This window comes from Pleurodeles waltl, chromosome 1_2 (assembly GCF_031143425.1).
Source record: "Pleurodeles waltl isolate 20211129_DDA chromosome 1_2, aPleWal1.hap1.20221129, whole genome shotgun sequence".
NCBI classification, from domain to species: Eukaryota; Metazoa; Chordata; class Amphibia; order Caudata; family Salamandridae; genus Pleurodeles; species Pleurodeles waltl.
Window position 1 is genome coordinate 538084561 of NC_090437.1, and position 72089 is coordinate 538156649.

Below are 72089 nucleotides of genomic sequence, written 5' to 3' on the forward strand. Positions count from 1 at the left end.
TTATTAATATGTGTCAAAATGACAAAATTGAACAATAATATTGCCACAGATTGTGCCATATTCTTATACATAATGTGCCTTTTCTTGCTGTGTAATTTACTAAACTGTGACACATAATTAGATCCCTGCTTTGCCGCATAATTCAGTGCCGTTAATTACAAGGGGGTCGTAAAGAGCACCTGTTGGGGGTAACGTGGAGATCAACGGACATTGCAGCCTACATCATAATAATAACTTGAAGGTTACTTCATGTAAGAATCATCACTCGTGTATACTATGCACTAAGGAATCACAGCATCAGGAGACTGTCCCAGAGGGAGGACACAACAGAAAGTGTCACGCTTGGGTACACAATGGGGATGTTCATTATTTGTTAACTGGTACCATGCCATGAGGCTGACTTTGAACCAGCCCTCATTTCTCAGTCAGCAGTAAAATGCAAACTGAAAATTGTAGGCCCATATTTAACACATAACAATTGAAATACAAGCATCAGCATGCCAGTGCCGTAAATTGGAATAGCAGGGCTGGTTCAGAGTTATCTTCAAAACATGATTCCAGTTGCCAGCCAAGTCATGTTTCAATTGTCTGATTCTGATGTGAGAAGCAAGGGGAGCGGGTTGGGTAGGGTAAGGCAGTATTTGTTGGGTAGTTGTGGAACTGCCCAGTACATTTTGGCTGTAGAGGGTGGTCTGGGAAGCTGATGAGAAAGATGAGAATTTGCAGTCTCTTGCTTACTTCTGAACAGGGTCCCCTGCTTGGGGCTCTGTTGCAGACATTGCCACTGTGATTGCTTATGATCTTGCAGCACCCCCTTCCCTCTATGCCCCCACCTCAGCATGCACCTGACATCTAGCCAGGAGTGGTGTTTTGACAATTGGCCTGATATTTTCAGAAATTGTGATTATGGGCGAGCTTCCTGTTCCTTTTGTGAAAAAGCATTGAAAAACAGTATAAATTCACTAAAAAACAAGGTTACATGGATGTTATAGTTAGGAAATAGAATTTACAAAACCTAGAAATTTACTAAAAAAACAAAGGTTACAGCGACATTACAGTTAGGTTCATATTTCACACACACAAAACTATAACTTGTGCCCTAAGTTAACTGTAACTCCCGTCCTCACCAGACACTGCTAATTAACCAACATATTACATCTCTCATGACGTCATTGATAATATCAGTGCAAAATTTTCTAGTGGTTGGCAGAACTTGCAGAGTTTTTTTACAGAATTCTGCAGAGAGCATAAAAACTCCTCGAGATTCCACGGTGTACCACCTGCCCCTTGGCTTATGCTGGATATGAATACATGAAGGGCCATATTTATACTTTTTGACGCGAAACTGCGCTAACGCAGTTTTGCGTCAAAATAATTAGCGCCGGCTAACGCCATTCTGAAGCGCCATGCGGGCGCCGTATTTATTGAATGGCGTTAGCCGGCGTTAGCCGCCGGCGCTGTCTGGTGTGCGTTAAAAAAAATGATGTACACCAGGCAGCGCCGGTGTAGGGGAAAATGGAGCTTGGCCGCCAAAAAATGGGGCAAGTCAGGCTGAGGCAAAATTTGCGCCGCAACCCGATTTGCGCCATTTTTTTTTTACTCCCAACCCCCATTGACATGACTCCTGTCTTAGCAAAGACAGGAGTCATGCCCCCTTGCCCAATGGCCATGCCCAGGGGACTTCTGCCCCCTGGGCATGGTCATTGGGCATAGTGGCATGTAGGGGGGCACAAATCAGGCCCCCCTATGCCACACAAAAAAAATAAAAATACTTACCACAACTTACCTTTTCTTCCCTGGGATGGGTCCCTCCATCCTTGGGTGTCCTCCTGGGGTGGGCAAGGGTGGCAGGGGGTGTCCCTGGGGGCTTGGGAGGGCACCTCTGGGCTCATTCTGAGCCCACAGGTCCCTTTACGCCTGCCCTGACCCAGGTGCTAAAATCCGGCGCAAATGCAGGTTTTTTAGTCCCGCCCACTCCCGGGCGTCATTTTTGCCCGGGAGTATAAATCCGACGCAATAGCATCGCAGTCATTTTTTTAGACGGGAACGCCTACCTTGCATCTCATTAACGCAAGGAAGGTGTTCACGCAAAAAAATGACGCTAACTCCATGAACTTTGGCGCTAGACGCGTCTAACGACAAAGTATAAATATGGCGTTAGTTTTGCGTCGAATTTGCGTCGAAAAAAACGACGCAAATTCGGCGCAAACGGAGTATAAATATGCCCCTTAATATTACCTACAAAGATCTACAATACATTTGTAAAAACAGTGTACTGGATATTTGAGTACCATACTCTGCCAAAAGCACTGTGTGGCTCCACCGTGACATGGCTGTCCTCTCGCTGGAGTCTGGCCCTGCACTAAGACACCTGGCTCCAGCAGAACACCTCTGACCTGCACTCAGACACCCAGCTTCAGTAGAACTGCTTAGACCTGCACTCAGATACCTGACTCCAGCAGAACACCTCACACCAGCACTCAGACACCCGACTCCAGCAGAACACCTCTGCCACCCTTGAAGAGACAGCACAGAGAGCATTCAGAGAGCTCAAGCATTACAATAGCCCAAAGAGGAGAGTCTGGCTGTCAGTTCCCTGCCAGATAACGAGAGTCTGGCCTGCAGTTACGGCAGCTCTGGCACAGTCCCAGGCACACACTATGGTGGGCCACAGGCTAAAGAAAAGGCCCTGCTGGACGGACTGTGCACACTACAACCTGTTCCAGAGACAAGGCAACTGGCCTGTTAACAGGGGTTTCTCATGGGAAGGCTGTGCCCAGAGTAAGGGCAGTTGTCAACCAGGGGAAGTGCCCGGAGTAAGGGTAGTTGTCAACAAGAGGATGTGCCCACAGTAAAAGCGGTTGTAAATGAGAGATTGTACCCTCAATCAGCAGAGACCTAAACAGAAAACTGTGCCCGCTGACTGCAAGGACATCTCTAAACGGGAAACTCTGCCCACTGTAACCACAGTTCTAGCTGGTGGCCTGTGTGTCCACAGTAAGGACAATTCTATATATGAGGCTGTTCCAGATATAAAGGCATATCTAAAGAGGAGACTGGACAAAGTGATCACATGTAAGGAAACACCAATGACTGCACACACAAATAGATAAGACTGGCCACTGCAAGGACACTGTCAAACATAAGAATGTGGTAGGTAGGCACTGTAAAGAGCAGTAGAGCATTAAACATATGTAACTAACAAGCATATGAAGGTACACAGACCTGCAGGTGTGAATATAAAAGAGAATACACCCAACCACCTCAATAAAGCAAACTTTCATCACTCATCAGGTGAAATCTCAGCGAGACAAAATTCTATTAAAAAAAATATCCAGAAATAAAAGGCACCATCCATCATGGTGAACTTCATAGTGAGGGTGTTGTCAACACCATTACAGTCACCAATAGACTATTGACAACCTGGTGCAGCGGCAAACCCTGGCTGGTAGTCTTATAAACTCAACTCAGTGTTGAGGGCACAATCCAAACACAGCAAACACACATGGAGTCTGGTGAATAATTAATCCAGTGGGTATGTGCAGGAAAAGCCAGCCAAGCTGTCCCTGTGCTGATAGCTGGTTGACTGCTAACATTTCATCAAAGAAGTGTTGGCAGCGATTTTGAGACTCGGCTTCAGCCGAGTCCCACAAAAACAAGTGAAAAAAAAGAAAAGGGGTCTGGGTAGGGTCACCCTAAGCCCCTACCCTTAGTTCAGGGGTCTCTCATGTACTCCTCCAAGCCTTAAAAGCATTTTTTTTAAATGATAGGAAAACCAGAGGATCCAGATCAATGGATTTTCCCAGAGGTATTAGGGTCTTTAAAATGGAGGGGGCACACAGGGCCCCCTCCTGTGGGCTTGTATGTGACCCCTGGGACCACCACTTCCGCAGGGATATCTTTCAATTATATGCAGGGGGGCCATATGGCCCCACCGCTGCCCTGGGGAGTGCCACCTATCCAGAGCAAATGTTGAATTATATGCGGGGGTCACATGGGCCCCACAGCCCCAGGGCCCACCATCTCCCTGGGGCAAATGTTAAATTAAATATATGGGTGGTGTGCCCCCCCTGCAGCCCTAGGGACCACCATCTCCTAGGGCTCAAGTGGAAGAATAAAGGAGCTCTGTTGCAGACACCCGGGGACCACCACCTGTTTCATTGAAAAGTTGTCTGACAAAGATACTCAAGGAACAATAACATTGGCAATGTTACAGACACACAAGGTCAATGGAGACACTACCACAGCTTCTTTTAAGCAGCTGTAGTGTAGAGGATACAGTACACATATACCAAAAAGGAAGCCTGTAGTAATTACCCAGTAGAAACTTCCACAGTTAGATAGACATTCTGCATAAAACCATGGCCTCTTCTTGGATAAATACGCTGGGCAGGATTCATTCTGGTATGATGTTTATTTGACAGAAATCAAACCTCAACAGGAAATACTTACAGATATAAACAAAACAGGTGCCCAAGTTAAAGGTCCACTTCTGTAAGGTACTAATCATCCTCATTTCTTGTGCATGGTCAAGGCAAAAAACAGCCCGGCCCTGTGGAGTCCTCCTGCTGCTCACAGCTGAAGGCGGTTCGTGGTGCGGGATTGAGTGGTTATAAAGGGGTAGGCCGCAAGGCCCCCAATGCAAGGCGGGAGGAGGGGCTTGCATTGCGGGGGTGTAAGTTATACTTAGCTCAGATAACTAATACTGTTTTTGTGTGTGTGAAATCTGAGCAAAACAGCCCCCTATAGAACTTCTTGCCCGGGTGGTTGTGTCATAATCAAGCTAACTGAGCTATCGGTGATCACATACTAATAGACCAACTTCTTCTGAAGTAAGACAAGTGCATACTCAGAGTGTCTGGGTTAATTCAGTACTTCCATTGTTTTCACTGAGAGTATATTGCTGTAACAGTGGCTGGACCTAAGTGGTACTTGACTTACTCCATGATGGAACTGAAGAACATGTAAACTTGTTTTGATCCTTTTATGGCTATAGTAAATTTAGAGGTCCATTTTGTGAACTGAAATGGCTTTACCCCTTTCCCTAATCCCCCTTCACTTATGATGTTATTATTCCTCATTTCCCATTGCTTTCCCTGCTGCTTCCCATTTTTACTGAAAAAATGCATACATGTCTTTTTGGAGGTCTCCATCACTGTGGTGAAGATCTCTGTACAGAAAAAAAATTGAGAAGTGTAGAATACCACCCAGAGGTGAATTGCATTTGTTGTGATTAAAAGCTCGACTGCATTATTACTTTAAGTGCTCAACAATGCTGTTTATGAATCAGGATCATTGTTTCTAAATTTTAATGTCCAGACTCTTGTTTTTAATGTCCATCACACTATTGACTTGCACATATATTACTGCATTATGATTTGGATTTTTACAATACTTTCCTAGGTTGTTCATTTGTATGTTGCTTCTTTATTGTGCTATTGGTTTGACAACTGATACTTCCTAGCTACACACAATGCCCCATTTTATTTTCCACATGTTTATCACTTAATGGTGGTGTGATTCACTGCATCTATTTGTCTTTGTGGAATTACGGCTCAGTTATTAGTGGACCCTGCATTTACCTAAGAGTATCTCTCCTCCATTTGTAGCTCTGTACACCCATTTCTGAGAAAACTGTACTTTTGTTCCAACCTGATATAATTGCACTTCTTTTCAAATTTCTAGTATTTTTAGCCTCTAAATAACAGGTTCCTGTTGAAGAACTATTATGCTAGAGGACATCTTGTACTACAGAATATATTTCAGTATGTTATATTTAAAGTGGCCTATTCCATTTTGTCTGGATGGTTTTTGTGAACTAGGTTGATGGTGTCCTGACCACATAGATTCAAAAGTCGTCCCTAAGCTCTCTACTATTGAAATGGTATATTGTCATCACGGTCACACCCAGGGCCTCATTTACAAGGACCTAGCAACACATTGTGCCACTGGGGCATAATTTTTGGGGGTTCTGGTGGCGCAGTGTGCCAGCTTATATTTACAAAGCAATGCAAAGCCAACTTGTGTGTTTTTTCATGGCCTGGTAAATATGAACACCTTTCCTGCATAACACTGCATGAAAGGGGGGTTCCTTGGGTGTTTTTTGGGGGTTTTCCCACTCAACTCTCATGGAACTGGAAGGGATCTGATGCATTCCCAGATGTATAAGTCTGGGAATGCATCAAATTTCTACCCCACCTCAGGGGTGGCGTAAGAGTGACACAACAGGGAGCAATATCTTTAATCACCTTTTGTGACTGTTTTTATGCTGGAAGGTGTTCCTTCCTGCACAAAATCAACCATCCTCATAATGCAGGCACCATGGTGCAAGGGTGCCTGCGTTGGTGCATGGCAGCGATTTGTGTGCTGTGAAAAAACAGGGCTGATTGCAGAGGCCCCCTAACTTTTTGCCCCCATTTTTCACTTTTTGCTGGTGTTTTCCTGACTCTGATGCTGTCCTGGGTACTGCACACCAGTCCTAGGGCCTGTGCTCTCTGTAAAATTAGTATGCAAATTAGGCTAATTATAATTGGCCATGTCAACCTACCTATAAGTCCCTGCTGAGGTGCCCAGGGTCATTGTAAAGGCAGGCCTGCCTTGCTAGCTGCTTTTAAATTAAAGTTATATGCAAATTCGACTTTCGAATTGAAAGTACTTTCAAAGTCTTAAACGACCTTATTTTTACATATAAGTCACCCCTAAGGTGTGTCCTATGTGCCCCTAGGTTTGGTTGCCATGTAAATATAAGCAGAGCCCTGGTGAGGTAAAATAGCCAAATTTGTTTTCGCTCACTGTAGTGAATGACCTCCATAGGCTAAAATGGGGAGACTTTATTTTAATTAACAAAGTCCCCTTACGTGCCAGATACATTGAGTTTGGTATCAAATTAATTGTAATAATAAATACCACAATTTGCAATTGTTGGATTTAATGTAATTAGTTCAGGTAAAGAGTTTTAAAACTCTATCTGAAAGTTGCCAACTTCAGCTCTGTATTGCACCTCTCTGATTGGCCAGCCTCTGGCAGCCTGGCCAGGCTGCTTTGGTGAGGTGTGAAGTGGCTCGAGCTGAACACAAAGGATGTGCCTGGAGAAGGAGCTCTGCCTCAACAGATGATGAAACAGGATGAGGGAGAGCGGCCAAACTGGTCTTCAAAGGCAGGGAAGGACATTGGGAGCAGCTCAGGACCTCCCTCAAATCCTGCAACCCCAGACAATTAGGTGCCCTTTGATTAGATTAGGAGAGGGCAGGAGAGGGGTATGTATAGGATTTTAGCCACCCAGTGGGTGGGCTCAGCCAGATCCAGCTTCCAAAAATCACTTTCAGCCATGTTGGAATTTTGAAGAATGTTGCTCCCTTGGATAGATTTTTGCCACAATTCCCAGGAAGCGGTCATCCAAGGGGGAAGGAGCCTGCCTATGATTGGATTACCAGGACCCCCCTGCTTTCCACCCCGGAGAAAGAATGAATATAGCAGAGCTGCACCCACACCTCATATCCCTACAAGGAACAAGAAGAAGAAGGACTGCCCTGCTGGACCCCTTACCTGCACCTGGGCACTGCACTCTGAAGAGCTGCACGAGCTGCACACTTGGGCTTCCCCACTAAAAGGACTTTGCCTGTCTTCTATTGCTTCAAGAACAAACTCCCTGTTTGCTACAGGTATAAAAGAGCTGCCCAGAGTCCCCTGCCTCAAGTCATTCAAGAAGAGCCCAGCTGACCAGCGTTCAGGGACCAGTTGAGGATTCTGACCAGGGGGATTCTGGGAATTGTAGTTCCAAATCCCAAAGAGCAACTTAGAGCTTCTGGAACCTTGGATCAAGTTGTAGTCACTTCAAGTGGAAAAAAGGACATCTGGAGGAAGAATCAGAAGTTTGGAGAAATTTGGAGCAACTCCATAAGTTGAAGAGGTGCATTGTGGGAGTTGTAGTCCCAGGCCCCAAGCGGCAAACCAGAGCCTCTGAACCCTTGACTGGTGCTGTGGAACACTTTCCTGAATCAAGAAACACTTCTGAAAGTAAGTGTAACAGTGTTACCTCGTGGGTGGTCTAAACTCTGGACTTTGTCCCTGTCCAGTGTGACCTTTTTTAACCCTTTGAGTGATAGTTGCTTCTATGCACTAGAAAACATTAATTCTTAAAAAAATTATACCTCCAGTTCTCCTTATCTGATGTTAATCATTTTTATGTCATTTTAATGATACAAATAAAATCTAATTTTATAAATTGGTGTTAGATTTTTATTGTGTTTTATGTTTTACATATTTACTGTCTTGTGATTTTTAAATGCTTTACACACTAGTAACACTTAAGCCTTGTTGCTTGTTGCCAAGCTACCAAGGGTTGAGCTGGGTTTCATTTATTGACACCTAACTGGACCTAAGTGGGAGTTAGTGCCTGTTGCTAGGTGTAGGCACTTACCTGCCCTTACCAATAGTCCACTTTCCAACATGCACCAGCGCATGCAGAGAGTAAGTTACTTGCGGTGCTGCCCTACGCCACGGGCTTTGTAAATGAGGCTCCCAGTTTTAAATAATTAATATATTAGTTGAGAGTTCTGTATCACTTTTCCCAGCAAACGCCTGCATTTGTTTGTTCAGGAGCTTTCACGTTTTCCTATATACTCTGTAAACCTGTATAAAACGAAAGCCTTATTATTTTGCCCTTAAGTCACCCACAACAGTGCAGTTATCACTGTCATTTCTGCCAGTTATAAATTTGGAATCCACACAGAAATAAGGTTAGAGGTAGATGTTTAAGCATATGCAAACAAGACAATTTTAATTAACAAATATCTCTATGACATTTCTTTGTTGGCACATTTTCACAGGGTAAAGCCATTTAAATTATGAAGAAAGTGAAGAGGATTCAGACAATATGTAGTTATATGCAGAACATCGGACATTTAAATGGTAAATTGCCCAATACGAACACAAAGAATACTCGACAGTTCTTTTCCATTTACTCCATTTCTTTCAGCTGAGGTTATGTAAGCAGGCTGTTCATTATTTCTCGTAGGCAGGCATAATGTAATGATATAAAGCTTCGGCATGGACTTGACTTTCTCAGTAATCTTGCAGCTAGGGGTCACACAGTAAACAGTATGCTTCTGTAATTGTTTATCATAACTCCTTGGCTCCTGGGCGATATTAACTGATGGCAGTCAGGCAGAAAGCATTAAAGGAGAGGTTCCTGAGCAGAATAGTGATTGGTGAGCTCATTAAGCCGTTTCTAATCCCCCTCCTAAGCAAGTGCCTGCCCAGTCAACTCTGCTTTCCTCAGTCGTTTGCATTGTTTTAGTTTCAATAGCGTTTTATCTATTTCGACTACTGTGGTACAAATATTTCTCACATTAGTGGTAGGTGCTATATGTTTTACTTCCTGGCAGTCGCTGAATCACTGCCTTATAGAAAGTTTTCGAAACTTATACTGAAACGTTTGCCCCAGTTTTACAAAATTTTGCAAAGGTTATGATTCTATTTGATGCTTAGCTATGTCCCAGGTTTGTAAATTGACCAGTAAGCAATGAAGCTCACACTAAATTAGATTATTGCCTAAATCGTTTCTAGTAGATCACATGATTTGCAGTACTTTAACCTGACGTATTTATGAATTACAATCCCACTCTTTACGAGAGATTATGTCTCATTCCCCATCTGCAGATGTGAGCGGACATGATGCCTTATCAGTCCATTTTATCATTACAATCGGAATGGGGCTCAGTTAAAGACAAGGGTTGACAAAAACATATTGTCACTGTAAGAATGTAAGTACTCAACCCACTTTTGCAGCTGTAACTTCCTGGCTCTTAACCTTCCTCAATTTGCAAATTGGGGTTACCTCATTGACAAACGTTGGCATGCCTTGATAAAGGAAGATGCTCCCAGATCCATCATCATTTGCAGACCATGCCACCTCAGATTAGACCCAGTGATTAGCAAATCAGTCTTGATCCTGCTCCATTACGAACAGCTTGGCTCAAACTGCCAGGTCTTGTCATCCCTGACCTGGAACACAAACATCCCAAGACAGATTTCGCTCAGACTGGGCTTGTTCTTAAAGTGAAGCTTGGCTTCGGTGGCTCAGGGAACACAGGACCCACGTCTGGGCATACCCATCTAATTTAGGGCATCACAATGAAGTGTTCAGAAAAGTGGAGGATGAAATGCTTGAATTAATTTTAGCCACTAGTAATTCCTCAGCTGCATCCCAGTTCATCATTATCCTGCATACCATGCCACCTCAGCTTCACAAAGTTGATTCTCACTAACCAGCCCTTCTAATTTAGGTCCAGTAGAAGATTTGGAGTAACAAATTTGGTCCCTTTGTGTTTACTTTTTTTGACTGATTGGACATGTTTAAGTACACACAGTGCTGTGGTTTTTGCAGTAATGATTGTGAACATCAAACATCAAACATAAAAACAAGCTGCACACAGCAGATAGTTTCTGATCACCAGAAGTGCACCTTTAATTAGGGTTACCCTGAGCTGATCATGATCATCTTTATCTTTCGAAGAGTGAAATTTGCAAGCTGGAGAGTAGCTGCTGCTCATTGAGAAAAAAAACATTCAATATCTAATTTCTTATTTTCTTGTTCCTTTGTCTCCAGCATGTCCCTAAGGAAATACATGTAGTCTACTGTTCAGTACTATAGGACGTGTTTGAGCGCCCATACAGAGCTTCTTACCACCTCGGGTTCAGACACCGAAAGCACTCTGGTAAGAAATCATCACTATTCTCACCGCTAGAATTCGACTGGATCTTGGAACCTAGTGAGGAGTGTGTTAACCTGGATCCATTCAATTTACACCAACAACATGAAATGTATAAACAATTTAAACACCATGACCAAATTAACCATAAACAGACTCCAAGATGAATTAAATTTCATAGCTTTTTTACAATCCCAAACTAAATGTCACATGTATGGTGCTCAAAACTAAGTTGTAAACATATATGAAAACAATAGGGTGACCAAAATGATGTCTAAAGAGATAGTCTACTAAACATCAATACCATGAAGCTATCCATAATAATAACATAAATTAGCAAAACTACAATATGCAGATTAATTTCAGATTTCAAAGCATATGATGGTGACATCAGTAAATCATCAAAATTCAATTTACAACATTCTGATTTCAGTGCTGGTCCATTCTTATCACTACCTAGAATGTGGGCTTGCACGTGTGGGAGCAGGCTAATACATACGGGTAAAAATACAAACAGGAAACAAAAATAATTTAGAAAAATCATCTAACTAGCTTTACTCTCTATAAAAATACAAGAAACAAGAAACCACATTTAGTTTTTACCTCTCCTCGTGGGACAGCAGAGTTTTGTAGAGTGTTAATCTCAAGGGATTATCAGTAGACGCCAGCATCAGGACAGTGCAGAACATGGGCTGCACATAGGACAAGTCAGCAGTTCAGAATTGATTTGGACATTTTAGAACTGAACAGCATAAGCAAATAGAGCATGTAGAACTAAGGAAACTCAATACATAAGAATCAAATATGGCAAAAGACCTAGAGAGGAACAAGAAGTAGAGATGATAGCAGCAGCTTTTGCCAGACATGAGCAGACTCTAGCAGACAGTAGCAGACAATAGAAGACTAACTCAAACTTTCAAAAGTCTCTTTCCTGACTAGAAATGTTTCAAGCATTTTTGATAGGACCTCCAGGTGGGTTCAACTTGCGCACAAGAATCAGCATCCAATGGCACAAAAACTGTAAACCTCTCACTTGTATAGCGCACCACTCACCCATTAGGGTCTCCAGGCACTGTACACATACTGCTGTGGAACCCCTCCTAACTTTGCCCTGTGACAACCCACGCCTGGACAGCCCCAGGGTGAAACCAGGCATCCAAGCACTGTGAGGGCCATTGTGGAGATTAAGCAAGCTATAGCCCAGAGTTACAGAGTGGGACCCATTAATTAGATTAGGAATGAGGCAAGAATTAGCTGGTACAAGGGAATTGAGCCCAAGACCCACCAAGGTGGGAATTGAACGCTGGTCAGATCTCTACATCAGGGTCCGTTGCTCTAACCATTGTGCCACACTTATCCACTCAATGGTAGCAGCTGACACCATCAAGTATGTAACTATTCGTATATTCTCAGAGAAAATACATGATCATCTTGATAAATTCATACAGTTCCACCAAAATATTCTGTTTGTTACTTCAGGAACCTTTCTCACGGTACACAGGATGAGCGGAACAATTCTCAAACAAAATTATTAAGGTTTTCTTGTCTTGTTCGACAGTTAGAACAAATATTCTTACTCAGTTAACACCAAAACATTTTCTTTGTCTTCAGTACAGTGGGACATTCACTAATATGTCAGCAACCTAGGAAGCAGTTCAGGTCAGAGGGAACAGAATAAACAAGTAATTTTCTCTACCACTGCAAAAATGAAACTTCAGGCCTAGTCAAAGAAAGCCTAAATGCACATTAATACAATTAATGCACTTATGAAACCTATTGCGAATCTTACAATTGAAATGAAATACGCAAAGCAAATCATTTGACTGCAAGGATTATTTACAATACATTAGAACACTTTAAACATGCATTTTTTTTCTGCACACATGTAACTCGCTTTAATAATTCATTTAAATCAATATAAGTATGATTAATTCATGTTTATTTAATACTTCAATTCCAATATTCATCTAATAAAAATACTTTTAACATTAATTCATGTCAGTAGCTTACTTGAATACATGCACAATATCTTTCATGTTAAAATGTGATTTCAAATATGAATGGAGGCCACATCATCCACTATGTTTCAAACATTCACATTTTACATTTCCACATTGATTTCTCTATTAGGCCTTTAAATGAAGGTTTGTAAATCACCATATGCTAACTCTTATGGCCATACTGTATTAGTGAAAGTTTGTCTCTATCTGTTGCATGGCATTTTCTATACATAGACAGTGGGCAGAAGAGATAATTCGGTGAGAAGGGCAAGGTGTACTCTGCCCATTCTGTAATACCAAAGTGTCTGAGGTGCAGAAAGCAGACACAACATGGGCAGTGTGATACTGCTCATGATCTACAAACCCATTGGAAAGTAATAGATTGTGGCAAGAAGATGATCCCTCTTTATGGAGCACTTTTAGCCATAGGTCAATGAATTCACATGCTTCACATTTACAAATAGTTCTTGCATCATTCTGCCTTTTTACAATGACTACTCTGTGCTGCTATTGTGGTTCTATTTTTCAGAAGCACTGTGGTTCTCGCAATTCAAATGAAGTGGCCATGCTTTTATCTCTTTATTGTACTGTTATCATGCGTATAGTGTGCTGTGATTTGTGTGAGTTTATTACGATTTGATTTTTTTAAAGCACATATTAAAATTGACATATTTCCATGTCAAGATATTACTAGAGGTTTTGTGAAAATACTCTCACAATGCTGACACAATATTTACATCTTTAACCCCTTCGCTGCCAGCCTTTTCCCCCTCCTGTGCCAGGCCTTTTTTTGCCTATTTGGGGCAGTTCGCGCTTAGGCCCTCATAACTTTTTGTCCACATAAGCTAACCAAGCCAAATTTGCGTCCTTTTTTTCCAACATCCTAGGGATTCTAGAGGTACCCAGACTTTGCGGGTTCCCTTGAAGGAGGCCAAGAAATTGGCCAAAATACAGTGAAAATTTAGTTTTTTTTTTAAAAAATTGAAAAAGTGGCTGCAGAAGAAGGCTTGTGGATTTCCCCCTGAAAATGGCATCAACAAAGGGTTTGTAGTGCTAAACTCAGCAGCTTCCTAGCTTTCAGGAACAGGCAGACTTGAATCAGAAAACCCAATTTTTCAACACAATTTTGGCATTTTACTGGGGCATACCCCATTTTTGCAATTTTTTGTGCTTTCAGCCTCCTTCCAGTCAGTGACAGGAATGGGCATGAAACCAATGCTGGATCCCAGAAACCTAACCATTTCTGAAAAGTAGAGAAAATTCTGAATTCAGCAAGGGGTCATTTGTGTAGATCCTACAAGGGTTTCCTACAGAAAATAACAGCTGAAAGAGAAAAATATTGAAATTGAGGTGAAAAAAACATCAATTTTTCTCTACGTTTTACTCTGTAACTTTTCCCTGCAATGTCAGATTATGGAAAGCAATATACTGTTACGTCTGGTGGACTCCTCTGGTTGCGGGGATATATAGGGCTTGTAGGTTCATCAAGAACCCGAGGAACCCAGAGCCAATAAATGAGCTGCACCCTGCAGTGCGTTTTCATTCTATACCGGGTATACAGCAATTCATTTGCTGAAATATAAAGAGTAAAAAATTGCTATCAAGAAAACCTTTGCATTTCCAAAAAGGGCACAAGATAAAGTGCTGAGGAGCAGTGGTTATTTGCACATCTCTGAATTCCGGGGTGACCATACAAGCATGTGAATTATAGGGAATTTCTCAAATAGATGTCTTTTTTACACACTCTCCTATATTTGGAAGGAAAAAATTTAGAGAAAGACAAGGGGCAATAGCACTTGTTTTGCTAATCTATGTTCCCCCAAGTCTACCGATAAAAATGATACCTCACTTGTGTGGGTAGGCCTAGCGCCGGCGACAGGAAACACCCCAAAGCGCAACGTGGACACATCCTAAATTTTGGAAAAAAACTGAGGTGTTTTTTGCGAAGTGCCTACCTGTAGATTTTGGCCTCTAGCTCAGCCGGCACCTAGGGAAACCTACCAAACCTGTGCATTTCTGAAAACTAGAGACCTAGAGGAATCCAAGGAGGGGTGACTTGCGGGGCTCGGACCAGGTTCTGTTACCCAGAATCCTTTGCAAACCTCAAAATTTGGCTAAAAAAACACATGTTCCTCACATTTCTGTGGCAGAAAGTTCTGGAATCTGAGAGGAGCTACAAATTTCCTTCCACCCAGCGTTCCCCCAAGTCTCCCGATAAAAATGATACCTCACTTGCGTGGGTAGGCCTAGCGCCGGCGACAGGAAACACCCCAAAGCGCAACGTGGACACATCCTAAATTTTGGAAAAAAACAGAGGTGTTTTTTGCGAAGTGCCTACCTGTAGATTTTGGCCTCTAGCTCAGCCGGCACCTAGGGAAACCTACCAAATCTGTGCATTTCTGAAAACTAGAGACCTAGGGGAATCCAAGGAGGGGTGACTTGCGGGGCTCGGACAAGGTTCTGTTACCCAGAATCCTTTGCAAACCTCAAAATTTGGCTAAAAAAACACATGTTCCTCACATTTCTGTGGCAGAAAGTTCTGGAATCTGAGAGGAGCTACAAATTTCCTTCCACCCAGCGTTCCCCCAAGTCTCCTGATAAAAATGATACCTCACTTGCGTGGGTAGGCCTAGCGCCTGCGACAGGAAACACCCCAAAGCGCAACGTGGACACATCCAAAATTTTGGGAGAAAACAGTGCCTACCTGTGGATTTTGGCCTGTAGCTCACCCGGCGCCTAGGGAAACCTACCAAACCTGTGCATTTCTGAAAACTAGAGACCTAGGGGAATCCAAGGAGGGGTGACTTGCGGGGCTCGGACCAGGTTCTGTTACCCAGAATCCTTTGCAAACCTCAAAATTTGGCTAAACAAACACATGTTCCTCACATTTCTGTGGCAGAAAGTTCTGGAATCTGAGAGGAGCTACAAATTTCCTTCCACCCAGCGTTCCCCCAAGTCTCCCGATAAAAATGATACCTCACTTGCGTGGGTAGGCCTAGCGCCTGCGACAGGAAACACCCCAAAGCGCAACGTGGACACATCCAAAATTTTGGGAGAAAACAGTGCCTACCTGTGGATTTTGGCCTGTAGCTCACCCGGCGCCTAGGGAAACCTACCAAACCTGTGCATTTCTGAAAACTAGAGACCTAGGGGAATCCAAGGAGGGGTGACTTGCGGGGCTCGGACCAGGTTCTGTTACCCAGAATCCTTTGCAAACCTCAAAATTTGGCTAAAAAAACACATGTTCCTCACATTTCTGTGGCAGAAAGTTCTGGAATCTGAGAGGAGCTACAAATTTCCTTCCACCCAGCGTTCCCCCAAGTCTCCCGATAAAAATGATACCTCACTTGCGTGGGTAGGCCTAGCGCCTGCGACAGGAAACACCCCAAAGCGCAACGTGGACACATCCAAAATTTTGGGAGAAAACAGTGCCTACCTGTGGATTTTGGCCTGTAGCTCACCCGGCGCCTAGGGAAACCTACCAAACCTGTGCATTTCTGAAAACTAGAGACCTAGGGGAATCCAAGGAGGGGTGACTTGCGGGGCTCGGACCAGGTTCTGTTACCCAGAATCCTTTGCAAACCTCAAAATTTGGCTAAAAAAACACATGTTCCTCACATTTCTGTGGCAGAAAGTTCTGGAATCTGATAGGAGCCACAAATTTCCTTCCACCCAGCGTTCCCCCAAGTCTCCCGATAAAAATGATACCTCACTTGTGTGGGTGGGCCAGGTGCCTGCAACAGAATAAGGTCCAAAACCTGAAGGGATAGAAGGGATAGCACAGCAAGTTTATAAGGGCATATTCTTTTATACATCTTTAGACGGAGTCTGCTTTGGGGACCCACATAAGTGAGGTGTCATTTTTTACTTGGGAGACTGAGGGGAAATCTGGGGAGTAGGAATTTTGTGCTGGAGCGGTGATCCTACTAAGAAAAATCAGGAAAATATGCTTTTTTATGCAAATTTTGAGGTTTACAAAGGAGTCTGGGTAAGAAAATGTTGGGGGAGCCACACAAGCCACACCTCCCTAGACTCCTTGGGGTGCCTAGTTTTAAAAAGTTTCTGGGTTTTGTAGGTTTCCCTACATGACGGCCGCACCCAGGACCAAAAACATAGGTGGGCCCTCCCCCCCAAACACAGGTATTTTTGGAATATATCACTTTGATGTGTGCACATACGTCTGTGATGTGCCAAACACTAAAATTGTGAAAAGAAACACACTTAGGTTATGTGAAGAAGACCCCTCACCCACCAACCAAGTTGGTGGCATGCTTCATCATCGGGGTCCCACCCGAGGCACCTAGTGTGTCTCAAGTGTGCTGCGACGCCTCATTACAGCGGAGCAGGTTTTGTCATTTGTACCACACATACTGGTTGGATTTGGCACGAGGGTGAGTGATGGTTCAGTAGATCAAATTTTATTATCAAGAGATTTCACAAAAGTGAAATGCACTGGTAATAACTGAAAGGCCAAAAAACTGAACCAATGACTCACAGCTCGTGAGCTGTAAAGCCACGACAAGGCACCAACCGCTTTACAGTCCATTCACACACCTTTCATACATGACATGCACTAGACCATTCACGCCGCCAGCCACGGGCCCAGCACATTACAAGACTCGCATCCACAGACAGCGCCAGTCAAGGGCCCATCACTTTCATACGCCCACATGCCTGATACAGCAATCACACCAGCTGATGAGTGTGTGGACTGGCGTTTGGCCGGCACTGCCAGCCAAGCACCACACCACCAGCCAAGCGCCACCCCACCCACACCACCAGCCAAGCGCCACCCCACACACACCGCCAGCCCAGCGCCACCCCGCACACACCGCCAGCCAAGCGCCACCCCACAAACACCGCCAGCCAAGCGCCACCCCCCCACGCCGCCAGCCAAGCGCCACCCCACCCACGCCGCCAGCCAAGCGCCACCCCACCCACGCCGCAAGCCAAGCGCCACCCCACCCACGCCGCCAGCCAAGCGCCACCACACCCACGCCGCCAGCCAAGCGCCACTCTACACATGCCATCCCCTTTTTTTTGTTTTTAAACAACAAAGAAACCACTAATCATAAATTAGTACAAAACTACAAACACAAAAGCTCTAACTGAATACATGACTAATGCCAACCGTGAAACCGAACATATAAAAATATAAAACACCAGTTTACGCTCACGGAATTTCCCAATAATTCTTCTGTGTGTGGTAGCTCCAGAAACAGCCACCCACACACAGCCCAGGCTTTGAAGGACAATCAGGGCAGTACATCCTAGTCTCCTTCCTGATACCTCTTCGAGCACAGACTCTACATCTCTTAGCAGGAAAGTTTTTTTTGGCCGTGGGAGGAATGTGCTCAGCAAAGTGACGATCTTTCAATCTAGCCACATCCTCCACCACTGCTTCTCTAGGAACTCTTGCCTGTTCCAGCACAACAAGGCTAGCTATGATAGACTCCTGAAATTTCACAAATGTCATCCTTGACTCTGGAGAACTATCCTTAAACACAACAAAAGCATTAAAAGTTGCCAAGTGGAACAAGTGAAGCGCTAATTTCTTATACCACACATAAGACGTACGAGCAGCAGTGTAAGGTTCTAACCTCTGATCTACTCTATCTACACCACCCATGTGCTTATTATAGTCTAAGATGCACACAGGTTTGCGCACTTCGGCAACCTGACCCCAAACAGCCACAGGTGAAGTACTCTCATCATGGATGGTGCTTAGCATGTATACATCCCTCTTGTCTACAAATTTCAGAGCTAGCAGCTCATCATTCCGCAAGGCACTGCACTGTCCCTTCTCAAGTTTTTTACAGACAAGCTCTTTTGGATAGCCTTTCCGATTAGAGCGGATTGTGCCACAAGCAACAGTGTCCACTCTGAACAACTCCTTGAACAACCGAACTCCAGTGTAGAAGTTATCTACATATAAATGGTGACCTTTGTTAAACAGTCGTCTACCAAGTTCCCACACAATTTTCTCACTAACTCCAAAAGTGGGAGGACAACCAGGGGGGTCAATATTGGAATCCCTACCAGTGTAGACCCGGAAATTATAAACATATCCTGTACTACTTTCTGACAGCATATACAATTTAATTCCATACCGTGCCCTCTTGCTAGGAATGTACTGCCTAAAAACCAAACGACCCTTGAACAGGACCAAAGACTCATCTACAGATATTTCTTTCCCTGGAACATAGATCTCTGAAAACCGATCTACCAAATGATCAAGGACAGGTCTAATCTTAAAAAGACGGTCAGAATCAGGATGATCTCATGGCAAGGTTAAAGCATTATCTACAAAATGCAACATCCGAAGAAGAAGCTCATACCGGTTACGACTCATGATGGCAGGAAATATAGCAGTTGCCATCAAGGGACTAGTAGACCAATATGAAGACAGCGACGGCTTCCTTATCAGCCCCATCAAAAAAGTTAAACCCAAGAACTTTTTCAACTCTTCCAGATTTGTGGGAATCCACCGGCTAGCTCTAGAGTGTGGCCTATGTCTGGCAGCGTTGTCCCTCAAAAACTGCTCTGCATACAAATTAGTCTGCTCAACAATCTCTTCCAAAAATATATCGTCCATAAACAACTCAAAAAAGTTGACGGGCAAAAAGTTTTCCGTATTAACTCGACACCCTGGAAAACCAGTAAACGAAGGCAACTGTGGCTGCTCCATGTTTGGTGCAACCCATGCGTCAGGTCTTCCAATGGGAAGCCTTTCAGCTGCTGGCTCCTGCACCATTGGCACATCACTGTCCTCCTCTAAAACAGGCCATTCATCAGCACTGAGAGGGGCTTCATCATCAGATGATTCATCTCTGACAGAAAATTCACTTCCAGAATCCTGCACTTCCTCCTCTGCCTCAGATGCAGAGTCAGTCTCATATTCATGGTCAGAAGATGACTCAAAAAGCACACTAACAACCTGCTGAGCGGTCATCCTACGGCTGGCCATGATCCTTCCTACAAAAATTAACTGGACAAATACACCACCAACAACCAGCACTGTGTAAGATAAGTAACAAAGTATAGGTTTATCACTAAGAATTATAAACTCAAAAACTATACTGCTCACTTGCCTGAAAAAGCTTGACTCACCAGCAACTACTCTGCACAGCCACAGCAATCACCAACGATATCCCACTAAAAAGAGAAAAAAAAAAGCAAATTAGACATAAGACAACACAATAATCATTGTGCATAACTCTAAGGACAATTTCACACACAATCCTGCATTCAGTACACCACCTACAAACATGTCATTCATGCATTGCAACAATACTCACTTGGAGTAAATTTATTTACTTACCTAAAACATGCAACTACGCAAACCGCAGGACAACTACTGCCAAAACTGCAACAAGCCACAGCAAAGTCATCAAAAGCTTTGAACTAGAACAAAAAGGAGAAAAACTGTTATTATCATAAAAGCAAATACTTCGCCAGTTGAGAAACACTCCGCCACTAACCATTTTTTCATTTTCCCATGTGTCTAGTCTTCTCTGCTTGGGGGAAGATGGGCCTAAAAAAAAATAGGCAAATCTACCCCCAAGGGGAGAGGGCAGAAATCGCCCAGATTACATTGCACCCTTTGGGGGGGGGCGACCCTTGCCCAAGGGGCCACACCCCCACACAAAGCACACACACACACATATAGTATCCCTGGCGCTATGGGGATTCTGCCCCCCTTGGGGACAGAAAGGCCTAAAAAATAGGCATATCTGCCCCCAAGGGGGGCAGAACTGCCCAAAAATACATGTGGGCCCCTGGGGGCGACCCTTGCCCAAGGGGCCGCCCCCCAACACAAAAAATAAAAACCAACAATAAAATCCCTGGTGTCTAGTGGCTTTCTGCCCCCCTTGGGGGCAGATCGGCGTAAAAATAGGGCCAATCTGTCCCCAAGGGGGGCAGAAACGACGATAAATACATTGCGCCCCCGGGGGGAGCGACCCTTGCCCAAGGGGCCACCCCCCAACACAAAGCACACATACAAACATATCTTTCTGGCGCTATTGGGATTCTGCCCCCCTTGGGGGCAGAAAGGCCTAAAAAAAATAGGCCTCTCTGCCCCCAAGGGGGGCAGAACTGCCCAAAAATACATGTGGGCCCCTGGGGGCGACCCTTGCCCAAGGGGCCACCCCCCAACACAAAAAATAAAAATCAACAATAAAATCCCTGGTGTCTAGTGGCTTTCTGCCCCCCTTGGGGGCAGATCGGCCTAAAAATAGGGCCAATCTGCCCCCAAGGGGGGCAGAAACGACAATAAATACATTGCGCCCCTGGGGGGAGCGACCCTTGCCCAAGGGGCCACCCCCCAACACAAAGCACACATACATACATACTATTTCTGGTGCTATTGGGATTCTGCCCCCCTTGGGGGCAGAAAGGCCTAAAAAAAATAGGCCTCTCGGGGGCAGAACTGCCCAAAAATACATAAGGGCCCCTGGGGGCGACCCTTGCCCAAGGGGCCGCCCCCCAACACAAAAAATACAAATCAACAAAAAAATCCCTGGTGTCTAGTGGCTTTCTGCCCCCCTTGGGGGCAGATCGGCCTAAAAATAGGGCCAATCTGCCCTCAGGGGGGGCAGAAACGACGTAAAATACATTTGCCCCCAAAGGGGAGCGACCCTTGCCCAAGGGGCCGCCCCCCAACACAAAAAATACAAATCAACAATAAAATCCCTGGTGTCTAGTGGCTTTCTGCCCCCCTTGGGGGCAGATCGGCCTAAAAATAGGGCCAATCTGCCCCCAGGGGGGGCAGAAACGACGTAAAATACATGTGCCCCCAAAGGGGAGCGACCCTTGCCCAAGGGGCCACCCCCCAACACAAAAAATACAAATCAACAATAAAATCCCTGGTGTCTAGTGGCTTTCTGCCCCCCTTGGGGGCAGATCGGCCTAAAAATAGGGCCAATCTGCCCCCAGGGGGGGCAGAAACGACGTAAAATACATGTGCCCCCAAAGGGGAGCGACCCTTGCCCAAGGGGTCGCTCCCCTACACTAATAAGCACACACACAGAGAAATCCCTGGTGTCTAGTGGGCATTCCTGCTGCCCGATCGCATCGCGATCGGGCAGCAGGAATGCTCAAAGAGACATTGAGGGAAAGGAAAACCCTTTCCTTTCCCTCGATGCCTCTCTCAGAGCACCCCCACCCCGCACGAAGGTGAAAAACTCATCTTCTCCCTTAGACGCGCTGGAAGCAAATGGCTTCCAGCGCGTCTTTCCCCCTTTCCCTGAAATCAGCGCGCGATCGCGCGCTGACGTCATGGGGGGGGGCGTGAAAGGGGAAGGGATTCCCCTTTCAGCCCTGGCCTGGGGGTGTTGGGGGGCGGCCCTCGGGGGAAGCGCTAGCGCTTCCCCCGACTGCCAGTCCCAGGACGTAATGGTTACGTCCATGGCGCCACACGGGCGCTGCCATGGACGTAACCATTACGTCCCTGGCGGGGAAGGGGTTAAAGAAAATGGGGAACTGCATACATCTGTAGTGGAACAGAATATTTGTCATCAAGGTTTGCCCATCAATGGGGTCTGTAAGTGTAGGGGGAGCATGGTGGTCCTATGGATGATTAAAGACTCATTGCGGGAAATGAAAGTAGGAATTACCTGACCATGTCCAAATCTACACATTGTGGTTTATAAGACTATGGAAGTGCATTAGAAGTTGCACAGTGCTAGTGCACACTGACAAATGAAGCCTCTCAATCACAGAAGGGGAATGGTATGGCCGTGTGTGCTAGGGATAGTGGTATTTGCATTGCCCCCTAGTGCATATGATACATAACACAATGCTGTGTACATCATATAATGCTACCTCTGAATAATATAAATCACAAGAGGTCTATCTTCAAGAAGCTTTGTGAATTATGAATTATGTTAAAATGAAATTCACAAATTCAGAAAAAGAATATATATATATATATATATATATATATACACACACACACACACATATTTATACTTATAGATACACACACACACACACACACACATATATATATATATATATATATATATATATATATATATATATATCCCAAAGAACGTCGGTTGAAGAATGTAAGCCTTCTCTGCGTTCAGCACACACAACGAGCCGTTGTGTGTGCTGAACTCAGAGAAGGCTTGCGTTCTTCAACTGACGTTCTTTTGGATTATTGAGGGTTCGCTATCCTGCTGAGACGACCCGCACTTAAGAGGCCTGATTAAAGCGACTGAATATTGGAAAAAAATAAAATAAATAATATATATATATATATATATATATATATATATATATATATATATATATATATATATACTTATCTGAGTATTATGTGCATATATATATATGTACTTAATACATACAAATGTGTGTGTGTCTATATATGTAAAAAAAATGTATATACATATATATATATAGGTATATATATATACTAGAAGATGAAGGATCACAAGAAAACAACAGCCAGCCAGGGCAAAAATCTGGTTACCAAAGGATGCAATGAGTCACAAGAAAATGTAATATCCAAGAAAAAAGTGACTCAAACAGATGATCTCACCAAAGAACAAAAATATATTTCTACTATAACGTTTCAGCTTCCGCCTTCCTCAGGTAGTATAAGATGGTCTGCTCAGTGGATGCACAGCTGACACTGCTGGATTTTCAAAAAGCATCATAAGTGAAGATTCCAATTGGAATGTGGAATCAATGGAGTCCTGAGAACTCTTCAGATATGCAGAAATCAAGTGGTATTGTCAGTGATGTTCAGTCCATCTGGATGCAGTGATTTTAAACGGTTCATCCAGAAGTGGTCACTCACACCTGAAAGGGCTGTGCCTGCCCTCACACAATGTGGTCTCTAACCCCCTGGTGTGCATCTGGGGCCTGGCCTGGGCAAGGCAGGATTTCACAAACAAGAGAGACTTGTTTTTAAGTAAGCCTACTTCAAAGGGCAAAACAGGCATAAGAAGGACACCCAAAACCAAAAAAAAAAAAGTTAAACCCAAGAACTTTTTCAACTCTTCCAGATTTGTGGGAATCCACCGGCTAGCTCTAGAGTGTGGCCTAAGTCTGGCAGCGTTGTCCCTCAAAAACTGCTCTGCATACAAATTAGTCTGCTCAACAATCTCTTCCAAAAATATATCGTCCATAAACAACTCAAAAAAGTTGACGGGCAAAAAGTTTTCCGTATTAACTCGACACCCTGGAAAACCAGTAAACGCAGGCAACTGTGGCTGCTCCATGTTTGGTGCAACCCATGCGTCAGGTCTTCCAATGGGAAGCCTTTCAGCTGCTGGCTCCTGCACCATTGGCACATCACTGTCCTCCTCTAAAACAGGCCATTCATCAGCACTGAGAGGGGCTTCATCATCAGATGATTCATCTCTGACAGAAAATTCACTTCCAGAATCCTGCACTTCCTCCTCTGCCTCAGATGCAGAGTCAGTCTCATATTCATGGTCAGAAGATGACTCAAAAAGCACACTAACAACCTGCTGAGCGGTCATCCTACGGCTGGCCATGATCCTTCCTACAAAAATTAACTGGACAAATACACCACCAACAACCAGCACTGTGTAAGATAAGTAACAAAGTATAGGTTTATCACTAAGAATTATAAACTCAAAAACTATACTGCTCACTTGCCTGAAAAAGCTTGACTCACCAGCAACTACTCTGCACAGCCACAGCAATCACCAACGATATCCCACTAAAAAGAGAAAAAAAAAAGCAAATTAGACATAAGACAACACAATAATCATTGTGCATAACTCTAAGGACAATTTCACACACAATCCTGCATTCAGTAGCACCAGAAATAGTATGTATGTATGTGTGCTTTGTGTTGGGGGGTGGCCCCTTGGGCAAGGGTCGCTCCCCCCATGGGCGCAATGTATTTATTGTCGTTTCTGCCCCCCTTGGGGGCAGATTGGCCCTATTTTTAGGCCGATCTGCCCCCAAGGGGGGCAGAAAGCCACTAGACACCAGGGATTTTACAGGCATAAGAAGGACACCCAAAACCACAGACTTTAGATCACTACTGGAAATCAAGAGGAACCTCTGTGTGGAGGAGAGCTGAAGAGCTGAGGAAGAAGAGCTGCCCTGCCTGTGACTGTGCTTTGTGGAGCTATCCTGTAGTTGCTGCTCCTGCCTGTGCAAGAGGACAAAGACTGGATTTTGTGTGCCTTCCTGCTTGTGAAGAACTCTCCAAGGGCTTGAAACTGAGCTTGCCTCCTGTTGTTGAAGTCTCAGGGACAGCAAAGACTTCTCTCTGCCAGCACCTGGACTCTCTGCTGAGACTCCTGCCCTGCCAAGTGGTTCCCTATCCAGTTCCTGAGGCCTTGACAGGTGAAGCTGGTGGACCAAGGTTGGAAATACACGCACAGATTGCCGTGCGGGTACATTTCCGACACAACCTCCGAGAGCGGCTAAAGAAACAACGTGCTGCCACTCCACAGCTAAAATCGACGCAGGGCTTGCAGCGCGGCTGTGAAATCAACACTCGCGGCTGGAGAAAAGACGCTCAGCATCGCTGACATAGGCTGCAATGACACAACATAGCTGGGTGCAGAAAAACAACACAAGCCTGCCCGGACCCGAGGAGTTTGTCCGGATCAACGCATCTCTCTTCTGCGTGGAAAGAAACGCCGCACGCCGATCGGACCGGAGAAGGAGAAGCAACCCACGACCCTGCTTGCGGGTGAGAAATTGACACACCACTTACCTTTTTTGATGCACACTCACCTGTGCAGGGTATTTTGACACGGCCCAGGTACAGTTTCACGCTAACAGAGTTATTGTTGTGTTTCAAAAAACATGAAGACTCTTTTTACATTTTAATTAATAACTCGACTTGTATGTGGTGGATTTTTGTTTGTTGGTCTTGTTTTGTGTAAATAAATATTTTCTATTTTTCTAAACCTGTGTTGTGTCATTTTGGAGTGTTTTCACTAAGTTACTGTGTGTGTTGGTACAAATACTTCACACCTAGCACTCTGGAGTTAAGCCTGCCTGCTCGTGCCAAGCTACCAAGGGGATGAGTCAGGGTTAGCTGAGGGTGATTCTCTTCTACCCTGACAAGAGTGAGCGTTCTTGCTTGGACAGGGGGTAACCTGACTGCCAACCAAAGACCCCATTTCTAACAATCATCATACTTAAACAAAGGTGGCAGGGCAACAACAATGATAGAGGGGAAGCTAGGGATGTATAATATGTTACAGACATGAAGCATAATACATCACTTACATCCCCACAGGTGCCCCAGCCAATGTCAGCGGAGAGGAGGTGCCACGGCAAACCAGCCCTCTAACAGAAGATTCCCCAGTGATGACAGTAACTCTGGATTTCTGGATCTGGATGAACTACCCGGCCAATCAGGGACCACTGGTCAGTCGGTCACCACAGCCTACTCCCAGTCAACCACAGAGCCTCCCCCATCAGTATCCAACACCACAGCACCCATCCAGCGTCCCCACACCTCTGTCCCCAGGACACGTCAATCAGCATTCTGCTATTCCTCAGAACGAAGGCATCATGCACCGACCCAGGATACTTGGCAGTGATGTGGGAGATGTACCCGTCCGGTAGGCACACCATTTACACATTGAATGAGTGGAAACTCTTCTGATTCCTGAACACCTGTTCATTCTGGTGGGAGGGGACAAACACAGTATGTGTACTGTCCATTGCCCCAATAATATTAGGTATATGTCCCATTGCATAGAACCCAGCTTTCAAAGTTCTAAACCTTCCACCTGGCGGAAACAAATGTAGCTGCTCATGTGTTTCACCAAGGCAGACAATACTCTTGCCAGCACGATTGAGAACATTGGCTGTGACATTCCTGCTGCCAAGCCCACTGTCACTTGGAAAGAACCAGTTGCCAGGGAATGGAGCACTGACAGAACCCACAAAAGAGGGGGCATCGCAGTGGGATGACAGATAGCTGATATCAGGTCAGGCTCCAATTGGGCACACAGCTCTGTGATTGTGGTCCTGTCAAGTCTATAGGTGAGTATTATGTGCCTGCCCTCCAGTGTAGTCAAGTCCACAAGGGGTCTGTACACGGCGGTTTGTCTCCTCCTCCTATTCATCCGCAGTTGTAGGTGTCTAAGGGTCACAAGAGTGAGTAGACTATCACAATTTGAACAATGGAACCACCACCTCAGTGTGCATACAGCATTAATGTGATGGGACAGTGGGAATGGCAATGTATGTGCAATTTTCTGCAATGATGCAGTTATGGAAGATCTGAATGTAGTTCACCATCATGGATTTGGCGACCGCCTGTCCTGTATCTAGGGATAGGTGGAAGTGAGGTAACTCTGCCAACTTTGGGCGTCGTGGCGGAAGGCGGTCTTGCACCGCCATGCAATTCCTCATTGGCTAATATGGGGGCTCTGTGGAGTACACTGGCCAATGGGGATCAGTGGTGGCGGTCACGGTGTAAACCGCAGTAGACGTGATCTCCATTTTCTGTCTATAACCTCCCTTGATACCTGACTTTCCACAGGACAACACCTACACTGTGTGTGCTGCTGTGACCTTTGCCTGGAACCTCCTATGGCCCATCTGACCGGAGAAAGTGCCCCTGCCTTCACTTCGATGGAGTTGGAACACTTGGTGGATGGGGTCCTGCTCCAGTATGGACAGCTGTATGGGGCTCCAGACCAACAGGTGAGTACACCTTGCACACGATCCATATGGGAGAGTTGCATGGAGAAGTGTGTGCAGGCATTGTGTCATTTGAGGGGGGATGTCTGGTGGTAGTGTACATGGTGTGCACTGGGCGATGTGTGTGCCAATGGATTTAGAAACAGGATTTGTGCCCATATCTGTGACAGGCTGGATTGTATGTGTAATGGTGTCCTCCTGTCTGTATTACCTCTTCAGGTCAGCGCCCATCAAAAGAAGGACTTGTGGCGTGCCATCGCCAAGGACCTGCGGATCCTAGGGGTCTACAGCAGGCAGAGCACCCACTACAGGAAACAGTGAGAGAACCTGAGACGCTGGGCACAGAAGACCATGGAGGCCCAGCTGGGGATGACCTCCCAACGAGGAAGGGGTGGCTGTTGGAACCTCACCCCCTGGTCGCCCACATACTGACAGTGGCCTACCCAGAGCTGGATGGGCACAAGAGGGTGAGTACAGTGGGCTTTATTACAATAATTGGTAGGTGGCATGAGATCCAGGTTGTGGGTGTGAGTTAGTGGGTGCCCCTTAATGCCAGGATAGACATTGCAGCGTGATCCAGCTCAAGGGTAATAGTTGTATGGCAAATTAGGTAACCTAGCTAGTTTGCATTCCATGTCAGTCAGGACTTTGTGGGTCCCAGGAGGGGTGCAGTTGGCAATGTCTGGCCCTCATCTTGCTGTGGCATCTAGCCAAATCACTGGCAGTGCTCAAGCCTGATCCCTGAGTGTGACGGTGCTGTGTATGCCAACTGTGGTGTTAGTGCTGTAATTGACCCACTGCTCCCTTTCTTTCTCTCCTCCCTTTCTCCTTCTGTCATCCTGTTCATGTGTGCATTAGGAGAAGGGGCACTGGCGACAGAGGGAGCTGCATCCCACAGGACCTAGGAGGCAGAGTCCACCAACACCCAGGGAAACAGTGGGACGGATGGGAGCACCACCACGAAGACAGAAGATGACAACACAGACTCTGATTACTCCTCAGATGGAAGCTCCCTGGTGGTGGTGGACACCTCTGTGACCACTCCAGCTGCAGGTACAGCCGCCACCCCTGTACAAGCACCACCCTCCCAGTAGCCCCTCAGCGAGTGGCCCGTGCCCGCTCAACCGGGAGGGTTGGCATCTCCTTTACCACAGGAACCTCAGGCCCCTCCTGTCCTGCCCATAAGAGCTGTGTCTGAATGACTCAGCCCAGCACCACAGCCAAACAGTCCACAGGGACAGTGGCGGCACCTCCTAATCGCGGAGGCAAGACAGTGAAGGATCCCACTTTACCAGCCAGGAAAGGGAAGGATCCCACTCCACCAGCCAGGAAAGGGAAGGATCCCACTCCACCAGCCAGGAGGGGTAAGGTTCCCATTCAACCACCAATGACAGCAGCGGATCCTACTCAATGTCCAATGACAGAAGAGGTTCCCAATCAACCACCAATGACAGAAAAGGTTCCCACTCAACCACCAATGACAGCAGTGGGTCCCACTCAACCACCAATGACAGAAATGGTTCCCACTCAACCACCAATGACAGCAGCGGGTTCCACTCAAACTCCAATGACAGAAGAGGTTCCCACTCAGCCAATGAGAAGCAAGAAGCCCTCACCCCCAGCTGAGACACAGCATCCCTCACTTTAAGCAGAAGCTGCCCAGGAGACACCTCCCCCAGCAGAGACAATGCAGCCCAGACCTTCAGCAGAGACACAGCAGCCCTCACCTCCAGCAGATGCTGCCTAGGAGACACCTTCCCCAGCAAAAACAATGTAGCTATCACCTCCAGCAGAGGCTGCCCAGAAGACACCTCCTCCAGCAGAGACAATGCAGCCCCCACCATCAGCAGAGGCTGCCCAGGAGACACCTTCACCAGCAGAGATAATGCAGCCCTCATCTCCAGCAGAGGGCATGTAGGCCACCCTCCAGGGACTGTTGTACTAGGAGCCCCCTCCAGAAGCAGTGGGCATGTTCCCCACCTCAGAGACTGTGACCTTGCACTCCCCAGCATTGGGAAATGGGCATGGAGCCCCCTCAAGAAGAATTGGTCAAGTTCCCCACCTCAAGGACTGTGACCTTGCACTCCCCAGCATTGGGAAATGGGCATAAAGTCCCCTCCAGAAGTATTGGGCAAGTTCCTGACTTCAGCTGAGGTGCCCCCACCCCCTTCCCCCTGAGGTGCCTGTCCACTTCTGAGATGTTGTCCCTGCACAGTTTTGTGCGGAGTTAATCAGTATCAAGTTGGGGCTTAGACTGTGCCCTGTGGCCATGTGAGCCTTATGTATTTTGGACTGGGTATTTGCCCTATCTGGACAACTGTTTATGTATCTTTGTTCTAAAATTGTTTCATATGGTGACTGTTGCCACGCAATTACAATTTCAGTACTGCTGACCTGTAGTCCTTGTATTATTATGCTTTGTATCCTGTGCCATTGGTTTACATCTGCAGCTGGTTGTGTGTATGGTGTGTGTGTGTGTGTGGTGTGTGTGGTGCGTGTGTGTGTCACTTTCCTTTTTCTGCCTCCCTCCCTTGTGTGCTAGGTGGCTGTACTCACTGTTGTCATCTTCATCGGAGTTGGTGTTCCAAGTGGAGCATGGCGTAGAAGAGCATTGGGAAGACTTGAAATTGCAGTTCCATGGCAGCGTTGATCTTCTCAGTGTCTCTGTTGGTGAGTCATTGGTCTTCTGTGATATGTTTCTGCCAGGCTTTTGATGGTGTTGGTACTGCCCTGGAAATCCTGGTGGTGTGCAGTGTCATGTTATGGTAGGCGGTATCTTGTCTTCCTCTTGGCTGTTGATGGCTATCGGCGTGGTGCGTGGTGTTAACGCCCTGGCGGATGGTGTGGTACAGTGGCTGTATATGGGATTTATCACCGCCATGGTCTTAATTTGCCGGTAATTACTGCCAGCCTGTGGCAGTGTTACCACCACTTTAACAGTCACCACCAATGTCATAATTACCACCTATGTGTGATTGGGCGCAAGAAGAGAGCATCCATTGTGGTGGCATAGAGTCCTGCCATGGTCCCCCTAAACCTTTCCAGAACTAGAGATAAGACAGCAGCGGATCTGACTCTAACTCATGAGGCGATGGTCGTAGTTTTGCTGGGAGACTGCATGTGAGCTGGTGTGTTTCAATGCAGTAGGGGCGGAAGCTCATAATCTTGTCAAAGTAGATCAAATGACTGTATGTCCTTATTGTGAATTTCCTTACCCCCATCAGACTACTCTTATTTCTCCACACCGGCACCCACAAGTAAACCTTATCTAAGATTATGGGCCTGGTGCAAGGCATAATGTATGGGATGGATGATCGGGTTACCTTGGAAACCAGACTGCACATGGCCTAGAGGGGGATGCAAGAATCTAGGATCTAAGTCAATCATGACAAGGGTACAATTTTTAAACAAATGGAGGCTGCTACAAGGATACAGCCTAGCGATGCTGTCAGTAGAAAGAAGTCTATGTGCGATCAAGTGCTGCGGACACAGGAGATTAAAGTGAAGCGCCTATCCCTTGGGTGTGTCAGTTGCTGGGGTTCTACTAATGCATGATCAGTGATGATTGCAGAAAGGATGTACCTCTCTTGCGGTTGTCTGATAGCGTGATTCCCAGACTTGTCAAGATATGGGTATAATGTTAGGTTCTATTCATCCCTAATTACAAGTATGGCTGAACCAAAAGAATGGAGGAATTTGGTTAATGGAGGCTGCTACAAGGATAAAGACTAGCGATGCTGTCAGTACAAAGAAGTCTATGTACGAGCAAGTGCTGTGGACACAGGAGATTAAAGTGTAGTGCCTATCCCTTGGGTGTGTCAGTTGCTGGAGTTCTACTAATACATGATCAGTGATGATGTCAGAAAGGATGTACCTGTCTTGCAGTTGTCTGATAGAGCGATTCCCAGACTTGTCAAGGTATGGGTCCAAAGTTAGGTTCTAGTCATCCCTAATCACAAGTTTGGCTGAACCAAAAGAATGGAGGAATTTGGTTAATGTGGCAAAGAGATCTGTTTTGACTCCTATGAGAGCATAGACTGAGCCAACGATCAACTGTTGGCCCCAAACACTCAATTTTGCGAAGACATATTTACTCATGTGGTCTTTTCACATCTGTATTATGTGCATCACCAGGGATTTATGGAGAAGGATGGTGTTAGACCTGACATGCCTTAGGGTGGTCACCCCTAACTTTTTGCCTGCCTCCCTCCACTTTTTGGACTCTGTTTTTGCTGGCTTTTAGACCCTACGCACTTTACCACTGCTAACCAGTGCTAAAGTGCATATGCTCTTTCCCTTTAAACATGGTCACTTTGGATCATACCCAATTGGACTATTTAATATACTTATAATTCCCTAGTAATGGGCACTGTATGTGCCTAGGGCCTTTACATTAAATGATACTAGTGGGTCTGCAGCACTGGTTGTGCCACCCACTCAAGTAGCCCCTTACCTTGTCCCAGGCCTGCCATGGCAAGGCCTGTGTGTGCAGTTTCACTGCCACTTTGACTTGGCATTTAAAAGTATTTGCCAAGCTTAAAGCTCCCCTTTTTCTACACATAAGTCACCTCTAATGTGTGCCCTAGGTACCCGTAGAGCAGGGTGCTGTGTGGGTAAAAGGCAGGACATGTACCTGTGTAGTTTACATGTCCGGGTAGTGTAAAACTCCTAAATTTGTTTTTACACTACTGAGAGGCCTGCTCCCTTCATAGGCTAACATTGGGGCTGCCCCCATACATTGGTGAAGTGGTAGCTACTGATCTGAAGGGAGTACGAAGGTCATATTTAGTATGGCCAGAATGGTAATACAAAATCCTGCTGACTGGTGACGTTGGATTTAATATTACTATTTTAGAAATGCCACTTTTAGAAAGTGAGCATTTCTCTGCACTTACATCTTTCTGTGCCTTACAATCCACGTCTGGCTAGGTTTAGTTGACAGCTCCTTGTGCATTCACTCAGACACACCCCAAACATAGGGTACTCAGCCTCACTTGCATACATCTGCATTTTGAATGGGTCTTCCTGGGCTGGGAGGATGGAGGGCCTGCTCTGACACAAAGGACTGCCACACCCCCTACTGGGACCCTGAAAGAAAGGATTGAACTGAAAGGGGACCTGATGCATTTCTAAGCCACTCTTTGAAGTCTCCCCACTTCAAAGGCACATTTGGGTATAAAACAGGGCCTCTGCCCTACCACCTCAGACACTTGCTGGAGAAGAAACCTGAACCAGAACCTGCATCCTGCTAAGAAGAACTGCCTGGCTGCTCAAAGGACTCACCTGTCTGCTTTCTACAAAGGACTGCTGCCTTGCTGTTGGCCTGCTGCCTTGCTGAACTCTTGTCTGGCTGTAAAAGTGCTCTACAAGGGCTTGACTAGAGCTTGCCTCCTGTTCCCTGACGTCTCAGGACCAAAAAGACTTCTCTTTTTCATTTGGACTCTTCTTGCGCCAAAAATTTCAATGCACAGCTTGCTCCGCAGTGAGAAAATCGCCGCACACCGATGCTGATCGACGCGACGCCTTCGGGGCGCCCGGAACTTCGACGCACGGGCTTGCAAGGACAATGCCGCATCACTTCCAGAGGGGAAATCGAGACAACACCGGCCGTGAGAAAATTCCACGCACAACCTCCCGGAACGACGCGCAGCCGGAAAACAAGCTGAAGAATACACACACAGACCCCGGGACATCTGGTAATCCCGAGAATCACAGAAAGAGACTGTCCGCACGCCGGAAAATGACGCACGACTTCCCCGTGTGAAAAATAATGACGCAAGTTGGTGTGTGCAGGGGAGAAATCGACGCACACACCATTTTTCCATGTATTTCTTCTTCTGCAGCCCTTTGCGGAGAGTTTCCACTGTAAACCAGGTACTTTGTGCTTGAAAGAGACTTTGGTGGTCATTACGACCCTGGCGGATTACTTCCGCCAGGGTCGCGGGACGCGGTGGCACCGCCGACAGGCCGGCGGTGCCCCACGGGGCATTCTGACCGCGGCGGCTTAGCCGCGGTCAGAGAAGGGAAACTGGCGGTCTCCCGCCGGTTTCCCGCTGCCCCCAAGGAATCTTCCAAGCCGGCGCAGCTTGCTGCGCCGGCTTGGGGATTCCGACTCCCCCTCCCGCCATCCAGTTCCTGGCGGTTCTCCCGCCGGGAACCGGATGGCGGGAGGGGGCACTGCAGGGGCCCCCGTAAGAGGGCCCCAAAATGTATTTCACTGTCTGCCTTGCAGACAGTGAAATACGCGACGGGTGCAACAGCACCCGTCGCACCTTCCCACTCCGCCGGCTCGATTACGAGCCGGCTTCATGGTGGGAAGGTCGTTTTCCCCTGGGCTGGCGGCCGGCCTTTCGGCGGCCGCCCGCCAGCCCAGGGGAAAACTTGGAATACCCTCCGCGGTCTCTGGACCGCGGAGCGGTATTCCTGACGCGCAACATTGACGGGCGGCCTCCGCCGCCCGTCAATGTTGGAATGAGGGCCTTTGTTTGCTTTTTAAAGACTTAAGACACTTAATATCACTTTTCAGTGATATCTCTACAATTTCACATTGCATCTTCATTCGTTTTGACCTACAATTATCCAGATAAATATTCTATATTTTTCCAAACACTGTGTGGTGTATTTTTGTGGTGCTACATGGTGTTATTGTATGATTTATTGCACAAATACTTTACACATTGCCTTGTAAGTTAAGCCTGAATGCTCGTGCCAAGCTACCAGAGGGTGGGCACAGGATAATTTGGATTGTGTGTGACTTACCCTGACTAGAGTGAGGGTTCTTGCTTGGACAGAGGGTAACCTGACTGCCAACCAAAAACCCCCATTTCTAACAGATGGCCACTCTAATTTCCCTGTGATCTACTGGTGTGGCATTGTCTGTAGGGGCAGGTCATATCTTGCTGGCATATATCACTGTAACTACCCATTTCTGTCTCAGTTTATCATGTTTAGCATAGGTCAAATGCATTTCTTGAACCAAAGCCACATCAGGTCAATGAGTTTTTAAGTACCACAATACTTTTTAACTCTTGATAAAGCGCACCAGTCCATTAACTTTAAGCAATGTGATCCTTAACAGTCTGAATGACCCATCACAAACAGTAGACATCTACTTGAGGGCAAACTGCATCAGTAGGGGGAATAGTAGGAATTAAGAAGGACAAACTTAAGAAGGGAAAATTAGAAGTTCTCTGTAAGGATTAGATTGTCAACAATGTTGTAATGAATATAAGATAATGTAGAATCAGACTTAGGTGACCTCTGTTTCCTTTCCCGGTTTTGGAGAACATGGATAACAAAGTCAGTGGAAATGTGGTCTAGCTAGTATATCAGATGGACTCTGGACCGTAGGCCACCTAAGTCCCGGATTAAAACAAAGGGCCTCATTACAACATTGGCGGTCTGAGGACCACACATGCTACATTTGTAGTCGGACCACTGCACTCCAGGTGGTCGGACCGCCACATTATGACCTTGGCAGTCAGACTGCCAACGGACCGCTGCCCCCCCCCCAGGAACATGGTTCCCGACAGGCTGATGGCAGTTGGAGTTGTGGTGAGCCACAGAGGCAGTGAGTTCAGTGCCACTGTGCTAATCACAAGTCCAGTTTCTGCCAGGCTTTTCATGGTGGGGACCCCACCATGAAAAGGCATGTGGAAACCCAGTGCTGGGGACCACAGGGGGCCTGTGCACTGCCTATGATGATAGTGGGGGCTGTGCAGGAGTGCCCCCCACCCAACATCCTCAGAATGTGCACTTCCTGCTGCGGCAGACACAACCACATCCACTGCCTCCAATGTCTCCCCTCCTTCTCCATCCATATTCCAAGGATACTGGGAGTACCCTCTGTGCAACAACATTTGCTCAGCTCCATGAGGAGCAGAGGCCAATGTCGGCGCACGGTTTCCTCTGGACTGACCAGTGGAAACCTCTGATTTCTGAGATTTCTGTCTGGCAGACCAGTGAAAACCTCGTAATGGCCCCGGGGAGACACTGCCAGCTCCATGGTGCTCTCCTTTACTTGTGGCTAGCAGGCCAATTGTCGGCCCACCAGCCTCGTAATGAGGCCCTAAGTTCCCAGTGGGACTCCCGAACAACTATAAGGCTAATTCCACCCAGACATAATGTGTCATGACAGCACTATGGTGGATAACAATCACAAAGAGCTAACATAGAGACCACTTGAAACTAACTTAGACATGCACAAGCATTGTGCAGAGAATACGTTACATAAATGGAACCAATGGGTGGCAGTAAGGCATCATAGAGCAAAGTTAGGTGACAGACCAGCAGACCCTACATTTCAGTGCCTCAGTGAGTCCTATTACCAGGATGTCCACCGCTGGTGCTGCAAAGCCAAATCACTGCAATGTCGGATACTCATTGGGACCTGGAACAGCCCTTCCAGTGGTTACCAGGTGGGTCACCCTCTGCTGTGCCTGATGAACTAAGGTGCACTGTAAATCAAACCGAGTCACAAAAATGGCTTTTCCTTTTGTGAGCTATGTCCCTTCACTGGATATTTCCCTCCTTCAAATCACCAGTGCTGTGTGATTCTCTCCAGTCGCCTGCTTTCCCTAAAAAGGACGATCCCCACTCGTGTTGTTGGTCGATGTAGATGTTGAGTCCCCGGGATCTTGCCCAGTATTCAGAGCACTAGTGTCCAGTGCATGCAGACATTTTTCCAGTTCTTCCAGTCCATCATACTCTCATGTTCTACCATTCATCATGATCAGCATCAAAGCCAGTTCAAAACAACATTGTATTTCCTGTTTCCAGAGTTGTGGCCATAGAGATAGGGACCATTTCCTGGTATTACTGATTTTATGAAAAAAGTAAGCTGATATGAAACTTTTGTGTTTCTCGTGCTGGTAAGAGCCATCATTCTTCACAGACATGATCTGCAGCACTTGTTGGTGGCACAAATAGCACACCAGGATAGGACCCTATGTGCACTTTGTGTTTCCAATTGCGACACAAATCTAAATTCTAGGAGTTTCTTCAGGAAGGTGTATAGGAATGTAGACATGTTTGCTACCTCCATTTTCTCTTGTACTCCGATGATATGTATATTGTCCCTTCTGCTTCTGTCCTCCAAGTTGATCACCTTCTCCTTCAGTGCCCATATCTCTGGGGACCATTCCTGAATGTTGTCCATATATGTCTCAATGTCCTTCAGCCATGTTTCTGTATCGTCCAATCATTGGTTAAAAGAGACAATGCTCAAATGGAGAGATTAGACATCCATTGTCATTTTTAAGACTGCCTGATTGATGGAGCCCACAGAGCTCTTGATTTCTGAGACCTTCCAAAGTAAAGAATCAATAGCCATGTATGGGCATGGAGTCCTGTGCCAGGTCACCCATGGAGCCAGCTGTGCTCACCTTTATGTTGTAGACAGCCTCCGAAAAGAGGAGTTGCTGTGTGCATTTGGATTTGGACAGAGCAAATGAGCTGTCCATGGATGATGGGGTTAGCCAGGACCTTTAAAGTCTCAAATAGGAGGGTTGCATGGCCCCTCTCCCATTTGCTTAAAATAATGGCCCTGGGGGATCGGGTTTCCAGGGCCTTGTCAAAGGTTTGGGTAGGGGACTGCCCAACTCCATCCCCTTTTACATATATTTGGCCCTGGGTAATGGGGTCCCCAGGGCCGAATACAGCTTCAGAGGGCACACATCCTACTTCACTGAACAATTAAATAGGGTTCCAAGGGATTGGTTCCCTGGGTGCGCACTCCCCACACCTTAAAAAATAATTTGAGCATCGGGAATGAGTTCCCGAGTCCTAAGATGGATTCCACCATTGCCTGGATGAGGCGGTAGCAGCCAATCAGATATCAGCAGGAGATCTGTGGGATCCACCGAGACTTAGCATCCCTGGATATACAAAAGTTTTGATCATTGATTGCTCAAAAACTGCTGAACAAATTTACAACACAAAACCACTCTTTCTGGACCAACATGTAGCTTTCTGCCAAATTTGGTGTAAATCCCTTCATTTCAAATGTTGGTGTGATATTATCAATGATGTCAAAGAAGATGCCATGAGTGATGTAATATGTGGGGTTATTAGCAGTGAATGGCACAAGGGCATGAGTTTTAGTTACCTTAGGGCACGAGTCATTCTAACTTGAGAAAACTTTAACTGTTACTGGTGATTTTCTGTAGTTTTCAGAGTTTAAAACATTACATTGTTACTGAATATTCCACCTACTTATAATGTTACTTTCATCTTTGTTTTTTTTTAGTGAATTTTGGGGATTTTATTTCAATGCAGAGTGATATTTAATTACCATATGTAAATCAAACCCCCACTTTGATCATGTCATTTTGCTGTGCAAAGCGGGGAGTTGCCTGCAGGGGCTGGCCTGCAGCCAGTCCCTGTGGCTAACTCCATGCATGCAGCCAACCCCGCACTTTGCACAGCCTATGGTTGTGCACCGCAGGGGGTTGGCCACAGGACCTGGCCTGTGACCGATACCTGCACCCAACTCCCTGAATACTGTCAACCCCATGCTGGGCATGTGAAGTGTATAGCTGGCCAAAAGGCCTTGCCTGGAACCAGGCCCTGTGGTCAAACCCCAAAAGACAGCCAACCCCACACTGCACACGGCCTTTGGCTGTGCACAGAAGGGATTTGGCCACAGGGCCTGGCCAGGAGGACCCCATGCCCCAGGGTCTTCCTTTTAAGGGGGGAGCAAAGCCAGATGTGCCCCCTCCTCAAGCCATATTAGGCCCTAGGGACCACTTCCCCCTGGGTCTTTTTGTAATTAAAGGGGAGGGGACAAGTGACCCCCCTACCTAAGCCTTATTAGGTCTAAGGACCCCATCCTTCAGGGCTAATTGATTGACATGTTGTGGCAGTCAATACAGACCTCTGACACATGGTCCCCAATAAAATGCCATGTGGTGAAAGTCTGCTTTTGAAGGTTACTAAAAGGAGCACATGTAAAGGGTGATAACAGATTTCAGTCACAAAATAAATCATTTGTTGGAGGTAACATATTAATTCTAGGAACTGTGGAGTAATCTGATGTGATTTTATTCTGTGTAAAATGCTGATCCTCTGCTGGATTTTGATGAGCCATGTTTGAAAGAAAATTGGTTTCTCTCATGATTTTTTCATGGACGTTATAGAAGGAGATCCAAAAGCTAACATAAGAGTATTTTATATAAACTCACACAGTCATCCTCAGTAGTTTGAGAATACATTCTGACATACTGAGTAAAACATGTACCTAAATAGCAGCAGCAGCCTGTGTGTTAATTCCCCAGTGTTCAGATGAACAACTAGAGTACTGACATTCTTATTTATGACAAAAGTGGGGTAGCACCTGAGGCCATCTTGATTGATTCAAAGCTGTAAAACTGAAAGCTTTTCCTATAGAAGATGTTGCCATAAATTTGTAAAGAGGGAGCTTAATAACAAAAGTGTCTCTCACAATGGCTGCCTGAGATAAAAGATCACAAACATAGCCCAAATGTAACCCAATGATTGAAGGGTGCAAAATGTTGAAGTAACTTCTGCTACTAATAACCGAGTAATCAAATGGTTTTAAAACATACAAATGGCAACTAGTTTAAAAACCCATTGCTGCTGTTTTGTAACTCAGAAAATGTGCCCTCATTTTATTTTCTTTAGGTTTTATAGTTTTGATTCCATCAAGATGATTTCAGTTAGTGGCAGCACAACAGACCATTCAAGGCAAGCAGGAGGAGAAATGGCTGTACTGCAGACCACAGAGGGCAGGAAGGAGGGGCATTGACATTCCAATGGCCCATGGAGGGCATGATGAAGGGGCTCGGTCAAGGATGTGGAAAATGGATGGTAGGAGGCAGTTGCAGCAAGCTGGTCACACAGGACTAGCAGGATAGGCTGTGGTAGCACAACAGACCATGCAGGGCCGGCAGAAGGGGAAGTGGCAGCTCAATGGACAATGGAGGGCCGGGGGTGAGGGTAGAGGCATGCACACACAGACAATGGAGGGTAGTAGGACAGGGCCAGGAGCAGCAAGCTGATCAAGAGGGGCAGTGGAAGCACAATCTATCATGGTGAGCAGGAGGGAGGAGATGCGGCACACATACAATCAATGGAGGAAAGGTAGGAGGTGGGCGGGGACAGGGCTAACCACACAGTGCAGGAGGAAGGGGTAACGGCATCACAATGCATCACATATGGCAGGTGAGAAGGTTAGTGGCAGCACAACAGACCATGATTGTTAGGAAAGAGGGGCCTGGGGCATGCACAAAGGACTATGAAGTGCAGAAGGGAGGGGTAGGGGCTGGAAAACAGAGGTCATTGGGAAAGGCGCAGGGGCAGAAAGCTGACCACAGAGGGTTGGGGGAAGGGGCAGCAGAAATGCAATAGACCAAGCAGGTCAGGCAAGAGTGGCAGCACAAAAGACCATTAAAAGCAGGAGGCGGGGGCATGGACTCAGATGATGGAAGGCAGCAGGGAGTGCCGGTTATTGGGGAAGCAAGATGATGATGCTGGTCAGGCAGGAGGGGCACTGGTAGCTCAGCAGAATGCACAGGGCAGGCAAAAAGAGCAGTGGCAGCTTAATATATCATGAATGGCAGGAGGGAGGAGGCAGAGGCCTCCATCTATATCATGGATGGCAGGGTGGAGCTGGGCAGGGGTAGTCAGATAACAATGCAAGACATCAGGGAGTGGAAGTAGCAGCACAATGGACCAGGTCTGGAGTTAGGGGGCAAGGACGTGGACTTAGACAATGGAAGTCAAGGGTGTGGGGACAGGACAGGAGTTAGGAGGCAGGAACATGGACTTAGACAATGGAAGACAAGGGGATGGAGGACAGTGCAGAGGTACGACCAGGGAAAGGAGTAACAAGCTGACAAGGAAGGGCAGGCCAACATTGTCAGGAGCAGTATGATGAGCCATGGAGGGCAGGGAAGAGGGTTCAAAAGCATGTATGTGGATAAAATGAGCCGGTATGAAAGGTCGGAGGGTCACCCAGATGGAGAATCGAGGGCAGGCAGGAAGGGCAGAGACAACCAGCTGACCACAGAGCGCAGGAGGTGGCTAGAGAGACATGCAGATAGATAACTTTGGGCAAGCAGAAGGGGAGCGGAGGCAGGAACAGCAGAATGACCTCAAACAGCAGGCTGCAGTGGTTGAGTCAGCAGCAGAGGGTGGGTATGTACAAATTCCCAGTTGCAAATGGCCAACAGCTGTGCATAGTGAAGGTGTTGATTAAATAAGTTAAAAAAACTCTAGAAATTCTCTGAGGAAGCAAAAGGTTAAATAGATGTTATACTTAGGTATCAATCAATCAAGCATTCAATCAGTAGATTTTTAGAGTGCTTCTTGTCACCCATGAGGGTAACCGGGTGCTGGCAGTGTCCAGTAGATTAGCTGAATAGCCATGTTTTCAAGGACTGAAATTCTGGAACAGACGGGGAGGTCTGGAGATTAAATGGTAACTTGTTCATGTCTTTGCTGCTAAGTAGGGGAAGGAGGGACCGCTGTATCTGCTATGTTGGATGAGGGGGTGAAGGTTAGAGAAAGGGAGATGAAGTGGAGGTGTCTAATGGAAGCTCAGGCAGTACTTCAAATAGGCGGGTCCTCAGTTGTGTTGGTCCCTGTATGCGTGGGTCAAGACCTTTTACTGGCATCTTTTCTGTACAGGGAGCCAGTGGAATTTGCTGAGGTAAAGGGTGATGCGGGTTCATCTAGGGAGATCCTGGATGAGTCTGACTGCGAGGTTCTGTATGGTTGGTAGTCATCAGAGCAGGTGAACTAGAATCCCTGTGTAGAGGGTGTTGCCATAGTCCAGTTGGCTAGAGATGAGGGCCTGGGTGATGGTGCATCTTGAGCTTTGGGGTAGCCATTTGAATATCTTATGAAACATGCAGAGGATGAATAAGAAAGAGATTGAGAAAGAGTTGACCTGAGTCATCATTGTTAGCTTGTTGTCCAGAATGATGCCTAGGTTTCCAGTGTGGTTTTTGGGATTAAGAGTAGGTCCGTGTTCTGGGGGCCATCAGGATGCATCACAAAGGGAGCTTTTCTTTCAGAAGATCAGCGCCTCTGTCTTGTCCGTGTTGATTGTCAGGCAGTTGTCCTTCATCCAGTAGGTGACATTTGCCATGCACTTGTTGTATTTGGTCATGGTGTTTGTGGTGTCTTCAGAGAGGATGTGTTGTGTGTCTTTGGCATAAGATATGATTTTGAGTCCATGGGTTTTGATGATGCTGACCAGAGGTGTTGCATTGAAGTAGAATATGGTGTGACGAGGATTCTTAGGTACTCCACAAAGTATTTCCTCAGATTTCAGGTGAACGGTGAAAGGCAGACTTTTTGATTCTTCCAGTGAGAAAAGAGGTACTCCACCTGAGAGTGGCTCCTTGGATGTCTATGTTGTGCAGTCTTATAAGGTGTATGTGGTGGGAAGCAGTATTGAAGGCTGCCAGGAGGTCTAGGATGACTAAAACCACAGTCTCTCTTTCACCGAGTACGGATTGGTCGCTGATGGTAGCTGTGATGAGGGCTGCAACAGAGCTGTGATTGCTGCAGAATCTGGATTGGAAGGAGTCGAGTAAGAGGTTCCATTCGAGATGTGATGAAAGTTGTTGCTTGACGCCTATTTTTCATACTTTGGTCGGAAACCGAGCAGGGAGATTGGTGACTAGTTGTTGAGTTCTCTGGGGAGTTACTTTAGTAGGACGTTGACTTCTGCGTATTTTCAGTTCTTGGATAATGTGGCTGTGGAAATTGAGGTGTTCTACAAGGTGGTGAGTAGGTGGCTAATGTATGGTATGGTAATAAAATATTAGCTTGCAGAAAAACAGCCTAGAAATCCTCCAAAAAACAAAGGTTGAAGAAGTCTTACAGTTGGGTGCTCCTGCCAGGCATGAGCAATCTAGTGATCAGAACAACAGTGTCCTGAGGGATGGTGTCTCTGGGACAGTGCTTTACATCAAGAGCCAGGAAATGACCTCCCTGGGGCATTACATAGCTTGGGGTCATGCTCCTACTCCTAAATAAATCTACTCTGGTCTCCAGGTGTGGGGTCACATAGGCCATTTCGTGGCTCAGGAAGCGTGGCCTGAAGCTGCCCTCCCCACATAAACATACAGTGGGCCCAGGGGATTATATCCCTGGAGCCGCTTAATGGCTCAGTGACATAAATTCCCTAAGATCTGACTCCATCTTAGGTAGGCCCGACTCCATCTTAGCTCATGGCTGCTGCCATTTTCTTCAGCTTAGACAAAGAAAATCAACATAAGCACTGATTTATGCAGAATCTTTATCATGTCTGTATCAGCACAGTTAAGTCACCATACCTTATCTTTCTAGGAACTGTGGCATTGTTGGGTAAATTGTCAAATTTGTCAAATAATTACATGAATACATCATCTAAGCAACATTTGTCTGGGTCAAATGCCTACTTCTCACCATGCCAAGGTTAAGTAAGAACACATACAGACATATAATCAAAATAATATCTGAAATGACGTCATTTTGCATTTTATGTTGTTAAGGACATTTCTGAAAGGAATACTTTCCTAAACTTATGTCAGAAATTCCAATCTCTGATAAGATTTAGGGTATAAGGACTGTCACTTTACCACTTGTCAGGAGATGTCATTCCCTCAGATTATCACTCATGATTCTGCCAGAGATGGTCTCACCAGCTGCCAGCACACCTCCCACTTTGCAGATGATATACCTTGCCTGAAGACTGAAGCTGATAAAGCCAAATCCTGGAGGAAGACTGAGTGACTGCCACTGCGGTGGGTTTTTGCCCTTCATGGGAACACTGTCTTCACACCTTTGCTGATGAAGACAGCTGTTGCTCACAACAAGGTATGCAGTGTGTTCATTTTCCCTAAGAAGCTCTGGACTTCAAGTTGTTCTGTCTTTCATGCTCTTATAGTATAGTACATAGAAGTAGACATTAAGTTGTTATGTTCTACATAATAGTTTAAGACATTTTATCAATGCTGGAAATGTTCATTTTGTCTCATTATTCATAATGTGTTTTGTTCCTCTTTTTATAATTTTCTGCGTAGTTGTTTTAGATGTGCTAGGAAACATATTCCTCCTGTAGTAATGCATACTCTGTAGCTTACAAGTCTTCATTCTTCTTAGTACAGTGTATGTGGTACTGTGAGTAATGAAATAAGGTATGTTGCTTTTTCCATTGTGTTTTTGATTTCTTGATGGGATTGTTAGTAACCAGAGAGCAATACTTCCATGTCAATCACACATTTAATACAGTTTTGCGGGACTACAATAACTTGTTTTTCACATTAATCGCTGGTGCAAGAAAGCATACCTTGTAGAGTTATACCAAAGTCGCAACTCAGACAACAGAGAGGGGCTGCATGTCCATTCCAGTTAGACCTGGAATCCTTGGTGTGGTTTCCCCTAGACCTTTTGCCTTCTAACCGCCTATTTTCCTTCGGTTTTGATAGCTTTAGGACTCTGGGTACTCTACTACTGATGACCAATGCTTAAGTGCATGCGATTTTCCCTAAAACATGATGCAATTGTCATATTTATTTTACTTATAAGACCCTAGCAAAGTGCATTAGATGTGTCCAGGGCCTGTACATGAAATTCTACTGGTGAGCCTGCAGCACTGATTGTGCCACCTACTTCAGTAGCCCTTTAAACAGGTCTCAGGCCTTCTATTGCAGAACATGTGTGTGCAGTTTTAAACTGCCATGTCGACCTGGCAAGTTAGCCCACTTGCCAGTCCCAAACCTTCCTCTTTAATAAATTCCTCTACAATAGAGTACCTGAGCACCCGAGGACCCTCAACTGGCTCCCGATAGAATAACTAATCACCTTCAAGCTACTCACCAACACGTACAAAGCCATACACAACGTCGGACCAGCATACCTGAACCACTGTGTTTCATTCCACACCACCGCGGTATCCCTCCACTCCGCTCCGCTCAACTGGCTCTGGCCACTATCCCATACATTTGAAAAACCACTGCCGGAGGACGATCGGTTACCTACATCACAGCAAAGAGTTAGAACAACCTGCCCCTAGACAGCAGACAAAGACCATCGCTCAACATCTTCAGAAAGAACCTCAAGATGAGGCTACACCCTTCCCACCCTCTCAGTGCCTTGAGACCCTCACGGGTGAGTAGCTGCGCTTTACAAAAACTGATTGATTGATTGATAGGTCACCCCTAAGGTAGGCCCTGGACAGCCCCAAAGGCAGGGTGCAGTGTATTTAAAAAGTTGGATGTGTACTTTGAAATTTTACATGTCCAGGTAGTGAAAAACACCTACATTGTTTTTCACTATTGTAAGGCCTATCTCTCCCGTAGGTTAACATTGGGATTATCTTATTACATTGTATGTGTCATTTCCAATTGGGAAGAGATGGGACTCCCATGTCTTTTGTACCTAGAATCACAATTTAAAATAACAACTTATGATGAAGTCAGATTTTAAATTGTAATTCTGAAAAATGCCACTTTTTTCAAAAGTTGATATTGTCTTACATTAAATCGTCTAGTGCCTTCTGCCTGTTTCTAAATACACATTTGGGTGGGTGACACCTGGGCTCTTTTGCAATCCCTCCAGACAGCCTCACATAAAGGAAGCTTAGGTGTGACTGAGTGACCATCTGCATGTTGATGGCTCATGCTGCCAGGATGGGAGAGAAGAGCTGACACTTAGGTCCTCATTATGAACACGGCAGGATTTCCCACTGTGTTCAGGCTGCCGGTCTAAAAACCAGCACGTTGAGGACCCCGCCCGGCGAATAATCAACATTCCGCTGGGCCGGCGGGCAGAAACAGTGTTTCCGCCAGCTGGCCCAGTGGAATGCTGGGCCTGGATATTGCCGATGGCTCCACTTGGAGCCGTCGTCAATGTAGCAGTGGGCGGGTGCAGCTGCACCCATCGTGCATATCACTGCCCATAAATCAGGCAATGACATGCACAATGGGGCTGTGCACGGTGGTCGCTGCACTGCCCATGCAAGGGCATGGGAAGTACAGGGGCTCTGGTGCCCCCATTCCGCAAGCTTTTTCCTGGTGAGGGAAAACGCCGGGGAAAGGCTGGTGGACACAGGTTTTTTATCTGGCAGGCAGCGCTGCTTGCAGCGCTGCCCTGTAGGATAAGGAACTCCGCCGTCATCAGGCTGCCTGGCGGCGTTATCCTGGCGGTGGCAGAGTTCCGCCTGTGGCGGTCCCGCCATGAACATAATATGGCAGTCCAGACCGCCATGCCGATGGTGGAAATTACCGCCACCGCCGGCATGGCAGTCCGGACCGCCTATTTTCATAATGAGCACTTTACACTGTATTGTGTTTGGAGTCGAGGCAGTGAGGGCAGGAACTTTGTGCACTTCAAAGGCTTCTCTTTGAGATCTTCCACACTTCAAAGGCACCACAGGTTATAAGAACTGCACTTCTGACCATACCAGCTCAGTACATTTCTGGACCTGAGGGCATTCTGCCAGGAAGAAGGACTGCTGTGCTCCTTAAGGGACTGTTACTCTGCTGGAACTCTGCTGGACTTTGCTGGACTTCTGCTTTGCCGTGACTACCCTGCTGCCTGTTGCCCTCCCAGCCTGGAATGTGAAAAGAACTTGACCTGCATCTCTACATCCCCAGAACCAAAGTGACTCTAGGGGCTTGCTGGGATGCCTCCTGTTATGAAGTGTCAGGGAAATCAAAGATTTCACTCAGCTCTGCTACAGTTTCTAGACTCTGCCAACAGTGAGTCCTGCCCTAACAGGTGGTGCCAATCTAGTCCTGGGACCCAGGAAGTGGGTTCTGCAGCTGTTTTCTACAGAAATCTATACATAAACGCTACTGCTCTGATCAGAACCACAAATCTCTCCTTGACATTGACGCATCACTGCTGAAGACAAAGACATCACAGCACCAACTGCGCAGCTTGGAATCTGCGCATCACCCTGAGTCCCAGCACAGAACATCACCTTCAATTCCAGCCTGCGTGGCTCGACAACGGCGCACCTCCTTCATCACAGAGGGTTTGACGCCACACTGCTCCTTGATAAAATTGCATTGATGACTGCAAGGCAACCTATCTCAAACTGAATGGATTGGAACCAACACATTGCCTTCACATCATCTCCTCTGCTCCACACATCAGATCCTCAACATAGATGCAACCCTCCACACAAGGTACTGTTTCAGCAGGGCATGGTTGATCTCTGTAGCCAACCCACGTTCCATTCCGGTCAGCCAGAACAATGGATTTATCTAGCACGACCAGATAGCCCCAGTTGGTGCTGTCAGCTTTAAAGCACTACAGTTGCAGATATTTTAAAATGTCACATATCATATTCTACTTCTTGGATTTTTGTTGCTTTGATCTTGTTTTTTTTCATTAAATTCGGCTATATTGTTTTAACCTTTTGTTGATTATCTTGAGTGGTGTTTTCACTGTTTTACTGCTATACGTTTTACACAAATAATTTACATATTGCTTTGTAATTTAAGCCCGCCCACCCTGTGCCAAGCTACCAGAGGGTGAGCACTGGTTAAGTTATGGTGTGTTATTGACTACCCTGATTAGGATTGTGGTCCTTACTTGTACAGATACTCCAGATACTCAATTTCTACAATGTCCCCTAAAATATATAGTCAGACAACTCACCCTGAGGGATTGAAATTGAAATGGGCAGTTGTCTTCCATTTTCAAAACCATACTGCAGTACTATGGTACTACCATGGTACAGAATTTCTGCACCAGTACAAACTTAGTTTTGGGCCTTGTTGTGGTCACTCTGGCACCCCCAACAAGTCTTGGGGGGGTCAGAGTTTCCCTACCCTGACCACTTTTTGCTGTTTACTTTTTTTAAGGACAATGGGAATGAATCCTAATATGGCTTACGAACATCTTTGTTGATGTAAGGCAGCCAATCAGATATTTTGATCTGCCGGTACTGCCATACTACTGCATCCTGATCTGTCTATACATTTTGAATGTTAATTTCTAACTACTGAATGGATTTATCCCAAATCCCAATAAGCATTCCTTCTGTGTTAAGATCTAGCTATTTGCTGAATTTAGTGTAGTTGCATTAAGGTATTTTCTCCATTGCGCCGGTTTAATTTTCAATGGGAAATTCCATGGTTCAAACACGTTTTGGGATCCGCCCCCATGTCTCAGTTCCTACTAAGTGGATTACCTCAATTTTTTTTAGGAAGGAACTGAGGTGGATGAACCGTTTTTTTAAAGTTTTGTGGAGATTCATGAAATGCAACCAATGCTGGTTAAGATCATTCTCAAGCAACAACAACAATCCCTGTTAGGGTAACTTGTGATTAACTCTTTGGTAGCTTTGATAGCTGTGTTTTGTATTCATGCAGCACTCAAAACGTTGTCAAGTGAAAACACAACACAAGAAAAATCCCATTGCAAATTTAGAAAACAGAGAAAAAGTTTTAATAAATAAAAAAATCCAATCAATAGATCAGGAGGTATGTGATTTAAGGTTTTGAGTAGCTAGAGCGCCTGAAAGCACAAAGCGCCACACATGATTATCTGGTCATGCTCGAACAGGGGAAAGTCAGAAGTTCAGGTCAACCTTGATGATGCTCAGACTCGATACTGTGGCTAGGTTACTCCCCCTGAAATAATTACCTTCTCAAAGGCTTGCACAAAGAGTCCATTTCCTGGTGGAGGAGGCTGTGAGGAGCAGGGTGAGCATTGTGGATGATCACAGCTTAAGCTTCACATTTGAGGTCAATGCAAGCTATCACTGATGTAGAGCGAAGTGCATATCTCACATTGCTGGTCATTGTTGGTGGTTGATGTAGAGTGAAGAATCAGATTCACAGGAACTTTGCATTGTCGAACACTGTAGAGCTCTCCTTCTCATCCAGAAGAGTGAACTCTGATGTCTACCATGGGTTTACGACCTGGGGAGTCACCTTTTGGGGATCAGGGATTTACTCTAGCAGAGGCCAACAGGGCTCAGGCAAGTACAGTTGCAGATCCAGGCAAGTCAGGTTGCAGCATGTCACCTGGGCAGTTGCAGGGAGGCCTCTGAATCTTCTTGTGTCTCCTTTGAGGACAGGAGATCAGCCAAATGACACTTAGAATGACTCAGGATAGTCTGGAATGAAGGGTGCAAGTCCAGTGTTCCTTCACAGAAAGGGCAGGCCTCAAGCAGTAGGACAGTCCTCTGAAAAATGAGGCAGTCCTTCTGTAGTCCACAGGTCAAGGAATGTCCTGAACCGGTAGTTCAAGAGGTTCAATATTCATACCTGTGCTAGCATTTGAAGTGGTAGTGACAGTCTGACCATGTCCACATCTGTTCTGGAAAGTGATTTCCTTGCCTTTTCTAGGCTCCCAGTACACTTGGGTGACAAAAGACAAGTGTCAAGTCAATTTTTGTGTGTGTGTGTGTATTGGAGGTAGCCCATTGAAATGTAAGTGTGACAGGGAATAGCTCTGCCCTACCAATTTTGCAAAGAGACCCCATCCTGCCAATATCTAATCCCCCTTTCTCGCACTGTCTGGGGGCAATAGACAAAGGTCAACTGCCATGCTATTTACAGTCATGTGATCCAGGGCCCAGGCTGCAGGTACCAAAGATAAGACAAGAAAACACCAACTCTCTAAAATTGGTATTTTCAGAATTGTGACATTAAATTTGTCATTGAAGAGCATTTTAAATTACATTTACTTTGAGTCCAAACGTTACATTCCTATGTGTTCCTAATTAAACATTAGCACTTAATAAAAGTATTAAGGTAATCCAAAGTTATCCAATGTAGTGAAAAATGAATGTATGTGTTTTTCACCAACAGGAGACGTAGAACTTAAAATGCATGCCCTACTTTTTATATAAAATGCAATCTACCCTGTGGGCTGTTTAGGGTCGACCTCATTATTATTAGGGATGACTTATATGTTTTAAAAAGGAAGGGTTGGGCCTGTCAAAAGATTTATTTTGCCAGTTTGAATCTGCTTTTAAAAACTGCAAATAGGTTTAAATTGCAGGCCTGAGACATGTTTAAAGGGCTACTTTAATGGGTGGGACAATGTGTGCTGCAGGCCCTTTAGTAGCATTTGTTTTAGATGCCTGTGGTACATGTACATGTACTACCCTTTGCCAGGGATCTGTAAGTAAATTAAATATGCCAATCAGGTGCAAGCCAATTGTGCCATGTTTTAGGGAGAGAGCAAAAACACTTAAGCACTGTTTAGCAGTAATTAAGTGTGCAAAGTCTTGATGACACCCAAAAAAGAATTTCAGAAAACAAAAGGTGTGAAGCAAAAAGTTTGGGGGAAGACCCCCACCAAGGCTGACAGGTCGAAAAAAATAAATATATATATATATATATATATATATATATATATATATATGTGTGTGTGTGTGTGTGTCAAATACGGATGATGGTGATCTCTATTGTCTCAATATAAATTCAGTCGAGTGAACTCCGGTATTAAGGACCTTTTTCTTTTTTTTTTATTAAAGTCAGTGTTTGATATACTGATGATATCATGACATAGATTGCGATCACATTTATAATCCCAAACCTAAGACTTATGCAAGTGGCACTTCATCTCAATTATATCCAGGACACCTGCAAGAAGAGCTACTCAAAGTTCACAACAAACATCTTTTTGTGAAAATGATAAAAACAACATTGTGAGCTGCGTGGTTACTCTGATTGGTGAGCATGTGCATGCCATTTATCCTCGTGTTTTCATCAAGTCTTTAATGATCAGAACCCCAGCTAACCTCCTTTATTTACAACATGTCTCCTTGCAGAGTTAGCCTTTGACCTGCTAAAGTTAGTACGCTGTAAGTGCAACATATCAAACGTTGAATGCACTGTGAAACAATAACCATATGCCATAAGACAAAGCACGTTGGCAGAGCAAAGGCCCTTGGAGGCAAATATGTAGAACTGGACTTGGGTGTGTCAATGTAATTTCGAGGTTTTTCACAGGATTCAGTCTATGAATAAAGCGTACTGTAATTTTACTAATAACTAATATGAAGAGTGGCAGCATGTAGTATAGAAAAGGTTGTATTGTTTCAGTTGCAAAAACAATTATTGATTTATTTTGGCTTTTTATAGTATGAGTACTGAAATCATGCTTCACTGAAATGGTCTTCAGCATGTCTACGAGTTCCTAGAATACCTGAGGAAGTGAAACCAACAGCCTTCTTGAAACTGGGCAATGTGGTTGATCTAAAAATGTAATCTTGTGTAATATGTCTTGTATCCCTTCTTGGGAACTATCCATAAATTAGGAAAAGTGGACAAAGCAGGGAAAGAATGAGCTATGGAGAGACCCATTTGGCACATCTTACAGGTATCAGTCTCTACCTGCTCTACCTGGCAGTGGCTTTTTTTCAGAAGATGTTGCGCAATGTTGAAATTGGCTGACATATTTGAGTCGCTATTGCGCAACAGGAGGGATGAATGTGTGAGTAACTGTCTGCAACATAATATTTAGTTTATTGAGTCCTAATAGTATCCTGACTGTATTCAATATCTGAATCCCTTTCAGAAAGCCACAGAGCATGCAGGGCCAAACGGGCCCAACCATAGTAGTTGAGGCCTTTTAGCCCTCATGTCCAGTGGCCCAGTCTTCTATGGGCTGTGAGTAACTTGGCCAAGGACTCCTTCAGCACTTGACTCTAAGTTCTAACACTGGTTGAGCAGTCCACATCGTCTCTGTAAGACGATAGGGGTAGGGAGACAGACAACTCAAAATACATCCAGCAAACTTAATAAGTGATTATCCAGTCAAATACTTGCTTGTATGGAATACGACTCACCACAAGTAACATACACAGTCTTCTTAAGCCAGATCTACCAGCGTTACCCAAGTCAAATTCTCTAGTCCCATCTTGCACTCTAAGGATTGTCAGTACTCTACATGTGAGGTGATATCCTAGGAAGGCCCCGCTAGTGAGTTCAAGTCATAGACGTTCCACTATGCTTTGCAAAAGTCATTGTCTCAGTGCCATATCATGTCTGTCAGAGCAAGTTCCTGCAGAGCTCCTTTGGCTGATATACAGCCTTACCTCAGTCTTGGAGTGGCGGTCCAAGTGCCTTGGCACGTGTCTGTGGTCCAGGCATGGGCAGCTGTCTGAATGCTGCGGTGGAGGCTGCAGGTGTCCATGGTTTTCCTCTGTCCATGTGGCAAGTCTCTCTTTGAGTCGGGCAGCAGGCCGTGGGCACTCCTGGATTCAAGTGGATGAATAGTTGCTCTTTCTCCACTGGTCACAACCCACTCCATCTTCACAGCTGCACAATGTGCTAGGATAATGGCCATCTCAGTTTATTACAGCCTCCTCCAGGCATTTGAGGGTCATAACAGCACACACAGCACAAATAATGCAATGGCCCTCTTCAGGTCTCTGTGCTGCACAGGGTGAGAGTCCTCTCATCACAGCAGAACATCAGAGCAGTGGCCTTTATTCCTAACTCACTCGGCATGTGGGAGTCACACAGTAAATACAGGGAGATGGCCTGGTTGGTGTGGCTGTCCAATCTTTCCCAAGGCATTTAGGGGTCACCACAGCACATACAGGTAGCCCACATGATTGGTATGCTGAAGCCATTGAACCAGAATCTCACACTCTGCTCTCAGGATCCATTTGGCAGGATTGCTAATGGACCTCACTCCTTCCAGGGGATCTCCTTTTCCTTACTAGATCCAGTGGTCTAGGGCCAGACACAACCTGGTACTCCATGCCAGGTCAGTGTTCATGATTCTCCCAGGTAATATTCCTTCACCCAGCAGGGAGACTGGAAGGCCCTTAATCCCTAGTCCTGGTCACAACAGATAGACGTTGTGCTAAACAGACGAGGAAAGGTAAGAGTATCAGTTTTGGCAGAAATAGATATTAAGACTCTTAAAGTCAGTCATGTTTGTCCGCCTCTGTGATCACAAGAAAGCATGAAAGGATCTGCCACCTTGATGTTAATTGTACACAATGTTGTTAGGGTGTTGTGCTGAGTCCGAACCTTTGTTTTAGCATTAAATTTAGCTATACCATGTTCTTTTATTAGAACTCTCCCAAACCAATAAAATGTACACATATTTAAACCATACCGACATTTGCCAATTAATGCATAGTAGTTGCAGATTTATATTTTATAATGTTGAGCCGACCGCAACCTGTTGCATTCATACAACTTTTTTTTACCTTAAATTAAATGTGATTCTTTCGATGCTTCCTATATAATAAGCATTACCCCTTTAAACTCACGTGTGATGCTGATATTTTACTTGCACTTTTTAAAGTGATGGAAAAGGTTTCGAAAACTGCGTTGCTCCCATGCGAGATCTCTGGGCATTTCATGATATTTCCCTGACAGCTTCCTAATCTCCACATGTTGTTAGTAAGAGCTACATTAACTACGGGGATGAGCTATCATGCTGAGATGAGAGAAAGTGCTCTGTTAATTACAGACTAGTAGCATGCCATACTACTCTGACCTTTTCAATATTCTGTATTTTTTCTGTCAATGTGCTCAGTGCAGCATCCTTGCTCACCGTTTAGAAATAAACAACAAAAGGTCACTGGTTCTTTCTAAGTCATCATTTACAGCTAATGAAGATGGGGAAAAATGTCGAATTGCATTTTTATTTGAGGTTGTATTTATAGCTTTTATTCCAGTCTATTCACCATATAATTTTTTTTTAAATGAGGGGAGTTTAAATGGTAAACCTCTTTTATTTTACACACCTGAATATCAAAATTATCCTCATTGAGTTTTGTGGAATTATCAATCATACGGCGTGTTGTGTCTCCTGTCCTTTACTATTAAAGCATTTGAAGAAAACAAGATTGCTAGTTTTGCAACAGTATTGACCACGATATATTTGGCAGTATTCACGAGATGACTTGCATTTAGTTACAATATTGAAAATATCCACTACCAAACTATTTTTGAACTTGAGCAGCGACCATTATTTTCTATTAAACTCATACAGCTAGGAAATGTATCAAAAGTCTCTAGACAGATCTGACTCCAAAGAGACACAGCAGCCTAAGTTTTTGAATTTTAATAAATCAAACTTTTAATTAAAATGAAAAGGTCAGTTCACAACCTTTGCCTTTTGTGTCTAACAATAGATCTGTTAGCATACAAAAGCATGAACACTCACCTTTGGCAGCACTATATTTTAAGAATACGTTACTTTTGAGAAGGCCTGGTAGTTGCCATGGCTACTTTTGCTTGATCTCACTATTTTGAATATGAGTCCATCATATAATTTAAAGCAGGCAATAGCTAGTCCCAACGGCAGAATTTGCGTCCGAGAAAGTTGCTATCACCAACATGGTCATTCAAAGCACCAACCACTCAGACAACCAAGGCACACTAAGTTCTTGTAAGCGTAGATCATATAGCTATTACCTCATTCAATGGATAGCACAGCAATACCCTTCCATTGCAGTGTTTATTTTGCCAACCTAGCAAATGTTTATGTGTATACCACTGGCCCTGCTAAAATACGCATTAATGCCACGTGGTGCTATAGTAAACATTAACGGATACCTCGAAGTCCTCCAATTGGAGTCCTCCAGTTGTAGGGTTGGTAATTCTCTATTCACGCCCGGCAATAATCTGATTCCTGTTCTTGATAGCATTAAGACTGTTTTCAGGCTGGTAGTGGGCAAAGAAACAAGTTAGGAATACCCACAAATTACCGGAACACAAGTGAGAGTTTGACAAATTCTTTGCGTGTCTTACTATGTACTACATTTTGAAAGAGGCCACCAATGTTTTTTCGTAGTGTTTTACATTTGCTAAGTAACTCTAAGCCATTTCCGTTCTCAGGCAGTGTGGTACCGTAACTTTATGCATTCCTTGAGCTGACCTTAGTTCTAACATCCAGCTGCGTGCTGTAATATATGAAAGGGTGACCTTCATTTGAATATTTTCATTCCTTAAAACTAATACTATCTCTAAGGTTGCGAACGTCCATTCATTTTCTTCTGATCCTCATTGCAATGGATTTATTATTGCCTTGCAGTCCTTAGAACATAGGAGCTTGAACAACAGCTAAAGATCCTTCCATAGACTCTTCAGTCAGCAAACTCTTATTCTCCAAAAGAGTACCGGATCCCAGGTTTCCCTACTGCAGAATCTCTCATTTGTGGCACTGTTTGCCTTGTATTCTGTAAAGTAGCCAAAAACAAAACCCAGGCAATCAAACCATGTCCTTTTAATTAGCACATAGAGGTGAAAAATAATGAAATCATGTAGCAATGGACTATAAGAATCACCCTTACAGCGAATACCAGTGAGAAAGGAGGATGAGAGAACTGCTGAGCCCAGACTGCAGACGAGCTCAGTGCCACACCAGTCGTTCATACAGCTATTGATTACCACCAGGGTCGACTGGGACACAAAGTAGACCAGGGCACCAAAATAAAAGTGGCACTCATTAGCAAATCAGTCATCTAAAAAAGTGGCCCATATTTGCAAAAAGGGCGATTTGGAACTTGTAAAGACACACTCTATAAGTGTTTAGCAAGGTCTGGGAGGCTGAATGCATTTATAGTTGCAACAGGCAATGTTTGTAGAAAAATCAAGGAAATCAACAGTAAACTCCAGAGAACCAGGAAGTAAAACAGGTCCACAACCTTTTAAAACAAGCATTTGCAATGTAAGGGGTCTTGCATTTGCTCGAGTTAGAGCTATTCGCCTTTTAAACTCATAACCGGACTTTTCTTGCCACAAACTAAAAAGAAAAACAGTTTCACATAAGCAAGCCCACGGCCACCATGAAGCATTACGGAGACACACAAAAGGAAACAGAAGTTCTCTTGCAGTGAAACGTATCGGCAAAAGTGCAATTAGCCATGTAAAAAAAGTGCAATTAGCCATGTAACCAGCAAAAGTGTAATTAGTCATATAACAAGGTCGATGTCATGCAAAGCACTCAACTACTGCCCAGCGAGATTGCGCTGCTTGCAAAACAAAGAGAAAAGTAGTCCAGAACCCATACGGAAAACATTGAGCCTTGTATATTGTCAGTAGTTGCCCGATGCGCTCGAGGAGGGCTAAGCACTGGAAAAGGCATGACGTATACATGCCTTCCACTAATGAAATGAAGTGAACTGTAAAAGGCAAGCCCAAAAACCAACCAAACTCATGGGCGTGGCTAAAAGCCCATAGAGATTACACCAGTGACAGAACGCTTTGCACTCGGCCCTAAAAAAAGGGATACCACTAGCATTAATTATCTCTGCTGCCAACACAGCAAGTTAATGTTTCAAGCACACATATGAAAGTGACATCATAGAACAAACTTCATTATTATTTCAAAATAAATGGCTTGCCACGCCAACAGGATTCAAAGGGAAGTTGTAACTTGTATAGTTCAGGGACAGAGGTTACTGAACAGAAATCCTCAGAGTTGTTAGATTCATGGTAGGACACAGATTATATGGAAATTCATTTTTAATTGCATCAAGATCATAAAAGCATCTGTGATGTCAGCAAAGCAAAAATCTCTGATACTAAGGATTCACCGTCTTTAAATTGCTGCTGATCTTGGCAAGTTAAGGGGCATATTTATACTCCGGATGCGCCGAATGTGCGTCAATAATTTTGACGCACAATCGCTGCAAACCGTGCATCATATTTAAACTTTGATGTGTGAGCCCGCGAACACCAAAATCCCACTGTGTGCGTCACTTTCTGGATGGGGTAAACTGCCTTGCGTTAATGAAATGCAAGGTAGGCGTTCCCGTCCAAAAAATGACTCAAACGCCTGTGCGCCTTATTTATGATACCGGGCAAAAATGACGCATGGTCAGGATGTAGGCCCATATTTATACTTTTTGACGCAAACCAGCGCCGGGGCTGGTTTGCATCAAAAATTTTACCGCCGGCTAACGCCATTCCTACGCGCCATGCGGGCGCCTTAGTTAAGGAATGACGTTAGCCGGCGCTGCAAACTGGCCTGAGTGAAAAAAAAGATTCAAACCAGGCAGCGCCGGCGTAGAGGAAAATGGGGGTTGTGCGTCAAAAAAGGGTGCAAGTCAGGTTTGAGGCAAAAATCATGCCTCAAACCGGACTTGCGGCATTTTTTAACGCACAACCCCCATTGAAATGACTCCTGTCTTATCAAAGACAGAAGTCATGCCCTCTTGCCCAATGGCCATGCCCAGGACTTCTGTCCCCTGGGCATGGCCATTGGGCACAATGGCATGTAGGGGGGCCCAAATTAGGCCCCCCATGCCACTTAATTTTTTTTTTAAAAAAGACTTACCTCAACTTACCTGTACTTACCTGGGAAGGGTCCCTCCATTCATGGGTGTCCTCCAGGGGTGGGCGAGGGTGGCAGGGAAGGGCACCTCTGGACTCCTTCCATGGTCAGAGACCATGGAAGTAGGCCCACAGGTCCCTTAACGCCTGCCCTGACGCAGGCATGAAAAAACGGCGCACATCAGGCTGTGTGCCAGTTTTTAAGGCCTGCCCCCTCCTGTGCATCAAATTGACGCTGGAGTATAAATAAGGTGCACAGGCCTTAAAGTCATTTTTTGGGTGGGAACGCCTACCTTGTATGTCATTAACACAAGGCAGTTTCCTGCATCCAAACAATTACGCACACAGAGGAATTTTGACGTCCGCGGGCGTCAAAGTTTAAATATGGTGCATGGTTTGCGCCGAATGTGCGTCAAAATTTTTGATGCACATTCGGCTCAAACAGAGTATAAATATGCCCCGCGGAGTCAGAAAATGACGTACAACCCGATTTGCGTCAAAACAGAACGCCTGGGTCAGGGCAGGCGCTAAAATGGGGCAAACACACCACTACTTGAGGAAAACAGACTGAAGCAACAGCAGAGCTCCAAAAGGAAGACATGGAGGTGCTATTCATCCAGCATGCACACAGTCGCAAAGCACAGGAACAACAACACCAGCTTCAACAACACCAGCAGGGACCCCAAAGGCAACGCAGAAGGCAGGAGAGGATATTCCACACCAGGACAACCCCTGTGGGACTCCGTCAACAAGACATCATCCAGAGGTACAGACTCAACTGGCAAGCCATTCAGCAGCTGCTGCGCAACATATAGCCACAGTTGGCACCCAGCTTGCAGACACCCCACACCATTCCACCAGAAACCAAGCTGCTAGCTGTACTACACATGTAGTGCAAGTGGCTCCTTTCAAACCACTAGCGCCCTGGTTGCTCGGATTTCCAAGCCATCATTCTCCGCCTTCCTACCCAAGGTACTGGATGCCATCGTCTCACTAACAGCCCGCCACATCAGGTTCCCCAACACACAGCTGAAGCAGCAGGAGACAAAACAGGGGTTTTACCTAATTAATGGCTTCCCACACGTCCTTGGTGCCATTGACTGCACACATGTTCGCATTGTGCCACCTGCTGCAACTGAACATCTATACCGCAACAGGAAGCACACACACTCCATTAATGTGCAGCCCATTGTCAATCACCGGGGTTTGATCACCAACATCGTGGCAAAGTATCCTGGGAGTGCACATGATTCATTCATCTTCTGTATCTGCACCATCAATCAACACTTCCAGGATGGACGATATGGAAATGGACTACTCGTTGGTATGTACAGAAACCCAGTTATATACACACTGCTCAGCAACCCTCCAGGACAAACAACACATACACCACATCATCGACACGTGAACAGGAAGACAATGAGGTTGTGACACCACTAGGCATGTTTGATATCCTCACCCAATGGGAGACACACCTAGGGACAAATGACAGTTCCAAATAACAACTGATGCCACTCCACAGACACAAGGGAAACATTTAAAACAACACAATGACAAAGATATGGCCCCAACTGGCAGTGCTTTTGGAAAGATTAATCTTTCAATATCACATCAATAACACTCAATCCAACACCCTTCAAAACAGTACCTACATGCAAGGGGTGTGTAATGTGTTTAGCTGCAGGTCAAACACCATGGCACATGTAGCATGATGATGACTACAATGAAGGTCACGTGCACTCATTGAGGCTGTACCAATATCTCACATCACTCCTGCTCTCACATTGCTCACTACCAAGAAGCAAGTGGACTGTGTGAAGAACACATATTGATGGGACAATATTGAAAGTGCACATTCCTACACATACACATTGAGACAAATTAACACACACACAACAGATGTACTGGCATACGGACCTTCTGAAACTCAAAATGACTACCTCCCAACCAAGTTAGCCAGCTGAACTAGAACATGTTCAGTGGTATAGGTACATGTTACAAACTGAGTCGACTTTGCAAGGGCAGAGACATAGGTCTGCAGTGAACTTGTCACACATGTGAAAATTGTGCATAGGCAATTGTTAACACGTCAGTGCTCACAACGTACGGAGATGTTTTGCACATTGTCACCTTGCAAAATCGAACGGTCTCTACACACTCCCAGACTCACAATGTAAATCCAGTGTGCTTCTCTCTTTAGTATGGTATGCCATAGTCGTTGTACTTCTGTCTGCATGGACGTCATGTTAAATAATGCACTGGCTTGTAGTTTCTAAGACCTGTTATCACCTGTGCAGTGATTCCCATGTGAAAGGAACTGTTGGTCCTTTGAACTTGAATCTCACATACAGGACTTGTGAGAGACTGATGCTGCACACACCTGTGAGCACCTCCATGGAGACCAGCCATTTGAACATGCACTGCCCTTGCAGATGCTTGGAACAGCATAGAAGCTGCCATTTGATCTATAACACTGTTATGCCTTGCCATTTAACTCAGCTGTGTAACACAGCCCTTGGGTTAATGTGTTACCTTCCAAAACACTGGACAAACACAGTTTTCCATTTCAACTGTCTTGTTCCTCCTTTGACCAATCTCAGTCTGACTACTGTGTATTTACCTTGTTAAATGTCTGGATCCTCATTGACTTTGCATCCTGTTAGCCTGACTGGCTCCTGTCTTTGCGTTACCCTAAAGTTTCCTTGTGGCTACATTTGTATCATAGTTGCTTTCCCAGCCCTCATATTCCTTCTGGGGTATTGTGTCAGGTGGGTCTACAATGCATACTCAAATGCATTGTATAGCATAATCAGATTATTTATCGTACCATGGGTGGGCACTTGTCTCCAAATACCCGAATCATGGCCTTTCCTTTGTCTGAGTCTCATGTATGCATGAGTGAGAAATTGTGACAGTGTACCATGGCTGTATGCAGGGATTGGGTATGGTGCCTCCAGCAGAACCAACAACGTCAGATAATGTGCATGAAATGTCTACACATGTTAGGACCCTGACAGTCCACACGCTGATTCACATTGCTCCCAACATATTGATGGGCAGTGCGTGGTGAATAGCTGTGAGATTAATCAGCACAGAGGCAATGATGTTCCCAGACGCAGTGGGAATTTTAGAGGCCAACCTGTGTACAAATGTTGTGATGACACCTGCTGGTACAAGAATCCTGAGATATTAACTTTCTCAGCACACCAAGGTTGCCCTGTTGATAGTCTCATAACACGTCTGCAGTGACAGGGTTGGACCATCCCCATGTGTGTTCTCAAATCCTCATTGGCTTTACTTCTATTGATCTGCGAAGGATACTTTGAAGATACTGGAAATGGTGCCACAGACTCATTACTAGACCTGCACGTAACTGTGACAACATAGACCCCAATAATTATACAGGCTAAACATTGGCCCACACACATGAACCAGATACCTCTGTGCATTTGACCACTGGAAGTTTGTGAACACATGCTGCTTGGTCTGCTGGTCCTCCACTGCCACAGGAGAGACATGGCTTAGTTATATGACCTCAACTGTGGCGTAACATTACAAATGTGGTTTATTTTTGGGTCACCGTGTCACAAACACAGTACCCACATAGTTTGTACCCGTGCCTGACTCATGGTGGGTTAACAAACAAGTGCCTAGGAAGTAGTATCCAACATTCCAGGACATGTGATGGCCAAGTTTTGGACCATTGACATGAACAACCGTCTGCTATCTATCCAGTGAATGCTTTGTCATTTGTGGTGTTTATGTTACAAAAAAACTAGAAAGTGCACACAGCAGTTGTTGCTACATGTATGACTAACACATGTCCTCTCTCATTTCCACACTAACTTGCATCTGAGGGTTGGACACATTGACTCCACATGCATACAAGCATATTTGCTAAAATGCATCTTGTGATGGTCACACAGTGGGTCAACAACAATAGTAATAGCCAAATCACACACATTGACCCATAGGCATTGAGTTATTGTTCTTATGTGCATCGCCTTCCTATCCTCTCTTGACGCCAAACTTGCCCAAATTGGGTAATACATATTTGTAGCCCACACGTTTGGCCATCTATTGCATCAGTGAAGAGTGAAAATCCTGTACACCAAGTAGCGGATCATGGTCCGCAGTAGTATGATCTGTCACATGTGCCCATACACCGTAATGCCCAAAGTGGGTGCAATCAGCCTTTCTCTGTATTGTCACAACTGTCATGTACCATTAAAATGGAAAAATGACCCAAACCCAGTTAATGTCAGAAATGTTGACGCATACGCCTCAAAAAATGACGCACTCGCGTCTAAAAATTACGCTTATGATTTGAAATATGACTCACAATGCCCTGAAACATCCATTGGCCCTGAGCGGTTATTCCCACACTGTACCCCCGGAAATTGGTTAGGTATGAAACATTTTTTAACATTATGGATGCGGGGTTAATTCTACTCATGTGCGTCAAAAAAAGACACACATGCATCTAAAAATGACGCATATGCGTTGAAAAATGACACACAATGCCGTGAAACATCCATTGGCCCTGAGCGGTAATTCCCACACTGTACCCCCGGAAATTGGTTACATTTGAAACATTTTTTAACCATATGAATGCAGGGTTAATTCTACTCATGTCCGTCCCAAAAAATGACACGCAGACTGTAAGCGTCATAATATTTTGACGCATAACAATAAAAAAGCACCGCATTTAAGGCAGGAAGTGATGTAATATGTTTGCGCCACATTGCCATCATCAATTGACGTGAAGCCTGCACTCATTTTCAGGCTCCTGTTCTGTTTATAAAGTTAGTCTAGCTGTTGCGTCCAGTATCATCATGTCTGAGAGGCTTTACTTTCTGAGTTCATATTGCACATAGTATTTATATTTTGAATTGTTCTACAGTGCATAGACATTGAGCACATTTCTCCCTTCCATGTCTTACAGGTGGACAGGCACCCTACACTGTTGGCGAGGTGGCTAGATTCGAGGACCCAGACGACTCCAGTAAGTGTTGATATGTCTGTTATGTGTTGTGTTTGCTGGTGATGTGTGATGGACTCCTGTGTGTTTAACACATAGCAAGGTGTGATGTGCTGGCCAATCATTTGTTTTGTTCCATGAGTGGAATTACATCTTATCACCATCTTTAAATTGGCCAATCCATATCCTATTGTCTCATTTAGGGATTCTAGGTCAGTCCAGTAGTCCCCGCAATGTGAATGGGGATGAGTCATGTGGATAACACTTGTATCAGAAAGAGTCGCACTGGACCTAATCTGTGATTTAGTCAGCCTGTTAGACCCACATTCTCCCAGAATGGGGCTGCTAAATGCTTACCCACAGACTTCTGCTTCCCAATTCACTAATGTACTTATTAAACTGTAGACTGAACTTCCTAGCAGCATGTAGCTCCACATGTAGTGCTACGAGTATGTGGAACTTGAGTGCAATGGCCTAGGTGTGCATGCAACTCATGGCCAGGGGTGCTGTGTTTGTTGTAAGTCATGGCTTACTGGAAGTATATGATGTGGACATAGGTCTGCATTTCCAGACATGTGTGGTGCTGGGATTGGTCAAGGGTTTGCTGTCTCCTATTTGTAGATACTCCTTACCCGTGGTGTGTGTGTTGAGCCAAACACATGTCCAGCTTTCCTAAGCTTCCTGGGTGACCATGCTGTTTGAAATTGTTAGTTGTTAGTCCACCCCACCACCCTCAAACACAGGCATGGGTTTGTGATTAGTGTACCTAGGACTGATGATACAAGTTTGGTACACAGACATGCAAATCAGTGAATGTTTTGTCTGAACCTAGTATACACACAAATCTTTCCCACATGAGTATTATACTAGCAAGTCCATTGACAACTTGCAGACCATGTGGCCCTAGATTTCCATCCCGTACAATGACATTTGTAGCCCTGGCATTGGCGGAGGATGTGCTGCATGATTGTTAGCTGACAACTGGCAGAACATAGATGCCAAAATCATGCCAGTTGTTACCCATCTTGTAGGGTTTGGATGTGCTATGTGTGATACAACGTTTGTAGGCTGTCCTACCATGTACTTCCTCAGGGACAATCAATGATCTGTATGATGATATGATCTGTTACAAGTACAATAGATGTATTGTCTGATTTACTTCTTGTGCCATTTCACACAATGCAGTTCCTAATGTTAGTTTTTCTATTAGTTTTCACAGCTGCAAATATGACACCCATCCAGGTCCGGGAGTTTCAAAGGCGGGCAATGAGGTATCAGCACATACTTCAGGTAGAGTCTGGGTACCGAAGAATGGCCCGCAGATAGCGGCACGAATGGGCCTCCGGAGCCTGGAGGGCATTCCCACAAGGCGGCCCTTCTTTGCTCACCACAGCCACCACCAGCACCACCACCACTACTACCCAGGTGGCACCACCAGCAGCTGGGACCGTTGCGGCAACCACCTCAGCAAGTGCTCCAGGCCCTAGCACAGCACCACCGGCAGGGCAGCCCACAGCCATGGACACTACATGGCCCCACACTTCCTCAGCTGGCACCCAGACCACCCCAGCTGCATCTATTGACCCTGCTGCTTTTGTACAGATGCAGCGTAAATTGGACCGTGTCCTGCGTAAAATGAGTTGACTGCGGCAAGAGGTGCGACATGTAATCCGGCGGGTGCGGTCATTCAAGAGGACCCTCCAGAGGGCCAACCTGTAGCAGTGTTGATGGACATGATTCCCTCCCCTCCCTCCTCTTTCCTGATTCTTATACTTTGTGGGTTTAGGGGGCTTAGTGTTAGGTTAATATAGGATGTTAGTTTAGTTAGTGTTAGTGGGTGGGGGGGTCCTGATTATTTCTACAGTTTCTTTTTGTGTGTGTTGGCAATGTGGGGGTTCTTGTGTGTTTAAAAAAAAACAATGAAAAAAAATATAAAAAATAATAAAAAAAATATATATATTTGTTTATCATAGGATAGTATGTGTTTAGGTTAGTATCTGTTGTCCTCCTTGTGTCCCGTCTCATAAGGGGGGTGGGGGGTTGATGTTTAGAACGTTTCATTAAATGTGATAAGTAAGTTTAGCTTAGGTTAGTTAAGGACAGTTGTGGGTAATGAGTAGTTAGAGTAGATTAGGGTAGGCAAGGCTTTTGCCCGAGTTCTCACTTCTGTTTTTACAGTTTAATAAATATGTAGTGAACACTTTCCAGTATGTGTGACATGCTTGTAGATCAGGGCCTTGGCATGAGTGTACAGTATTTATTTTGTATTACATTTTGTGTCCTATGCTGCAAATAAATCCCAAATGAGCTGTAACATTGGCAGCTACCCCAAAGCTACCTTGCCAAGATTCGACCATTCATTGTAACCACCAATCACAGTTACTATCGATCCAAACATGTTTTTTTTCATTAAGTATGTTTTCAATGTTACATACAGTGCTTCCAGATTTACGATTGGGGACACTGGCCCTCATTACGACCCTGGCGGTATAGAACCGCCAGGGCCGCGGGACGCGGTGGCACCGCCGACAGGCCGGCGGTGCCCCGCGGGGCATTCTGACCGCGGCGGCTTAGCCGCGGTCAGTAAAGGGAAACCGGCGGTCTCCCGCCGGTTTCCCGCTGCCCCCAGGAATCCTCCAAGCCGGCGCAGCTTGCTGCGCCGGCTTGGGGATTCCGACTCCCCCTCCCGCCATCCAGTTCCTGGCGGTTCTCCCGCCGGGAACCGGATGGCGGGAGGGGGAGTCTCGGGGCCCCTGGGGGCCCCTGCAGTGCCCATGCCAATGGCATGGGCACTGCAGGGGCCCCCGTAAGAGGGCCCCTACAAGTATTTCACTGTCTGCTTGGCAGACAGTGAAATACGCGACGGGTGCAAATGCACCCGTCGCACCTTCCCACTCCGCCGGCTCGATTACGAGCCGGCATCCTCGTGGGAAGGTCGTTTTCCCCTGGGCTGGCGGGCGGCCTTTTGGCGGCCGCCCGCCAGCCCAGGGGAAAACTTGAAATACCCGCCGCGGTCTTTTGACCGCGGCGCGGTATTTTGGAGGGCGGAATTCTGGCGGGCGGCCTCCGCCGCCCGCCAGAATCAGAATGAGGGCCACTGTGTTATGTCTGACTGCAGTCTGATGTCCAAAGAAACCCTTATAAGGTGAGTGGTAGTAAGCTCTCTTGTAGTATAGTGTACATGACTCACATAGATCATTTGTTACACTGTTCAGCATGATTACTTATTTGGATGTAAACTCATACACCTCCATTCATGCAGTTTGGTGACTGTTCGCTTAGATTTGTGGGCAATGTTACATGTGTTAGTTTTGCATGGAGGCAACATTTTGAAGGCACTATTTTATGGTTTGGATATCCCTTGCGGAAGCATTATTCTGTCCAACACAGCATTATGGTGTATAGTTTCTCTTGTCATCAGATATTACCCTCAGGAAGGGCAGAGTATGGTAGAATCCAGGCCACTGTGCATAGTTATCAGACTACATTATTTCAGGACAGTTGTATTGACAAGCTATGTAATTTGACAGGAGGCAAAATTCTGTGGTCTACTGCACAGTTGATGTGTCACATTACACAGAGACAAAGTGGTTGTGTAAGTGTTATTTCTTGAAAAGTGCTGTAGTGCTATATGTCCATTATAGTGACATCATCCATTGTGATCCTACACAAGTGCTAATGGACAATTCATTGGACATGCTGGGGTGATGTGTCAGACAGTGTAGAGGGACAGGATTTGCCAGTGAGTTAGTGAGAGACTATCACAAGGCAGGCTGACAAGATAGACAGTGGTTTGCAGAACAGTGCTTGAGTACAGTTGTTGCAAGATTGGCATGTTACGAAGCGCAGGACCTCGGTAATAGGTGGCCATGTGGCAGGGACTAGTGCTTTTGGGTACTTTTACGTGTGAAGGTGATCTGTTCCATGTCTTCATCTTCGGATGTGTGTATTGCCTCCTCTGTCCTTGGTGGTGGTGGTTGTGAAGGGGCAACACACACCTCAGTGTGTGTATACGTGGAGTCAGACATCCCAGTAGCTGCTTCCTGTGGGGGTCTTAAGGGCAGTACTGCTGCAAGGAGGATCTGCTGGTTCTTAAGAATAGCAGCCACATCACAATGGTAGCCAGCCACGTGGGCCCTGAGGGGGTCATGATTGCATTTGTGCATGCAGTTGAAGGTTTGGGACACGAGGTGTTGTGACAACTCCCTTACTGCAGTGGTGAATTCCTTTACAGTTTGTTGTAGTCCTTGCAGGATGGATGTTAGCACTTGCATGGCTGCTGCACGATCTGCAGATGACATCATGCACGAACGCATCCCCTCAAGGCTGCCTGCCATATTTTGCATCCCCACCCGCACCTCCTTGGCCAGCTCCCGCTGTACTCCGACTACAGTTCTCTCAAAGCTGGTGCCTGTGTCGTCTGAGTCCTCAGCTGTATTGGAGCTGGCAGGTCTTACAATTGGGGTGGTGGGTGGGTCCTCTGTGATGGCTGCTTGTTCTGTGCTCCTCCTTGTGACTGAAGGTGGGGTCTGGAGGGTTCCAAGGACATCTTGGAGAGTCTGGTGGCTGATGTTTGTCAGCTCGTCATCCATGTCATCAGGGTAGTCCTGGACAGGCATATCTGCAGGAGATCCATGGTCCTCTGCAATGAAATAGGGTACAATTAGTGTGTCTGTGTTGTGGCATTTGTGATGTGACATGCCTGCCTTGTGGTGATTTCACATTGTGATCTTGGTTCCTGTTCAGTGTTCCTGTCTTTCACATTAGCATTCTCCCAGGCCTATGCCCCACCTGCATGTCACATGTATTGTGGTCAGTTATTAGGCTTGTCTGCATCATCTCCTCTATATGTTGGTTTTGGCCAAATAGTGATTTGCCACCTTCTTGCCCTACTCAACCCTCCATCTACTTCCATTCTCATGGTGAGACCTTTCACTGACTGTGGGTGCTCTGATGGCACTAGCAGCACACTTAACAAGCTGGACCTGCCCCAGTCTCTGATCTTTCACATCCACTTATATGTAGTTGAAATGTAGCGTATACTATGCATAGCATTGTTATGGCACGATATGGATGTCAGCATTGGTAATGTGTACAGCTGATGTAGGGGAATGTGTGGTACATTTGATTACCCTGGTAGTCGTAGCAGTGTCCTATTTCCTCCTCTGACTGTGCAGGTGTATTTCAGTGACCAGTTACCTGTGTCCACCCCCTCAATGCTGTTGTCTGAGCAGTATGACATTTGGGATGTTGCATTGTGACTCAGGCACAGGATGGACCCTGAAATATGCAGCATGGGTGTGACCTTAGTGCTGTGTAGCTCCTAATGTTGATGACATTGGCTGATGTTTGCGGCAACTATGGGCATTCACATTTGACAGGACTGGAACATGTGTCTTGTTTCAGGGGATTGTTAACGTTGTCATCCTAAACCCTCTAATTTAGGTGTGTATGATCCATGGGGACGTTACTGCCATTGGCTACTTGAGCTGCACACACAGTGGAGGTGGTAGTGGCAACTGTTGTCAGTGTTACATTCCAGTTGTCGGTATGGCTAGAGGTTGTTAATTGGGCCCTAGTTAATGTAGGGGGTATAGTGGCTGACGTGTGATGGGATGTCAGTTTGACATTTTGCCCTTCCCTCCTGTTGTGGCTTTACTTTGCTACATCGTTGGCATGGCAGCATACCCCCATGGAACTGTTGTTGGTGTTGTGTTATGGTGTGCCCCAGCTTTTCTCTGTACAGGCCATGCCCCTGTGCTGTACCCCTTTACCCATGCCACTCCATGTATGTGATGACTTCCATGCATTGTGTAGTCGGTATTCCCCCCCCGGTTGCAGTTAACATTAGTGCATTTTAGTTTCCTATGCGACTTACCCTGCATGTGCGTTGTCTCCTGGTAGTCTGCACTGTCCTGTCCTTGAATCCCTGTGACAATCTCCTCAGGGATGACGGCTGTGACCATATCCTCCATGTGGTCCAGGGGCTCCTGGTGTGCTGGACTCCCACCTCCAGTCTGCAGTGCTGCCTTACTGTTCCTGGCCATCTTTTCCTTGGTCCTGCGCTTGCAGTCATGCCAGCGTTTCTTGCACTCGATGACTGTTCTGCGTACTTCTGCCACACTGTTAATCTTGTCAACAATTTGTTGCCATATAGCCTGTCTCCTACTGATTGGCAACTTTTAGGTGCCATATTATCCATTGAGGAATGGCACGGAGGTGCAAGACTGTCTTCAGCCACGACGCCCAACGTCAGCGGAATTACCTCACTTCCACCTGTCCCTCCATACAGGACAGGCGGTTGCCATTTCAGGGGTGAAAACAGGCCTATCAAAAATGACTGTGTCACAGATTAGATTGGCACATACTTTGCCATTTACACTGTCCCAATACATAAGTGCACCATGTGGACTGCAGTAGCGGTTTTGTTGTTCCAGTTGTGACACCCTACTCACTCTTGTGTCCCTTAGATACCTACCGCTGCGGATGAATAGGAGGTGGAGACATACCTCTGTGTACAGACCTCTGGTGGACTTAGCTACACTGGAGGAGAGACATATAATACTCACCTAAAGTCTGAACAGAGTCACAATCACAGAGCTGTATGCCCAGTTGGAGCCTGACATCAGCTATCCGTTTTCCCACTGGGATCCCACCTCTTGTGCAAGTTCTATCAATGCTCCATTTCCTGGCAACTGGTTCTTCCCAAGTGACAGTGTACTTGGCAGCAGGAATGTCACAGCCTATGTTTTCAATTGTGCTGGCAAGAGTATTGTCTGCCCTGGTAAAACACATGTGCAGCTACATAGCTTTCCTCCAGGTGGAAGATTTGGCCACTGTGAAGGCCAGATTCTATGCAATGGGGCATATCCCCAATATTATTGGTATGACTGAAGGGACGCATATTGCATTTGTTCCCCCACCAGAATGAACAGGTGTTCAGGAATCATAAGAGTTTCCACTCAATGAATGTGCAGATGGTGTGCCTAGCGGACCAGTACATCTCCCACGTCAATGATAAATATCCTGGGTCGGTGCATGATACCTTTGTTCTGAGGGAAAGCAGTATCCCAAATGTGATGGCCCAACTACAGAGGCACAGGGTGTGGCTAATAGGTGATCCTTGGTCCCCACCCACTGTCTGTTAGTGTATGCCTCTGGTTTCAACCCCGTAGGATTGTGTGTGGCTAACTGTTGTCCCTCAATACTTGCAGGTGACTCTGGCTACCCAAACCTATCGTGGCTGCTCACCCCTGTGAGGAATGCCAGGACAAGGGCTGAAGAACGTTATAATGAGGCACATGGGTGAACCAGATGGATCATCGAGAGGACCTTCGGCCTCCTGAAGGCCAGGTTCAGATGCCTCCATCTGACAGGTGGATCCCTGTGCTACTCACCGAGAAGGTCTGCCAGATAGTAGTGGCATTCTGCATGTTGCACAACCTGGCCCTCAGATGCCATGTACCTTTTCTGCAGGAGGAGGAGACTGGAGATGCCCCTGTGGTAGCAGTAGACCCTGCTGACAGTGAGGATGAACAGGCTGAGGATGAGGACAGCAGAACATCAGTTATCTGTCAGTACTTCCAATGACACACAGGTGAAACAGTGCAGATTAACATTTCTATGACTATTGATGTATTCTGTGTGGCTGTGGCATGATGGCATTAATTTATTTTTAGCTCTACTTACTGTCACCTTAATGTCACCTATGGTTTGTCATTTTGCCGATGTTGGTGATATAACAACTGTGTACAGATGTGCAGACTACAGCCAGCTACAGTTCATTATTTCTATGCTCTCACAATGTACAGTACGGTTGAAATGGATGATTACACATTTTCAGCACATGACATACAAGTAGTTGAGTTGTGTCCAATGGTGTATATTGTATTGCTAATAAATTGAGGAGAAAGTGCAATGAAATGGGGTGATGATGGAGGAAAGTGCAGGGTATTGTTCCAGTCTGTTTATAGCACAGGTCCAGTGTCCAAGGCGCCAAAGGTAGAGGAGCAAAAGCAGTTCAAAGTGCACAAGTTGACAGGGCGGGACACAAGGGGGACAATCAGGAGAGTCTCATTTTCTAGCGGTGGTCTCTGGCTTCTGTCTGGGTCGCAGGGAACGTTTGTGGGATGGTTCACCTTCTGCAGGGGGAAGGATGCTGGTGGCCTGTGGGTCCTTTGGCAGGGCCTCCTACCCACTAGCGGCAGCAGAAGGGGAGTGCTGGTCGATGGACTGGCTTGTGGTAGGGGCCCACTGGTGTGCTGATGCCTCCCTCATGATGTTGGCCATGTCTGCCAGCACCCCTTCTATGGCGATCAGGTTGGTATTAATGGCCTGCAAGTCCTCCCTGGTCCCATGATACTGTCCCTCCTGCACCTGTCTGTTCTCCTGCACGTTGTCTAGGATCTGGTCCATCGTGTCCTGGGAATGTTGATAGGCTCCCAGGATCTCGGAGAGTGCCTCCTGGAGAGTCTGTTCCCTGCTGCTGTCCTCCCCCAGGTGCACAGCAGTCCTCCCAGTGTCCCTGTTGGCCTGTGCCTTTGTCCCCTGAACGGCGTGCCAACTGCCACTGACCCCAGGCCCCTGACTGTCTTGGGGGCCAAGTGTGGACTGGGGTCCCTGTACAGGTGGACACACTGCTGATTGACGTGTCCGGGGGGCAGAGGTGTGGGCACCCTGGGTGGGTGCTGTGGTGTTGGATCCTGATGGGGGAGGGTTTGTGGTGGTCTGTGAGTGGGCTTGGGTGACCGGCTGTCCAGTGGTCCCTGATGGGCCAGGTAGGTCCTCCAGATCCTAAAGTCCAGAGTTACTGTCATCACTGGGGGCATCTTCTGTTGGGGGGCCGGCTAGTCGTGGCACCGCCTCCCTACTGACATTGGCTGGAGTACCTGTGGGAATGTCAGGGATGTATTATACTTCATGTGTGACATATTGTACATCCCTGGCTTCCCCTCTATGGTTGCTGCTGCCCTGCCACCTTTTGTTTGTGTATGGTGATGTGTTGTGCGATTGTTAGTTTCCCTATGCTGTGCATGCTTTGGTGATGGGTGTCCATGCAGGGCTGGGAGGGCTGTCCATGCATTTGTATAGCATGCAGAGGTTGGCATTGGGGTTAGTCATATGTGTAGGTGCAGTGGATGTTAAGAAGTGGAGTGATGGAAGTGAGGGTGAAGGTGTGAGATGGCATACAGGTATGAGGGGGGTGATAGGTAGTAAATGTTGACTTACCAGTGTCCAGTCCTCCAGCTACTCTAGCGAGCCCCTCAGGATGCACTAATGCCAGAACTTGCTCCTCCCATGCTGTGAGCTGTGGGGGTCCACCACCAGTCCTCTGTATGGCGAGCTGGTGCCTTTCTGCCACAGAACGTACCTTCCCCTGTAGGTCGTTCCACCTCTTCCTGATGTTGTCCTTTGTTCTTGGGTGCTGTCCCATGGCGTTCACCCTGTCCACGATTCTCCGCCATAGCTCCATCTTCTGGGCAATGGAAATCTGCTGTACCTGTGCTCCAAACAGCTGTGGCTCTACCCTGACAATTTCCCCCACCATGACCCTTAACTCTTCCTCAGTGAAACAGGGGTGCCTTTGTGGTGCCATGGCTGTTGCATGTTGTGTGTTGGTGAGAGTGTGTTGAGTAATGTGGCGGGGTGTGTGATGTGGGGTGCGTGAGGGATGTATGGATGCAAGTGTTGTGTGTGTAGTTGTGTCTGTGATGTCGGTGGCTAACTCTTGCAATCTTTTGTGGTTGGCAAAGGGTTGTGGGTAATGTGGGTGTGTGTTTTATACTGGTGTGGGTGTGGTGTGTGTATGAATGTCAGGTGTGAGTTTGTAATGTTTTTTTATTTGTGGGTGTCCATTCAGAGCAAGGCGGTGTGTACCACCAATGGTTTACCGCCATTGAATGTCCGCTGTGGTGATTCGTGTGTCATAATGTGGTGGGCGTTGTTTTGCTGGTGTAACAGTATGGGTGTTGGTACCACAACTTTAGCACTGACCTTTGGTCTGGCGGATTTGTGTATGTGGCAGTATTCTGTCGGTTTGGTGTGTGTGTGTCATAATATGGAAAACGGATATTCGCCACTGCGGTGGTATGTTGACGGCCGTCAGTGTGGCGGTAAGCGGCATTTACTGCCAATGTCATAATGAGTGCCTTGGCATTCTATGTGATAAAGAAGGAAACATTACAAATAAGCAGAACAGGCCATCCTGACCTCAAAGTGAGCAAGTAGTACAGGCTAATGGCACTGAATACTGGTCTAATAACTTATAATCTCCCTTCTAATTCACAACAATACAGACAGATAAATAAACTGAAATGGCCAAAAAAGATCATCTCATGAGAAGACATGTCATCTCACAAAACAGTAAAAAAAGACCACTGGGTATAGATACGAAAAGTAAATACCAACCTTAATGCAAAATAAGAAAGTACAGCGAAAACAAGCCAACTAGCTATATATTGTGGTCTGGTGAACTGTTGCTTGTTGCTGATGCAAGGGAAGAAGTGGC